The sequence below is a fragment of the Polypterus senegalus genome, chromosome 11 (assembly GCF_016835505.1).
Source record: "Polypterus senegalus isolate Bchr_013 chromosome 11, ASM1683550v1, whole genome shotgun sequence".
Classification (NCBI taxonomy): Eukaryota; Metazoa; Chordata; class Cladistia; order Polypteriformes; family Polypteridae; genus Polypterus; species Polypterus senegalus.
This window is the reverse complement of record NC_053164.1, coordinates 12,979,073-13,049,769: the sequence shown is the minus strand read 5'-3', so window position 1 is coordinate 13,049,769 and position 70,697 is coordinate 12,979,073. Positions and strand designations below refer to the sequence as shown.

The window sequence follows — 70,697 nt, the reverse complement described above, 5'->3', positions numbered from 1 at the left end:
ATTTCTTGTAGATCCACAAGATGGTGCTGTTTTCTAATGCCTCCTCACAGTGTTCCATTCCACCTGAACTAGATACAAGATACAAGAAGTTTATTGTCATATACACAGTTAAAACACATGTTAAAACCATGTAATGAAATTCTTACTTTGCTTGCTCACCTTCATATACAAAGACAGAAACAACAACAACAACAATTCTTTCTATAGCACATTTTCATACAAACAATGTAACTCAAAGTGCTTTACATGATGAAGAAAGAGAAAAAAGACAAAGTCAAATGTCAAAGCGAACTTTATTTTCATCTCAGCCATATACAAGCATACAGATAGATGAAATTGTGAAGCTCAGGATGCACAGTGTAAAAACATGAAGTGCAAATAATAAATTAAAAATAGAATGAAAATCCATCCATCCATTATCCAACCCACTATATCCTAACTACAGGGTCACGGGGGTCTGCTGGAGCCAATCCCAAAACAACACAGGGCGCAAGGCAGGAAACAAACCCTGGGCAGGGTGCCAGCCCACCACAGAGAATTAAAATGAAAATTTAAAATTAAAACACAAACAAGACAAGACATTATGCAAAGACAAGACAAAGAAGTAGCATTACCTGCCTTCTCAGACAGACTTTTGTCACTGTCCTGTTCCACTGACAGACTGAGGAGATCGTTCCTCCCCGACACTATGCGACTCTTCAATTCCACCCGGGGAAGTAAATGCGAACATTCATTTTATTTTAATTCTTTTCATTTTTATTACTATTTAATTTAATACTGTTTCTTTGTATCAGTATACTGCTGCTGGATTATGTGAATTTCCCCTTGGGATTAATAAAGTATCTATCTATCTATCTATCTATCTATCTATCTATCTATCTATCTATCTATCTATCTATCTATCTATCTATCTATCTATCTATCTATCTATCTATCTATCTATCTAATATTGACGTATAGTAAGCAATATGAACATTGATGCAATGTATGGTATTGTGCAATATAGATACATACATGTAGTCAATAGATATGAAATATAATAAATAAATAAATAAATAAATAATAGATATAGATAATACAGAAATGATCAGTGTATGATAATAGTTATTTAAGACATGTAAACAATGACAGGTCAGAATGTTAGTATGAGATTTTCAGTTCTTTACAGGACAGTGACTTGATGTATAAAAGTTCTGTTTGTAGAGGTGGTTGAGGCCGTGTGGAAGATCCCAGGGGGCAGCATGATGTTAAATCTGACAGTTTGGGGGTAAAAACTATCCTGCAGCCTGGCAGATCTAGCTCTGATGCTGCAGTATCTTCTCTTGGATGGCAGAAGTGTGAAAAGTCCATGTGAGGGGTGTGAGGGTTCCTGCTCAATGCTGCTCAAGTCAATTCCAGCAACCCTCGACCCCCCTACAGTAGTGGTGGCGAACCTATGGTACACGTGCCAGAGGGGGCACTCAGAGCCCTCTCTATGGGCACATGCACCATCGCCCCAGCACAGAGTTCATTACTAGAAAGCCAGAGGGACGCGGTGCCGGACTGCTCCCCTCTCCACACGCGCCTGAGGACATTTCTCACATCACTTGCCCCTCTGCCCAGCAGCCCAATGGGAACGCCCCCTCCCTCCCCTGTATGGTGTAAGGTGGGTGGCTCACATGTGGCGTGAGGGTACGGCGCGTACAGCAGCCTGTCGAGTCTGTGGCAAATGTGATTTCCATGGTGGGGTTGGAGGGATGCATAGCTCACAACCTGGCATTGCAGAGGGGAGCAGTTTGTTGATTCAGGGAATATCCATTAGTGTTAGATATTTTTGGTATAGGGATGATTTGTATTGGGTGCTTCATTTTCACAGTTAGTTCTGAAAATGAAATCCTTAAAGTGTGGAATTCTCTGCCAAATAATTTTAAGTCAACGAAAGCACTTGGGATTGCTTTCCTTACTTTGTTTGAATCATCTTATGCTGGTGAGCAGCTGTTTTCAGCTTTGAATTATATGAACTCTGACACCAGAAACAGACTAACAGATGACCTGAGTGCTGCATGTGTTGCTCTCAGACTTACAAAGTATGAGCCAAGGTTAAACAAATTATCCGCGTGCATACAACAGCAAAAATCACAAGAATTATTCAAAAGCATGCCAAATGCAAAATTGAACCTTTCAATCAATCAATCAGTCAACATTTATTTATATAGCACATATTCATACAAAAAAATGTAGCTCAAAGTGCTTTACAAAATGAATAGAAAAATAGAAGACACAATAAAAAATAAACATAAGTCAACATTAATTAACATAGAACAAGTAAGGTCCGATGGCCAGGGTGGACAGAAAAAACAAAAAAACTCCAAAAGCTGGAGAAAAAAAATAAAATCTGTAGGGGTTCCAGACCACGAGACCGCCCAGTGCCCTCTGGGCAATCTACCTAACATAAATGAAACAGTCCTCTTTGTATTTAGGGTTTTCATGGAAGGACCTGATGATGATGGTCACGTAGACTTCTGGCTTTCAGTCCATCAATGTTGGTGCATCATGATGCTTTGAGTAGGTGGTGGTGGCGCAGGCCACAACTTTTTTCAATAAAAAGTTGTTTGTATCATTGAGACAAAAGATGTTAATGATGTTCTAAACTAAAACCTCAGTATTCAGGTTAAATTGCCGTGTTAGCACTTTGCGATAAATAAGTGGGTTATGCAGTATGCTTACGGCCGAAATCGGTCCACTGATGATGCAGTCAATGCTGCCATCCACATAATCCTCACAACTCCTGGAGAAAAGGGACGCATATGTAAGAATGCTATTTATTGACTATAGTTCAACGTTCAATACAGTTGTCCCATGGAAACTGTGCAATAAACTTGTCTCCCTTGGACTGACATCATCCCTCTGCAGCTGGGTGCTGAATTTCCTTATAAACAGACCCCAGTCAGTCAGAGTGGGAAACCAAACATCAGGCACAAGAACAATCAGCACTGGCTGCCCCCAAGTCTAAAAAGTCAAAGCGAACTTTATTGTCACCTCAACCATATACAAGTGTAGAGACAGACAGAATTGTGAAGCTCAGGGTCCACAGTGTAACAACATGGAAGTGCAAATAATAAATTAAAAATAAATTAACAATAGAATTAAAATCTACAGTGGGTTGGCACCCTGCCCAGGGTTGGTTCCTGCCTTGTGCCCTGTGTTGGCTGGGATTGGCTCCAGCAGACCCCCGTGACCCTGTGTTCGGATTCAGCGGGTTGGAAAATAAAGCAGGAACCAATCCTGGGCACGGTGCCAACCTACCCCAGGACACACACAAATACACCAAGCACACAATAGGGCCAATTTAGAATCGCCAATCCACCTAACCGGCATGTCTTTGGACTGTGGGAGGAAACGGGAGTGCCCGGATGAAACCCATGCAGACAAGGGGAGAACATGCAAACTCCACGCAGGGAGGACCCGGGAAGCGAACCCAGGTCTCCTAACTGCGAGGCATGATAAAATTTTACATGTCACAATTGTTCGTCCAATTTTGAATACAACTAATCTTATCCTATTGCATAGCTCATCACTCAGACATAAATTATGCAATAATATTACTATACATCCTTCTTTCAACAGTAATTCGGCCAATGGAAGACCGGTGGGTGTTAACACTTGTAAATTATACATTGTAAGTTGATGTTTTCATCTTCCACACCATCACCACCAGCTGTTTCAGCATAGTCTATTGATATGCATTTAACCAATTTGTCGTGTAACCAATCGACAATTTTTGTGTTAATTCGTTTGACTCGTTTGGAGAAAAAACAGGCTACTAATTAAGAAAAGGGTTAGAATGAAAACCTGTAGCCACTGGGGCCCTCTAAGACCAGAGTTGGGGACCCCTGCTCTGGTACCCATCACTGCTCACTCATGGTCTTCTATTCTTCTGATCTGATTCTGATCTCCTCTGTCTTTAATTTCCTCCTTCAACTGTGCGGGCTTTTCTTATAATGCCTGATTGGGAGCAGGTTTTGTCCTCCACCTACTCCAAGCACCACCAATCAACCCAGATGCAGCATGTGAATGTGCCCACTCACACACCTTTGGTACCTCGATGCTCCAAGACCCACTTATTTATTTACAAATCACACTTTGGTATGGACCTCTTATCTCATACCAGATTTCACCTCTTTCAGACTTAGAAAGGAAGCGTTACTGTAATCATGTGTTGTTTAATGCAAATGACTTAAGACAGTCTCTACTCTATGTGAAGAGTGGTCCGTGGCGCTTAAATATGTACAGGTTCTATTCGGGCTCCGGTGGGTTTGTAAACACACTTTGCTCCAAGGATGGCCATGGCGCCTAGCTGATTGTGAAGGCGAGTGTGTGTGTCAGTCGGGTGCCTCACTGATTCCTTGGAGGGCACTGAGTGTTCACACCTGTGCCTGATTTGAAGCAGTCGTATATGAGGAGCCTGCATGGGGCAGGAAGGAAAAAGAAAAGATGGAAAGAAGAACGAAGGTTAAAGAGGTAAGGGAAGAAAAATAAAGATGGGCAGAGAGGGAGATAGGCAGCCCAGGGGAGTGAAGAAGGTAGACGAGTTTGAAGATGGGTTGTCTTGTTGAGTGACCAGCTAGCAGGAGTGGCCATAGCACTCAGGAATTGCTCTCACCAGGAGGAGCCAGGGATTAGGAGCAATGGGAGGACTGCGGGTGTGGCTGAGTTAGTTTATTATGTTTTATATTTTTCTCAAAACTATTTTTTTTTATACTGAAATTCCTCTGTTTTATATATTGTTTATATTATATATTATTATATTGTGAATTTTGTTTAATGTGAATGCAATCATTGTATCTTTTGTATATAGTTCCTGTTTGCCTGTTGTAGCAGGGTACAGGGTTGCAGGTAAGGCACTTCTCAATACTCTCCGTCTCTCGTGTAAGCTGACAAGTTTTGAATTAGTGTTTTCTGTCTGAATCCGCATGGAAACATCACGTCATGTAGTTATTGATGTGTCTTAAGGTTTTGTCATCACTTTTGGTCGGCAGAAATGGATTTTAAAAGTGTTTGGTTTAACGGAAAGCCAGCCTCATTAGCATATTGTTTGGCTTGCTACAGGAGACTGAGAGAGCGCCTGTCACTGCGTGTGCTGGCTCTGCCCCTTACTGCTTATCTTGTAGCTGCATGACGCTTTTGCAGTTGGATGACGCTGTTGCAGAATAAAACGGCAGAATCCGGATATTGGTGTGTCTGTCTTCCTTTAAAGCATCAGCAACCGTTTTAAAGCTGCTACACGGGCTCTCGCTGGGTGGAACCATTGGGCAGCAATGAGAGTGGAGGAAGGCTCAGAGTGGGCGCCTCATGGCTGCAGTGAGGACCCAGGTCTGAATGGGCTCAATGGGAGCCTCCGTCTAGGGAAGTAAGGGAGGAGGCTAGAACAAGACTCGGACAGGTACAGATGAGGACCCGAGCCACATAAAAGTAGTCTGTACCTATTGGTGGGTAGCAAGACCTCATTTTGGTAAGCCAAGGAGATGTTTGATTGACAGGGACACTGCAGGTAAAAAGTTTTAAAAAAGAGGAATGCCCACTGGAGTTTTTTTTACCTAATTTTTACTGGATTATTTCTTCGATGGATTTTAACCTCTACGTGGACACTGTTAATTTTTTCTGGATTATTTATTTATGGGGGGTTGCCATGCACTTTAATTTGGACATTGCTTTGTACCTTGTTTTAATAAAAGCACTTTTCACCTTGGCACCTGCCCCCTTGCAATGCGTTGTGTGTTTGTCCTCATCTGCCTGGCTCATCCAGTTACTTTATTGACAGAATTGGGTTCAAGAGGCTTCCAAAACAAAAGTGGGAGGGTGGAGCTAATCCACATGTTACTTTTACTCTCCTGACTGATGCCTCTGAAACTGGCCTTGGCACTGCATTGATGGCGGGGAGGATCTTGTGTTCTATCTGAGTTGCTGAACAGGGAGACGATAGACCCTTGCGATCAGCTGAGTTGTATCCAAGCTGAGGTTCTACCTTCTGGGATCCAAGATCATGTTGGTCACAGACCAGGCACCCCCTTCAATAGATGGCTGCAGTACAAGTACTCAGCTTTGCATGTCATGCCTTCACCTCTGGGGGTATTGCTTTGATGTCACATTTATAGTAGCTTTTTTACTATCTGGTCACTTTAGCCATATGATATGTGCCATTATGGTTTATTTCTGGGTGCATTAAATTAGTCTTTGGCAGTGGGTTTCTGCTTTAACTGTCCACCAATATGAAATAAACACGAGTCACAACCCCCTTGATCATGGAAGTGACCATCTTCTAGTATCCACCCAGTCCAGGAACATGTTGGGGACGTGATCTGTGTTTGAACATTTGCAATGGTAGCTCTGAGTCACTGTCAGCCTTCCACAGGTTCCACAGCACTGGATGATAAGCTAAGTAGGAATAAGAAATGCAAATGATGCGAGGCAAACTATAAAGGAAAAGTAAAAATAGGACTCTCTTAGTGACCTTCATGAATTGGAAATGTTGATTATTGCAGTTGGATCGTGATTGCATATTAAAAAAAATGGATGCTAGCCGCCAGGGGAGAAATGAGAGCATCTTGTGCCTAAATACGCTGATGCAAATGGGCACTCAGCGACACATGAGATGTACAATAATTGCATGGCTATGAATTATATACTTCACTGCTATTAAGCCATTATAATGGCATTAAATCCACACTGTCACTGTTAAGAAAAGAGAAACTGAGACTGAGAGAGAAAGAGGCAGAAAGGGAGGGAGATGGCATACTGAGGTTCATTGCCAAAAGCTCTTAATGGCTTCTTGATGTCCGTGGGTATGAAGGTGCCATGATCCTGGGGAAAAAGACCATGAAAATGGAAAAAAACAGGAAAAAAAATGATATGTAAGTAAGTATTTTGATGTACTCGGTACAGAAAACAATAAAATAAAGCGTAAACTTAAACATACATTACGTTATCGCAGCCGTACTCCATGACACTGTCCAGTATCTGGAACAGGTTTTGCATTTGATGCTCTCCTCCATCCTTTTCACAAAATGTAAGGAGACATTCAGGTTATCAGGTCTGCAATAACCTGTCTATATTAATATATGCATTATGGACTATGGGACATTCATCCCAGCCAATACCCCCAGGCTGCCAGGTGGAGCCCTCCCTGCAGTATGGAGGTGCCCCGAATGCCAGCAGGGAATTATGGACAATGGAGTTTTCATCGACAGCCCTGCTGGATACCACAGGGGCCGGTAGAAAGCACTGCAGGGAGGATCAATGAAGGTTTTGCCTACAACCCGGAAGTTCGTTGTAGTCACAGAGGACGGAGGAAATGAAGTGCTTCCGGTTTGAAGAAGAGGAGTTTTTTTCTGACCGGGAAGTGTTACCCGTCACATGGACAGAGAGAGAAAACACTTCCGGGTCATGGACTATAAAGGACTGGGAGAGATACCAGACAGGGAAGCTGATCTTGGAAGAAGGGTGGCAATGCATCTGGGAGAGTGGAGGATTGTTTATTGATTAGTGAATTATGATTTAGTATTTAGTATTGTGCACTGTATTGTCCAAATGAATATTATTTTTGGACTTTTATCTGGTGTCTGGTGTCTGGTCTGAGGGTTCAAGGGGACGACAGCGCCCCTTATCTGTCACAACATACAGACCCCCCACTATAATTTGGCTTCACCACACTCTGCATCACAGGTGTTGAACCCCTGGAGGGTCGCAGTGGCTGCAGGTTTTCATTCTAACCATTTTCTTAATTTGTGACCAGGTTTGGCTGCTAATTAACTACTTTTGTCTTAGTTTTAATTAACTTGGATCAGGCCCTTTATGTGTCACTTTTTGCTTAAATAGCAGCCAAACAATAATGAGACACAAAACGAGCCGCTGCATGAGCAGCTCACCCGTGCCCATTACACAACATCTGAAAATAAAGAAAGGTGATGGTCTCAGTAAGGTTGATTTCTCAGGTCACCAAAACATTTTGATGGCTTTCTTAGAAAAAAACAATACAATCAACAGTTTTGGAAATGGCTGCTGTGGCAGAATGAGATCAGCAACAAGCCATGGAATTGAAAAACGGGTTTAATTAACAGCAATAATCAGCTTCTCATTAAGAGATTGGTTGGAGTGAAATTGGTTGGAGTTTGAAATCCCAGTTTAGTGGGTCATCTATCGACTTGTTTCACATCTTATTTCTGTTTGGCTGTCATTTAATGAGGAAACAAATCAATTCAGAGGACTGAATCCTTAAAAACAGGGCTATTAAAATGAAGGGAAAAGAGGTTAATTAGCAATGAAAACTGTTCAATGATTAAGAAAAGGGTTAAAATGAAATCCTACAGCCACTGTGCCCCTTCAGGCCTAGAGTTCAACACCCCTGCTCTATATCATGTGTCTTTGCACTTTGAATATGTGATTCCCCAGATCAAAGCTGGCTTATGAAGACCCTGAAGAGAGACGTGTTTGGGTGGTTGGGGTCACTTATTGTTACGACCGACTCTAGATCTTTTTGTTAAACTTGGCTTGTTTTCTTTAATTTGGTGCAGATGACTTAATTGAGCCCTGCCCTAATTACCCACCTATTGAGTTGCCCACTTTTATTAAATCACCTGGGAAGTGGGTGGGGTGTAGATTATCAAAAGAAGCTTGTTTGGGTTTTAGGAAGTGATGGGAAAATGAAGCCTCATGAAGCTTTCTTTCTATTTGTGACAAAGAAAAGCCAAGCAAAATGATACATTTTATTGGCTAACTAAAAAGATTACAGTATGCAAGCTTTCGAGGCAACTCAGGCCCCTTCTTCAGGCAAGATGTAATCAATTTTGCTTGGCTTTTCTCTACATTCATTATGGCTAACACGGTACAACAACCTAGTACTATTTGTGACAAAAAAAGCTTTGAAGCCTCAGTCCCAGTATGAACTGCGACATCTGGTCGTTAGCTGAGGTCAAGGCAATATCTCAAGAGTGCAAACGAAGAAGCACTCACTGTTTCAGTCTCATGTCACCAGTTAAAGGCCAAAAAAGTCTGCATTCCTTTTATTCTGCTAAGGTCCTTGTCCATTTATACTATTTAATGAATACACAACCATTAGACATTAAATAATAAATATATATTTCTTAGAAGAGACTTTGGCACTGTACCAGAAGTAAGTGTTCTGTGTCATCACTAAATAAGTAGGATAATAGTATAATGGCAGACTTAATGTGCAAACACAAGGTACATTCCAGATTCAATTTAAGAACAAATATAACTTGGTTTGAGTATTATGGCTAACATGCCTGAAGGTTCATTTCAAGCAGATTAGGATCTAGAGAGCATTTTTTTTTTTTTTTAAAGTTTGAATGCAAAACATACCAGAGATATTTCCTGCCATAGCTTTACAAGTGGTGGCGCAGGTATCACAACATGAATGATGTGTTGTTGTCAGACAATTCTTGCGTGCGCAGCAAACATCACACCTACACAGTATTGCATTATTGTGAACACAATTTTATTATTTCATTTAACAGTGTAAGAATAAGATCCTAATCAGAACATAAAATGTAGACCATAAGGAGGCAACATATTTTACGTTATTCGGTGGTATGAGTGCTCAAAAATACTTGAACGCCATTTTTCGTTGTTAGTCGCTATTTGTCCCCTGAACTCTCCAAATCTCTCTCTCCTCACAGCCCAACGTTGTTGAACGAGAATGATGCGTTAACGCTGTCAAACCAACGAATCGGCGTCAAACCAATGAAGCGTGCTGTGAAGCACTGATGACATTTGAAGCTTCAAACATCTTGGGTCACGTGACAGTGGTGTTTTGATACAAGCTCCAACAAAGTGATCGACGCTTTGGTATCATTTTCCCATCTCTAGTTTTAGGACAGAGAGAGAGTGTGAGAGGAGAAGGATGTGGGATTCACAGAGCAAGGTATGGAGAGTTAGGCTGGGTTTATACTTCACATGGCGCGACGCAACACGTGCTCCAACGGACAATACTGCTGCGCAAGCATTGTACTGTTCACACTTGCGCGCATACTTTAAGTAAATCTGGAAGATTCCACCAGGTGGCAGTGCGAGATATCATCACGGTGAGCACAGGTTCATCTTTGCTGTGTTGTGAATGGCCTGAAACATCTATTAAATTATGAGGACACCTTGCCGCAATATCTCTAAAAAGGATGTTTCTTGCAAGCATTGGGCGCGAAGCAGAAATAATTCCTGGACGGGGCATCACCTCATTGCAAGGTGAACACAAGCACACACATACACTAGCATCATTTTAGCATCACCAAATCCCCAAATCTGCATATCTTTGAAATGAAACTGGAGCACATGGTGGAAACGCAGCAGAAAAACATGACAACTCCAGGCAGGGAACACAAGGGATTTGACTCCCTGCAAGGCAGACTGTGTCGCTCCTTAATCTGTAATTATTAATAGTATTTATTATTTAAATAAAGTTAACAACTTTTCTGTAAAATGTAACATACATACTTTAAAGCATGTCATCATGAAAGTGATATCAAGTATAAATCTAAGGATTCTAAATGTGCAGAGAGCTGGAATATCATAAATGTAATGTGTTCTGTGTGGCGATCACTGCCTGCCGCTGCTGTCAGGTCAGGAGTGAGTCCCAGAAGCAGGTAGCCATTAACAACTGGGTTGGTTTTAAGATGATATTTACGATTGTCTACTTTAATGACAAATTAAACTACGAGATTAAAGTCGACATTTCGGGATTAAAGCCGAAATGTCCACTTTAATCACAAAATACACCTTTTCACTATGCCCTTAATTTTTTTCTCTGTGGCTCAGATATGCTGCCATACATTCTGATGACAAAAAAAAATAGATGGCACAGAGGATAGCATGTGAGATTTTTAAAATGTATCGTGTCATTACGATGGGGAATACAGTGGTGTGAAAAACTTTTTGCCCCCTTCCTGATTTCTTATTCTTTTGCATATTTGTCACACAAAATGTTTCTGATCATCAAACACATTTAACCATTAGTCAAATATAACACAAGTAAACACAAAATGCAGTTTTTAAATGATGGTTTTTATTATTTAGGGTGGAAAAAAAATCCAAACCTACGTGGCCCTGTGTGAAAAAGTAATTGCCCCCTGAACCTAATAACTGGTTGGGCCACCCTTAACAGCAATAACTGCAATCAAGCGTTTGCGATAACTTGCAATGAGTCTTTTACAGCGCTCTGGAGGAATTCTGGTCCACTCATCTTTGCAGAATTGTTGTAATTCAGCTTTATTTGAGGGTTTTCTAGCATGAACCGCCTTTTTAAGGTCATGCCATAGCATCTCAATTGGATTCAGGTCAGGACTTTGACTAGGCCACTCCAAAGTCTTCATTTTGTTTTTCTTCAGCCATTCAGAGGTAGATTTGCTGGTGTGTTTTGGGTCATTGTCCTGTTGCAGCACCCAAGATCGCTTCAGCTTGAGTTGACGAACAGATGCCCGGACATTCTCCTTCAGGATTTTTTGGTAGACAGTAGAATTCATGGTTCCATCTATCACAGCAAGCCTTCCAGGTCCTGAAGCAGCAAAACAACCCCAGACCATCACACTACCACCACCATATTTTACTGTTGGTATGATGTTCTTTTTCTGAAATGCTGTGTTCCTTTTACGCCAGATGTAACGGGACATTTGCCTTCCAAAAGTTCAACTTTTGTCTCATCAGTCCACAAGGTATTTTCCCAAAAGTCTTGGCAATCATTGAGATGTTTCTTAGCAAAATTGAGACGAGCCCTAATGTTCTTTTTGCTTAACAGTGGTTTGCGTCTTGGAAATCTGCCATGCAGGCCGTTTTGCCCAGTCTCTTTCTTATGGTGGAGTCGTGAACACTGACCTTAATTGAGGCAAGTGAGGCCTGCAGTTCTTTAAACGTTGTCCTGGGGTCTTTTGTGACCTCTCGGATGAGTCGTCTCTGCGCTCTTGGGGTAATTTTGGTCGGTCGGCCACTCCTGGGAAGGTTCACCACTGTTCCATTTTTTTGCCATTTGTGGATAATGGCTCTCACTGTGGTTCGCTGGAGTCCCAAAGCTTTAGAAATGGCTTTATAACCTTTACCAGACTGATAGATCTCAATTACTTCTGTTCTCATTTGTTCCTGAATTTCTTTGGATCTTGGCATGATGTCTAGCTTTTGAGGTGCTTTTGGTCTACTTCTCTGTGTCAGGCAGCTCCTATTGAAGTGATTTCTTGATTGAAACAGGTGTGGCAGTAATCAGGCCTGGGGGTGGCTACGGAAATTGAACTCAGGTGTGATACACCACAGGTAGGTTATTTTTTAACAAGGGGGCAATTACTTTTTCACACAGGGCCATGTAGGTTTGGATTTTTTTCTCCCTAAATAATAAAAACCATCATTTAAAAACTGCATTTTGTGTTTACTTGTGTTATATTTGACTAATGGTTAAATGTGTTTGATGATCAGAAACATTTTGTGTGACAAACATGCAAAAGAATAAGAAATCAGGAAGGGGGCAAATAGTTTTTCAAACCACTGTATGTAATACTTGAATATAAAAGCACCACAAATGCATTTGTATGTCTGCATTTTGCTTCACCACAATGAACCATTCATGACATATCAAAGGAGGCACATCGATACCGTAGGATCTGTCACATGTAGATAGTAAACAGTGACTCTGATGTCACATTCCGAGTTTTATCACACTGCGTCCCACGACTTTTAGCTGGTACTGCAACTCGTGCACACATCACACACATAATTTTTGAGGATGTGCTCAGAGGATTTGTCAAATGAACGCTGGGAACGAGTGGCAGCCATGATGTGAGTGCGTACATGTTCTGAGCATGACGTATAAATGAGCCCTTAGGGTTGGATGGCCTGACTTTGGGTTTTTGTTTCTCATTGCTTGTTAAAGAAATGTAATTGTAAGCTAGCCATCTATGTTATAAATGTGGATAGTGAATATCTAGCTGTGTAAATTTTGTTTAGCTAGATAATGAAGTTAGTGTTGTCCTCCTGCCTTGCTTCTGTTTTGTGTGTAACTTTCTCTGTATTTTGTAAGGTTTTTCTTTTTGACAATAAATTGAGTCTTTTTATTTAGCTGGTTTAGTTATCTTCTTTTGTGTTTTCTTACTCTCTCTCTCACTCACTTGTGTGTGGCCTATTTATATACCCATAGGCCTTTTATAAGGTCATAACATATTGGGGGCTTTTCTGGGATTCTTTTGAATATTTTTGGGCACTTTTTGAGGTGAAATTGTTTTGGTAATAATGTTTTTAGTGGTCTTGTGTTGACTTGATAATTTTAGAAAAAGCAGATCTTTCTGATAGTAAGAGTGAAATTAAGTCTGAGCTGAAGTGTAATTTAATAACTTTGGGGGTATTGCTAGACAGGGAGGTTTCAGCAAGTAGTATAGAAGGTAATGTTGCATTGCCTATTACTTGTGCTTCAGTGTTTCAGAAGCTGCTGTTGTAACTCCTGTTGATGAAGGAAGTACACAGCCAGGGGAGGCAGCAGAGAATTGTTTAAATGTTTCTGTAGAAAATACAGCAGCTGTAGTTCTTTTTGAGTGAATGTGATCATGAGTTAAAACGTCAGGAATTTAAATTACAGGAGCTTAGATTAGCAGAACTGAAAATCAGAGAATGTGAAAGAAAAGTGGCTATGGAAATGGAGTTGAGAAGGATGGAATTTGAAACTAGACAAACCACTCGACTTCGTGAACTTGAAGTTGAGGCCTTGAATACTGGCCCTTCTTTGTCCTAATCCTTCTAAGCCCAAGCCCAAATAATATCTAAAAATGCAAATTTATGGAACTTTCTTTTAATTAATCTTCAGCAGTGCCTGAAGTAGAAAAATATATTGTTTTGCAAATTTGATATGATTTCTTAATCAAACCCATAGGACTGTCTTAACGTATGAACACAATGGGCACTGCCCAGTGGCCTCTGGACCATGAGGGCCCACGATGTTTCTGTTGCCTATGTATGTTTCTGTTTTGCTATCAAAACAAGGACCTCAGCACGCAACTTTACCTGGGGTCCCATGATGCTGTTAAGATGGCTCTGAACGCGATTTCTAATAGATGTTTGTGTGAGAAGACATTTTCAGCCCTATCGCTGGTAAAAACCAAACAGAGAAACCGAATGGTTGTCCGTGCAGTGCTTCGTTTTGCGGAGACAACACTGCTGCCACAGTCAACAAATATTTTTGCTAAGAAGAAACAGGAGATTTCACACTAACTTCATCTGAATTAAATAGCACTCTCTAAAAGTTTCAGTTATATTCTGTTGTCTTCAATTTCAATTGTAAATTCTTTTATTAGTATTTTTTACTGCTTGGTTTCTGGTTATTTTAGAGAATTTTCATTTTAAAGTCAGTCAGTCAGTATCCAACCCGCTATATCCTAACTACAGGAGTCTGCTGGAGCCAATCCCAGCCAGCATAGGGTGCAAGGCAGGCAACAAACCCTGGGCAGAGCGCTTGCCCACCGCAGGGCACACACACACTAGGAACAATTTAGAATCACCAATCCACCTAACCTGCATGTCTTTGGACTGTAGGTGGAAACCGGAGCACCCGGAGGAAACCCATGCAGACACGGGGAGAACATGCAAACTCCACGCAGGGAGGACCCGGGAAGCGAACCCGGGTCTCTCCTACCACTGCGCCACCATGTCATCCGCATTTTAAAGTAATAAATTTAAAAACTAATACACAAAATACTATTTAAATAATGTTTTTTTTTTTTTTTATTTCAGCCTTAGTGCTCCAAGAAATAATTCTCCTATTTTTACTGGTCCCCCAGTGTATAAAGGTCATAAACCATTGGTCTAAACAGCACCTCTATGAACAGAGATGCAGTGATGAACAGACAGACGAGGTGGGCTAAAAAGAAGGTCTGTCTTTGTCAAATTGAGCTGGAGATGACGTTCCTTAATCGAGGTAACAATATCAGTGAGACATGCAGAGATTATAGCTGATACCGTGTGGTCATCTGGAGGGAACAACACATAGAGCTGTGGATCATCAGCATAGCACTGATCAGAGAAACCATTGGACTGGATGACAGTGGAATGAACAGCAATAATTAACATTCCTTTTTTTAATATGGGGCAGTAAATAATAGCCTACCTATGGCAAACATGGATTAGATTAGATTAGATTAGAGATGTTTATTGTCACATACACTGCAAGGGAAAATTAAAATTGTTGATCCACAGTTGTGGCGCATGGGAGGAGGAAGGGGTGCAGGAAAGTATGTAACAGACAATAACATGAATGAATAAATAAATAAATAAATAAATAAATAAATAGTAATAGAAGAATGGTCCAAGCAATGAAGCGAGAAGAAGCAACACGTTAGCACCACTAACAACATTACCATTTATTTATATAGCATATATTCATACAAATGATGTAGCTCAAAGTGCTTTACAAGTTGAAGAAAGAGAAAAAAGTCAATTATAAATAATAATTAAAATAAGGGAACACTAATTAACATATGTCACAGATGTACGGGGACACTGCCCATCCGGGATGCCTGGACAGTCCCCAACTAGGACAATACTTCTCCTCGGCCGCGAGAGGGCAGCCGCCGGGTCTATGGGGGCCACAAAGACGGAGCTGGGATGCCCGTGAGAGGACGTGGCCACCGCCAGGGGGAGCCTAGACAGTTGGAGAAACCTGGATGGCAGCACTTCCGCCACACCAGGAAGTGCTGCCGGAAATAATTCCAAGAAGGCCCGGAGTGCTTCCAGGTGCTTTCCTGACACTTACGCCACACCAGGAAGTGACGTCAAGGGGACCACCTGGGGCTCATCCGGGTCATGATAAAAGGGGCCGCCTCCTTCCAGACATTGAGCCAGAGTTGGGAGGAAGGAGACGAAGCTTGTGAGGAAGAGGAGGAAGGAGGTCAAGAGAGAGAGAGAGAGAAAGAAGAAGAAAAGAAAGAGAGTCGCTGAGAGAAGGCATTGTGGTTGCAGTGGGAAAATTAAATAAACAAGTGTGTTTTGGACATCCTGGTGTCGGTCTGTCTGTGTTTGGGGGTTCGGTTACCACACATAGAATAAAAGTAAGGTCTGATGGCCAGGGAGGACAGAAAAAAACAAAAACAAAAAAAAACAGCCAGAGAAAAAAATTAAATCTGCAATGGTTCCAAGGCCATGAGACCACCCAGCCCCTTCTAGGCATTCTACCTAACATAAATGACCTCAATCAGTCCTCATTATACTCAGGGTTCTCATGAAGAACTTGATAATGATAGTCATGTGGACTTCTGGCCTTTAATCCATCAATGTAGGGACATCACTGTGCTTTGATCAGGTGGTGGTGGTGGTGCAGATCAGCACCACAGAAAACCAGAAATAGAACAGAAGAGAAAGTAGGGGTTAGTACGGATTTTGGAGCCACCATGAATAATAATGATAATTAATTGAATATACAGAGCATCAGGATTAAACTAAAATGAAGCTATGAGAAAGCCATGTTACAATAATGTGTTTTCAGCAGTTTTTTAAAGTGCTCCACTGTATTAGCCTGGCGAATTTCTATCAGTCAGCTATTCCAGATTTTAGGTGTATAACAGCAGAAGGCCACCTCACCATTTCTGTTAAGTTTAGCCCTTAGAATTCTAAGCAGGCACTCATTTGAAGATCTAAGGTTACGATTAGGAGTGTAAGGTGTCAGACATTCCGAAATATAAGACTTAACAAAAATTATTTAAAGCTCTGTAAACCACAAGCAGGATTTTAAAGTCAATTCTAAATGACACAGGTAACCAGTTTAGTGACATCAGAACTGGAGAGATGTTTTCGGATTTTCTTTTCCTAGTTAGGATTCTAGCAGCTGCATTCTCTACGAGTTTCAATTGATTGATGTATTTTTTTTGGGTGGCCCTAAGAGGAGTGTGTTACAGTAATCTAGTTGACTGAAAACAAAAGTGTGAACTAATTTCTCAGCATCTTACAAAGTTATAATAAGTTATATTTGCTATATTTATTAAGTGAAAAAATGCTGTCCTAGTAATCTTATGTGATTTAAAATTCAGGTTAGAGTCAATACTTACCCCTAAATTCTTTACCTCCATCTTGACTTTTAATTCTAATGCATCACATTTATTTCTGATAACCTCATTATATCCATCATTGCCAATCATTAAAATGTCTGTTTTCTCTTTACTTAGTTTGAGAAATTTACTATTCATCCATTCAGAAACACAAGTGAGGCATTGTGATAAATGAATCAGCAAAGTCGGAGTCATCAGGTGCTATTGATACATACAGTTGTGTGCCGTCAGCATAGCTGTGGTAGCTCAAGTTATGCCTTGAGATAATCTGACATAAAAGAAGCATGTAAATCGAAAAGAGCTGCGGACCCAGGATAGAGTCTTGTGGAACACCATATAGAATATCATGTGTCTTTGAAGTTTAATTACCACAACAAACAAAGAATTTTCTATCTGCCAGGTAGGACTCAAACCAATTTAAGACACTGCCAGAGAGCCCCACCCATTGATTAAGGCGATTTCGAAGAATGTTGTGATCAAAGATATCAAATGCGGCACTCAGATCTAAGAGGATGAGAACAGATAAACGGCCTCTGTCTGCATTTACCTGCAAGTCATTGACTACTTTAACGAGTGCAGTTTCTGTGCTGTGATTTGTTCTGAAACCCGACTGAAACTTTTCACGAATTGCAGATTTATTGAGGTGGTCATTAAGCTGCATAATGACTGCATTCTCTAGAATTTTACTTACGAAAGGCAAGTTAGAAATGGGTCTAAAATTTTAAAATGCAGAGGAGTCGAGATTATTTTTCTTGAGTAGGGGTTTAACTACAGCAGTCTTAAGACAGTCTGGGAAGACCCCCGTATCTAATGACGAGTTTACTATGTCAAGAATACTATCATTTAGCAATGCCAGATACTCCTTTGAAAAAAACAGTCCACTATGGGTGCAACCTGCTAGAGGAAGGTTTCTTTTGCCCAATGTTACAACTGAGACGCGTCTCTGAAGACAGACTTTTTGTCATTGCCCTATAAAGCTGCTTGGGCACAACGTTTATACTATTGACATCGGCTGGCTCTTTACTCCATTGTGCTTCTGGTATTTCATTGTCCTCTTGAACTTTAAGGACAGTAAACCAAACATTAATATACAGTATTGGGGGAAATGGGTTATCTTTAGCAATAGCATCTTGCATCCTAATATGTGAATTTCTGGCTTTACTCGCATTATGTACTTATTTTTTGGGGAGTTATGTTTAAAATATTTGTCTTGACAGTTAATGTGTAAATATACTTTTTTTTTCCATTTCTTTAATACTTTCCATTGAATGTTGATCTGGTATGTGTGGTGAATGGGCTAAACAGGACAAGTGTTGGTCATGGAACACCAAAAAAATTCTATAAAGTAAATTAAGTACTACTGTTATTACTATAGTGGTGTTCTGATCGTGCAGCTGCTCTGGACTGGCTGTTCTCCAGGGGTACCAGTACATCCTGATTATGTGGCCATGTAAACCTTTAACTGGGTTACTGTTAATGATTTTGTAATCTGTGCATATCTGTTGTATTCTTTCAGCCTACACATGTGTTTGCTTCACACACATTTTCAGCAACCACGGCTAGAAATATCCATAAAATACATTTTCAGAAGCAAATGTTTAGGCAATCAAATTATTCCTTTTCCAGGCAGAAATAATCTGTCTCAATATTTCAGAAACAAATAAATATGTGTTGTGACAGATTAAGGGTATGCCCGCACCCTTGCACCCTCAGACCACACGTCAGACACCAGATAAAAGTCCAAATAGTTATTTATTATAATAATAAAGTGCACAAAGCACCCTCCACTCCCAAATACTCCAAAAACAATAAATAATACCAAATCCTCCAATCTCCCAGACGCTTAGCCACCCTGCCTCCCAACTCAGCTCGTCTGTCTGGGATCTCCAAGAGTCCTTTATACTCCTTGACCCGGAAGTGTTTGTCCCTCAATCCATGTGACTTTCTATCACTTCCGGGTCAGGTAAAGACTTCTCTTTTCTTCATCCCAGAAGCACGTCATTTCTTCTGTCCATGTGAGTGGGACGTACTTTCGGAGTGTAGGTAAAATAGTCCCTGGGCCTCCTTGCAGCGACTCCTGGCGGCCCCCATGGTATCCAGCAGGGCTGTGCATTTAAAGACCACTGTCCATAATTCCCTGCTGGCATTTGGGGCACCTCTACGCTGCAAGGAGGACTCCATCTGGCGGCCTGGAGGTATTGGCCGTTGTACATGGCCGGCCATATCTTACAGTGTTCATGAGCTGAATGTACCAAGCTAAGCTCAGCAACACAAACTCGAGAGCAGTGTGGTAACATGATAAAAGTAATTTGCATAAAGTACCGTATTTTGATTACTTGAGTAACCTAACGCAACCTAACCTGGCAAGAAGCACATTTATACTGGTACACCAGTCCTTTACATGGCTCAGTCACACAGCCATGCAAAAAATACTTTGCTATGTGCAACCAGGTGTGGACGCGGCCCGGACACAGACAGGCGGACATGTTGTTCATCAAACCACCACATGTTTATTTACAATATTTACAACAATTGTAATGGTCACACAGACCCAGTTCAGTCCAAATAGTGCACAAACCCCAAACACACACAGTCCTGGCCACACTATGCCTTCTCTTTGGGGTGCCTCCACACTCTCCTCGTGCCTTGTCCTCCTTCCACCCGACTCCAGCGCTGAATGAATGGAGACGGCCCCTTTTATGCAGTCCCCGGATGAGCCCCAGGTGTTCCCAGCATTCCTCCTTTGGCCACGCCCCAGCGTGGCGGAAGTGCTGGCTGTCCTAACGGCAGCTCTCCGGGTGCCGTCCTAAATCTTCCGCCCAGCACTTCCTGGTGTGGCGGAAGTGCTGGGGTAACAGGTCCCCAAGGCATTGGGGCGCCTCCTGGCGGTGACCACAGGCCCCTACAGGGTAGGGCTTCCATGCCCTCAACCCGTGGCCCCCAGAGCGACCAGGAAGGCGGCCCCCACGTGATCCAGGGTGGGCTTAGACCCACATCCTGTCCCTCACTGCGTCCCGGCCGGGTCGTTGCCCCTGGCATCCTTGACACAGGTAACAGAAACATATAAATAAAGCATCAATTTGACTAAATTAAAATACAAGAAGATTATCACAGGCATAATGCTTATTTTCGAATTCACGGTAGCCGGTGTAACCAGTAGGGGGCACCAGTAAGTTCCAAACCTTTTTTATTATCATTATTATTATTATTATTACCACACTTATTTTAACTTCACCTGTTTGTTGTCTGGTTCAAATCTTGTAATCGATATTGAACCCACTTCCGATTGTCCAAATGACTTGGAATTTGCACACTTACTCACTTCCGATGACAATACATGAATCAATAATCAGTTTCACTAATTAATTAATTCATCCATGTTAATTAAGAAATGATATTTTCAAATGAAGAATAGTGCAAGATTTCAGCAATAGATGGAGCTAGTAACGGATAGAAATATTAAAGGAAGTGTTAAAATATTGATTACAAAATTATACTAAACAAACCCAAGACTAAAAAGTTGAAAATAATATATATAAAGAAATACTTTTTACAAACCACACTTAGGTTAAGTTAAAAAGTGTACTAAAAGGTAAAAAACAAGTCTCTCATACATTACTAATAAAATAAAAGCGTGGGCGCTTTTCATCAATCAACATTCAAAAAACACTTCTTAAAATCTTAGCAAAAGCGGCCACCTTTTATTTTAAGAGTGATGTATGAGAGACTTTTTAGAACACTTTTTAACTTAATATAAGCGTGGTTTTTAAAAAGTATTTTTTAAAATATATATTATTGTTTATTACCACAGTACCTTTATGAATGGAGATGAGCTGCTTTTATAGCCATCAAATATATAATGTTCCTTCCCCTTCTTGCAGTCCCAGAGATCTGTGTCACCATCTACTTGCTGGCGGTGTCTGGACTGCTTCCTTTTATTTTTGACCTGGAGTCATAACACTGAATCAAAGAAGCACTTCCTGCTCCCACAAAAATAGGAAGTTCAACTCTCTGCACTTCCCTCTGGTGGCACCTAAGGATTCAGAGAGCATTGTCCCTCAGGACTACGAATCCAATGGATCCCTGTGGATGTCCATACTGGGTCTGCGATAGAAGAGCAATACCATCTATTGTATTGTTTTGGATAGATAATTTCCTCCTTGTCCATCCACTATAGTCTCCCAGCCAGGATAGGCACCCTCAGCCAACCTGGCCGAGATGCCCATGCACCCAACTTGGCACCTAAATATCTCCCACCTTAGTTGAGCCTTATTGAATGCAGCATCCAGCCCTGCAAGAGGGCAAGTCTGCTCCATAAAGCACTGTGAGTGTCAGTGTTTAATTCCCCTGTCAAGAAGAGAGAAAACACTATCAGCTGCCATTCCATAATTAATGCCTTTGGACCGTCCCAGTGTTTCTGTGGGTTCTTCTATAAAATTAGGGTTAGGGTTGAAATGTTTTGTTTTTTGTGCTTCCACACATGTCCTTCTCTTTGATATTCATAAGAATGCCATCCTGTATTCCTCTGTGCTTTCTAAAACCGGGGGGAAATTTTGACATTGCTTGGTGAGGCCCTTCTTGTAGCTTCTATTCTTTGGATTATCCTCCTCCTACTCGACTATGATTGCTTCTTATTGTAATGGAGGTTTGGACTACTGGGACATATGCCTCTTGAGATGTAGCAGTATGACTGTTGGGCATGCCTTACTTTTTAGCCTCGTTACCTGTTTTATTTAGTGGTATCTACACAACCCAAGATCTTCTAGGAGTGATAGAGGAGCTTCTCTCTGTCTATACCTTTTTATTCTCCTTCAGCGTGGAAATGTTAACAGTTACCGTAGGAGTCACAACAACTTGGACAGCTACATAAATAAAAATATCCTTTTTATTCTGTACTTTCTTTATCTGAGCAATGCATCTTTTTAAATACCATCTTTAGGATAGAAGTTTCAGACAGCGGACAAATAGACACAATACATGACACAGTTATAAGAACTGCGGTTACTTGGTTTCCTTCACAAACATCTGAAACCCCTTTACTCTGAGTTCCTTTATTTTTCACCCTTTCTGACCTCAGTATTCAGAGTAATGGCGTCCACAAGTCAAGTTTTAGGCAGAGATCTTCTTATTTTGGCTGCTCCTGTTAGGGGTCGCCACAGAGACCTTCTTCTTCTTCTTTCATATCTTCTTCCATATCTTCCTGTTCTCTGCATCTTCCTCTGTTACCCCATCACCTGCATGTTCTCTCTCACCACATCCAAAAACCTTCTCTTAGGCCTTCCTTTTTTCCAATTGCCTGGCAGCTCTATCTTTAACATACTTATCCCAATATACCCAGCATCTCTCCTCTGCACATGTCCAAACCAATGCAATCTCACCTCTCTGACTTTGTCTTCCAACCGTCCCACTTGAGCTGACCCACTAATGTCCTCATTTCTAATCCTATCCATCCTCCTTACACCCAATGCAAATCTTAGCAACTTTACCTCTGCTATCTCCAGCTCTGTCTCCTGTTTTCTGGTCAGCGCCACCGTCTCCAGCCCATATAACATAGCTAGTCTCACTACAGTCCCATAGATCTTCCCTTTTACTCTTGCTGATACCCGTCTGTCACAAATCACTCCTGACACTCTTCTCCACCCATTCCACCCTGCCTGCACTCTCTTTTTCACTTCTCTTTCAAAATCCCCATTACTTTGTACTGCAGGGCACACACACACCAAGCACACACTGGGGCAGCATTTCTCAAACCTTTAAATAAGTGTGCGGTGTGGGCTCTAACCTCTCTCTCTCTCTCTCATTTCTCCTAGGGCACGAAGCAGAAAATGGCCGACAGTGGGGTAACTCGCGTTGAAATCGTAGTTGAGGAACTCCAAGCACTTGATGAACAGATTCAGAAACTCCTGTCCCGACGGAAATACCTGAGAAATCTGAAGGCCCGGCTGTTGGATAAACCGTCCTTGCCATCTGGAACCGGCGAAACATCAACCCCACGTTGTGCCGACCTCACCCCCCGTCTCGTAGGAGCGATGCCGCTGCTGACCTCGGTGGATTTCAGCTATGCAGGCGGGGGTTCAAGGCCAGAGCACCTCCATCGGCACAGGCGAGCATTTTATCTCAGAACCGGTTTGACCCTCTCCGCGTCCCCATTTCGCCTTCAGCATCTGGTGATGTATTAGTGGTAGGTGATTCTATCGTTAGAAACCTTAATGTCGCATGCCCTAATGCAAAATCGTTTGTTTCTTGTTTTCCGGTGCTCGTGTCCGAGATGTAATGAAACGTGCGCCAGCAGTCTACGAAAACACAAGGAGAGGGCAGTTGGATCAATCGTCTTGCATGCCGGCGTAAACGATATAAGGCACCGACAATCAGAAATCCTGAAGGCTGACTTCGCAGCTCTGATTAGAGACACGAAGGAGAGGACCCCATCGGCAAAGATCTTCGTTTCGGTCCACTACCTCTCGTCAGACGATCCAACGAGTACTACAGTCGTCTGCTAGGGTTGAACAACTGGCTACAGGGTTTCTGCAAGAAGAAGGATGTCGGTTTCATCAACAATTGGAATCTCTTTTTGGAAAGGCGCGTCTCTTCAAGCGTGATGGCCTGCATCCGAACAGTTTCGCCGGGTCCTCTCCGAAAACATATCGAAGGTAATTCGTTTTTTGACTATCTATCTCTGCTCTTAACCCCTTCCGAAATAATACTGCTGTGCCAGGACATGATGAATGTTTAATAGAGTCTTCCGTTAAAGTGCACACCATTAATACTGTAATAAGCAATCTCAATGCACGTAGAAAACCTAGGAAATACGGCATAAACTCCAATAATCTAATTAAAATCACTATTTTAGAGGAACAATGTATTAAAACTATAAAACAGATCACAGATTAAACAAAAATACACACAGAGCGCTAATAATAATAATTTAGTTCCTATTCCAAATAACAATAACGCACATAGTACTCATCTCTGCACCTCCGAAACATTAAATATGGCACTATTAAATGTTAGAGCTTTAACTAACAAAACGTTTTTTATCAACGATCTTATTAGTGATAAAAATAGATCTTATTGCACTAAATGAAACATGGCTGAATTCAGATGCGCGCAGTTTTAATCGAATCTGCGCCCGGATTACAGTTTTACTCATGCAAACCGCCAGGGAAAAGGGGCGGATTGGCTAACATTTACTCGAGCGATTAAAATGTAAAGATGTCAGTTTTGGTAAGTTCAAGTCCTTTGAGTATCTCGCCGTTGTTATTCATGGAGATTCTCAAGTTCTAGTACTATCCGTGTATAGACCTCCTAAATATAACGCGTCGTTTTTTGAGGAATTCTCTGACTTAATGTCAATTTTAATTACTAACTATGACACACTCCTAATAGTTGGCGACTTTAATTTTCATATAGATAATCAGTGTGATCTAAAAGTAAAAGAATTTATGAACCTCCTGGATTCTTTTGATTTGAGACAACTCATAAATCAGCCTACACATAAAGCAGGTCATACATTAGACTTAGTGATTACTAAAGGACTGAAAGTTGATATAAAACAGATCATTGATATTGGTCTATCAGACCATTTTCTTCTACTTTTAATATAGAAATAATGATAAAAACACTCATGAGAAGCATATTGTTAAAAACGCTTCTTTGATTCGCAGCAGCTTTAAAACTTACAAACATTTTAAGCAATCAGTCCGTTTATAGTGCCAGCTATAATAGCGAGGACAATGTAAATAGTAAGGTGGAAAGATTTAATTCTAAAGTGAGAGCTGCTGTTGACATAGTTGCACCTGAAAAGACAGTGAAAAAATCTTCTAGCATTGTATACCATGGAAGACCCAAAGAGTGTCTGATTTAAAGAGAACATGCCGTAGAGCTGAGCGTCAATGGAGGAAGACTAAACTTACTATCCACCATGAAATATTAAAAGTCAAAATAACAGAATACAATAACACTGTCCGTCTTGAGAGACGCTGCTATTTCTCAAGATTATAAATAACAATGCTAGTAATCCCAGAGTCTTATTTTCAACAATTGATCGCCTACTAAACCCAGGTAGCTCAAAGGAATGCCTCCTAAGTGCTTCCAGTGAAACCTGTGAGGCTGTCGCTGTATTTTCAATCAAAAATTAATGATATTAGAAATAACATAGTATATCTCCCCAACACTAAGGATCCCCTAAACCCCACATCCTGTTATAAACAAATTAAACTCTTTCACTAGGATAGATTTACCTGATTTAAAGAAAATAATCTCTCAATTAAAACCCTCCACCTGCGTCCTTGACCCGATACCAACAAGGTTTTTCAAAGAAGTATCAGGCGTGCTAATTGATAATGTTCTTGACATAGTAAATTCGTCACTAGATACTGGGGTCTTCCCAGACTGTCTTAAGACTGCTGTAGTTAAACCCCTACTTAAGAAACATAATCTTGACCCTCAGCTCTTGAAAATTTTAGACCCATCTCTAACCTGCCTTCTTAAGTAAAGTTCTGAGAAGGCAGTCATTATGCAGTTAAATGACCACCTAAATAAACATGCTATTCTTGATAAATTTCAGTCAGGTTTTAGAACAAATCACAGCACAGAAACTGCACTCGTTAAAGTAGTAAATGACTTGCGGGTAAATGCAGACAGAGGCCATTTATCTGTTCTCATCCTCTTAGATCTGAGTGCTGCATTTGACACCATTGATCACAACATTCTTAGAAATCGCCTTAGTCAATGGGTGGGCCTCTCTGGCAGTGTCTTAAATTGGTTTGAATCCTACCTGACAGGGAGAAAATTTTTGTTAGTTGTGGGAATTACAACTCAAGACACATGATATCCAATATGGTGTTCCACAAGGCTCTATCCTGGGTCCGCTGTTATTCTCAATCTACATGCTTCCGTTAGGTCAGATTATCTCAGGGCACAACGTGAGCTACCACAGCTATGCTGATGACACACAGCTGTACTTATCAATAGCACCTGATGACCCGATTCTATTGATTCACTAACACAATGTCTGACTAGTATCTCAGAATGGATGAATAGTAATTTTCTCAAGTTAAATAAAGAGAAAACTGAAATTTTAGTGATCAGCAATAATGGATACAATGAGGCTATTAGAAATAAACTGGATACATTAGGATTAAAAGTCAAGACGGAGGTAAAAAGCTTAGGGGTGATTGTTGACTGTAATCTGAATTTTAAATCACATATTAATCAGATCATTAGGACAGCATTTTTCACTTAAGAAACATAAGTAAAGTTAGACCTCTTATATCACTGAAAGATGCTGAGAAATTAGTTCACGCGTTTGTTTTCAGTCGACTAGATTACTGTAACGCACTCCTCTCAGGACTACCCAAAAAGATATAAATCGTTTGCAACTAGTGCAGAATGCAGCTGCTAGAATCCTAACTAGGAAAAGAAAATCAGAACACATTTCTCCAGTTTTATGTCACTACACTGGTTACCTGTGTCATTCAGAATTGACTTTAAAATTCTGCTTATGGTTTATAAAGCCTTAAATAATCTCGCCCATCTTATATATCGGAATGTCTGACACCTTATATTCCAAATCGTAACCTCAGATCCTCAAATGAGTGTCTCCTTAGAATTCCAAGAACAAAACTTAAAAGAAGTGGTGAGGCTGCCTTCTGCTGTTATGCACCTAAAATCTGGAATAGCCTGCCAATAGGAATTCGCCAGGCTGATACAGTAGAGCACTTTAAAACACTGCTGAAAACACATTACTTTAACTTGGCCTTTTTATAACTTCATTTTAATCGTAATTTAACTTAATCCTGATACTCTGTATGTTCAATTCATCATAACAACTATTCATGGTGGCTCTAAAATCGTACTGACCCCTACTCTCTTTTCTGTTTCTTTTTCCGGTTTCTTTGTGGTGGTGGCCTGCGCCACCTCCACCTACTCAAAGCTTCATGATGCTCCAACAATGATGGACGGATTAAAAGGAAGAAGTCTACGTGACCATCATCATCATCAAGCCCTTCCGTGAGAACCCTAAATCCAAAGAGGACTGTTTCATTTATGTTAGGTAGAATGCCCAGAGGGGACTGGGTGGTCTCATGGTCTGGAATCCCTACAGATTTTATTTTTCTCCAGCCGTCTGGAGTTTTTGTTTTTCTGTCCCCCCTGGCCATTGAACCTTACTCTTATTCGATGTTAATGTTGATTTATTTTGTTTTATAATTGTGTCTTTCATTTTTCTATTCTTTAATATGTAAAGCACTTTGAGCTACTGTTTGTATGAAAATGTGCTATATAAATAAATGTTGTTGTTGTTGTTGTTGATCCCAAACATTTAACCTCTTCCACCTTCACCAACTCTACTCCTTGCATCCTCACCATTCAACTGACCTCCCTCTCATTCACACACATGTATTCTGTCTTGTTCCTACTGACCTTTATTCCTCTACTCTCTAGAACATATCTTCACCTCTCCAGGGTCTCCTCAACCTGCTCCCTACTCTCTATACAGATCACAATGTCATCAGCAAACATCATAGTCCACGGGGACTCCTGTCTAATCTCGTTGGTCAACCTGTCCATTGCAAATAAGAAAGGTCTCACAGCCGATCCCTGATGTAATTCCACCTCAAACTTGAATGCATCCGTCACTCCTACCACAGACCACTTCATGGTCACACTTTCCTTGTACATATCCTGTACAACTCTTACATACTTCTCTGCCACTCTCAACTATCTCATACAATACCACAACTCCTCTCGAGGCACCCTATCATATGCTTTCTCTAAAGCTCTAAAGATGCAATGCAACTTCTCTGGACTTCTCTATGCTTCTCCATCAACATCCTCAGAGAACACATTGCATCTGTGTAGCTCTTTCTTGGCATGAAACCATACTGCTGCTAATAAGTTTTAGGCTGGGATAATTTCTCTATATCTGTGGGAAGAAGTGCTACTCGGTTCCCTTCACCATCACCAAGGTCCACTTCACACTGTACTACCCTGAGATCACTCACCTTTATAGTCAGATCCATGATGGGCAGCAGTCCATTTCCCAGATGCCTTAAACATCTCTTGACAGCTTCAAGCGGGGCTTTTACAACATTTTTGTGTCCTTTAATAGTGGCCTCCAAGAAAGTAAGAGCTGAGCACTTGAACAAGGAGACTTGTCAGATCTGTGGGAAGAATGGATGCAACTAAATACAGAATAGTCATTAATGAAAACACGCTCCAGAGTGCATTCTGAATCAGACTGGGGTGACGGTTCACCTTTAAGCATGATAATCACCCGGATTACTAGGCTATCTTTAAGGGAACAAATGGTACAGAAGTTGTTGTCAGGTAACAACAGCTGGTTCTCATTTTAATACAAGCAAATGTTTGGGGTCAACGTGCCAGGAAATGACTGACACTCATGATGAAGGGTTGACCTTCTAGTAGTTAAAACCAAAGATTTTTAGTAAACCAAGATTGGGCACAATGGTGAGTGAGAGATAACAACCAAGTTCAAATTGCCAAAAAGGGCATAATCTCTGAGAGTGCTAAAGCTTCAATGGCCAGGCAGACTGCAGTTCATCTCCTGGAAACTTCTCCTGTGTCTGCTGCTCTGGCTCAGGAACCCTGATACCCATTGGCTGAAGTCAGTCGCGCCTCCAGCTCCTGCACTACATCCTCCAGATGGCTGCACAGACTCCATCTGCCATGTATAATCAGTATTTAGAGTTTCAAGTTATTTCACAGTGTCACAAGAACGACAAACAGTCATTGAAAAGGCTTGGGGCAGCCACCCATATGCAAAATTGATTAAATAGAACAGACATGTTCACACGACTGAGTCCAAAACAGAACTGACTTGCTGCCTTAAGATGGCGGCTTTTACATGCAAATAGAGAAAGTGATGTAATCAGAGCCGGAATCGGAAGTGACGTCATTTGTTGCCCCAGAACTGGGGTTGGATGCTGGGGTGGGGACTTTCCGAGAAGGGTCTGCAAGAAATTGAGAGTGAGAATCAGTGCACTTCGCCGCCCCCTGGTCAGGCGTAGAATTACATTTATTCAAGCTCTTTAGTTGTCCCCTAATCTCGCGTGTGTGACAACGGACAATTGTGAGTTCTTCTTTTTTCATGGAAGGGCATCAACGAAAATATGTCCACATCTGTAAATGTTGGGCACCTTATGGAATTATTACATTCATCCATGAATTTATTTTCCTAACATTTCAATCTGTAAGAACATAAAATGTCTGAGGGAACATTCAGTCCAGCTAGCTCATTTGATTTATAGGGTCATGAGTTCTGTAGCACATTTTATTTTTGCCTCTATTTACCTGACAACGTAAATACTGTACATTCCCAAAGGTTAAAGTCAATAAAACTTTAACTGACTACATACTTTTAGTGTTTTTGTTTTTATTTTAGGTTTACATAAAAAATTCCACTGTAATGAAAAGGAAATTTGGATCCAGTTCAACTTCCTGATTCCTTCTAACGTCTTCACGTTAAGTACTCTTCACACCCTTCACTCTTTACTGTTTCACTTTGGTTTCTCTCATTTTTAATATTATATTTTGCATTTTCCAAGATTCCATCTACTTGTCCTGATGTAACTTAATACATTCTTTCTTTTACAATCTTCTTTCCAATTTGTTGAATGCTTCCTCTGGAAAAAAAAAATCCATACATTTGTCCCTTTCTTCCACATTTTCAAACATCTTCCTCATTTGTTTAGCCTCTGGTTTTCAAATCTGTTCATATCCTACATTATATTCCCAGTTCTTCTAGTTAAGAATTTCAGTGAGCTGCAGCCTACCCTGGCACCACTTTACACAAAGCAGCATATGAGCAATGAGCATATGATGGAAAAACTGAAAAATAACATTGCTTAAGAAGACAAAGTTAAAGTTTTTTAAAAAACATTTTAAAAAATAGTTAAATTACTGAGGAAACTCTTTGATTTATTTTGCATAACATCTGGTGGGTTTATGCCCAAGTCTTTTAACTGCAGAAAGATATATCTTGCCAACACCGGGCCTTTACAATGGAGGAAATGAGACATAAGGTGCCACTGGAAAATAAAAACCTGAATCAAAACTTCTCAACTGTTTTGGACATCTCCTTCTTCTTTTAGCTGCTCCCGTTAGGGGTCACCACAGCAGATCATCTTCTTCCATATCTTTCTGTCCTCTGCATCTTGATCTGTTACACTCATCACCTGCATGTCCTCTCTCAACACATCTATAAACCTTCTCTTAGGTCTTCCTCTTTTTCTCTTGCCTGGCAGCTCTATTTTTAACATACTTTTCCCAATATACCCAGCATCTCTCCTCTGCTCATGTCCAAATGAGCGCAATCTCACCTCTCTGACTTTGTCTCCCAACCGTCTCACCTGAGCGGATCCTCGAATGTCTTTTCTAATTCTGTCCATCCTTGTCACATCCAGTGCATATCTTACCATCTTCAACTCCGCCACCTCCAGCTCTTTGTCCTGTTTTTTTTGTACAGGAGAAAATAGGGTGAAATGACACCTTTATTGGATAACTAAATAGATTAAATAGATCCTGTTTTTTTGGTCAGTGCCACCATATCCAGACCATATAACATAGCTGGTCTCACTACCGTCCTGTAGACCTTCCCTTTCACTCTTTCTGATACCTGTCTGTCACAAATTACTCCTGACACTCTTCTCCACCCATCCTATCCTGCCTAAACCTTCACCAACTCTTTGCATCCTCACCATTCCACTGACCTCCCTCTCATTCACACACTGTCTTGTATTCTGTCTTGGTGGTCCTACTGACCTTCATTCCTCCATTCTCCAGAGCATATCTCCACCTCTCCAGGGTCTGCTCAACCTGCCCCCTACTCTCGCTACAGATCACAATGTCATCAGCAAACATTATAGTCCACGGGGACTCCTGGTCTAATCTCGTCTGTCAACTTGTCCATCATCATTGCAAATAAGAAAGGGCTCAGAGCCGACCTCTGATGTAATCCCACCTCTACCTTGAATGCATCCATCACTCCTACCGCAGACCTCACCACTGTCACACTTCGTTCACATATATCCTGCACAACTCCAGAGATCTTATTATCTTTAGAAACAGAAAAATGGTTGAATGGGATTACCTGTTCACCACTTTGAATAAATTTGGGTTTGACCAGAACATATGTGCATGGATCAAACTGCTGTATGCCAGTCCAGAAGTTTCAGTGTGCATTAACAATATTATTTCAGACTACTTCAAACTGGAACGTGGTACTAGACAAGGATGCCCCTTGTCACCACTATTTGCATTCACCATTGAGCCATTAGCAGTTTACTTTTAAAATGTATTAGAGATAAAGGGGATTTTCAGAGAAGGACGTGAACAGAAATATCACTATATGCAGATAATATTGTACTGTATACAGTATGTCAGACCCGCAACAGTCTGGGCCTACAGCCCCAACAGCACTAGCAGAATTTCAAAAGATAGAGTATTTGGACTTAAAATTCATTTGAACAAAAGTGTGTTCTTTCTAGTAAATTCTCTAGCAAACAGCATTACATTCAACACCTTCCCTTTTATCATTGCAGATCAGTTTAAACACCTAGGGGTCAACATCACAAGTAAATATAAAGCTCTTTTTCTAGGAAATTTTGCTGATTGTGTGGATAAAATTAAACAAGATGTGCATAGATGGTCTACCCTCCATCTTACTTAACAATGTGAAGATGAATATCCTCCCCATATACATTAACAGATCTTTTTTTTAAAGAAATTAGATATAATAATAACCTTACTTATTTGGAATTCAAAAATCCACAACAATCTAAATCAGAAGGCAGCATGGGTCTACCTAATTTTCAATTTTATTAGTGGGTGGAAAACATACAAGAAATTTAAAAATTCGGACATTGGCAGAAATAGAAGAGCATGATCAAACCTCCTAACATTGCAATCGAGCCACATGTTTTGGGTATGTGCCAAATTAACATCATTCTGGCCGAAATTTTTAAATTCCTATCAGAGAGCTTTGGGGTCACAATCTCTCCTAACCCTTAACAGCTATGTTTGGTGGGCTTACAGAGGAGCTTAAAGTGGAGAAGGACAAAAAACCTATAATTGCCCTTACTTCACTATTAGCACGTAGACTTGTCTTGCTTAACTGGAAGAATCCTAACTGACCTCTTTAAGTCACTGGTGTGAGACATGCCTGAACACCATCTTTATAAAAGTCTTGTTTTATTTTCTCTCAACACAACACAACTCAGTCCCACACAACACACAGCGCTTCTTTCCCCAATCACTTTTTCCCTGGGCCTTTCTCTCACTGTCCCTGGACCGGCTTTCCTCTCTCCACGGGAGCCTCGTCCCGCTCTCACTCCCGACTCTAGCTCCCAGACTGTAGGAAGGCAGGCCCTTTTATTCTCACCCGGATGAGCTCTAGGTGCTCCCTCTGATGTTACTTCCTGGTGTGGCGGAAGAGCACTCGGAAGCACTCGGGGCGTCCATGGAGGGATCCTCCTCCATCTTCCCGGGTGTGGTGGAAGTACATCAGTCCCCGGCCCTCTGAGACTCAGGGCGCCCACTTGTTGGTGGACACGTGTCCCAATAGGCATATGCCTCGTTGTTCTTCTCCCATGGTCCTCCTCTGATCCAGGGCGTTTGCCCCTTCGTGGACCGGAGGACGTACATGCCAACTTCCGGTCCTTCCAGGCGTCCCAGCCGGGTTGCAGCCCCAGTGACTCACCACACTGGTTAACTGATGATTTATACCAGACAATACCATTTTCCCAACCTGCTGAATCCTAACACAGGCTAACGGGGGTCTGCTGGAGCCAATCCCAGCCAACACAGGGCGCAAGGCAGGAACAAATCCCATGCAGGGTGCCAGCCCACAACAGGACACACACACACCCACACACCAAGCACACACTAGGGACAATTTACAACTGCCAATACACCTAACCTGTATGTCTTTGGACCATGTGAGGAAACCCATGCAGGCACAGAAAGAACATGCAAACTCCACGCAGGGGGGACATGGGAAGCGAACCCAGGTCTCCTTACTGCAAAGCAGCAGCGCTACTAGTGTGGCACCATGCCACCCACTGATGTTATATACTATTTGAAATTGGAAAAAATCTAATTCTCACTTAGAGGATCTGTTCAGAACTTTTTAAAAAACTGGCAGGACCTAATCAATAACATTTTAGAATAAACATTTATATTGGGGGGAAAAGACTCCTTTCTCTCTTTACTACTCTTAACAGTTTTGCTTTTGCCGTTTACCTTCCTTTCTTTCTCATGAGTGGAGATTGATTTGATTTTAGTTGTATTAAGTTCGACTTGACTGTATTGAATGTTACAGTATATGCTTATAATAAATTCAATAAAAAACATATCCTGTACCACTCTTACATACTTCTCTGCCACTCCCGACTTCCTCATACAATACCACAACTCCTCTTGAGGAACCCTGTCATATGCTTTTTCCAGGTCCACAAAGATGCAATGCAACTCCTTCTGGCCTTCTCTATCAACACCCACAGATCAAACATCGCATCTGTGGTGCTCTTTCCTGACATGAAACTACACTGCTGCTCACTAATCGTCACCTCACTTCTTAACCTACCTTCCACGACTCTTTCCCATAACTTCATGCTGTGGCTCATTAATTTTATCCCCCTTTAGTAACTTCAGTCTTGCACATCCCCTTTATTCTTAAAAATCAGCACCACTACACTACTTCTCCACTCCTCAGGAATCCTCTCACTTTCCAAGATTGCATTAAATAATCTGGTTAAAAACTCCACTGCCATCTCTCCTAAACACCTCCATGCTTCCACTATCATCTGACCTTCTTCATTCCTCTCCTTGACACCATACCTACACATCACCACCTCATCTCCTCTGTTCTCTTCACCAACATGTCCATTGAAATCCACTTTAATCACCACTTTCTGTCCCTTGGGTACACTGGCCATCACTTCATCCAACTCACTCCAGAAATCCTCTTTCTCATCCATTGTATACCCAGCTTATGGGTCATGTGAAATAACAACATTCTATGGAGGAATATTTTGGACAAAATTAAATAAATAAATAAATAAATAGATGCGTAAATAAATAAAAATACTGTGAAATGTGAGCATAAATAAATAAATTTGTCATGAAATGAGAGTCTAAATAAATAGATTTGTCATGAAATGAGAGCATAAATAAATAAATGTGTCACAAAATATGCTTTTTGTCGCTTGTTTATTTAATTTTGTCCATAACATTCCTGCAAACCGTCATGAAATACGACTTGAAATAAAACTGTCACTTTCACTGGTCAAAGTTGAGAGGGTGGGCTCTAACACACCCTCTAGTTATTGATTGGTGAATCGATAGCACAAGAATTAATTAGAAAAATGCTTACTACTGCCGATGAAATGTATTCTGACGAAGATATTACGTATTTCAGAGAGAGAATTGAAGATTTATCGGAAGAAATTGCAATGTTGGCGGCCATTTTAGACTTCGACATACAGTGGTGTGAAAAACTATTTGCACCCTTCCTGATTTCTTATTCTTTTGCATGTTTGTCACACAAAATGTTTCTGATCATCAAACACATTCAACCATTAGTCAAATATAACACAAGTAAACACAAAATGCAGTTTTTAAATGATGGTTTTTATTATTTAGGGAGAAAAAAAATCCAAACCTACATGGCCCTGTGTGAAAAAGTAATTGCCCCTTGTTAAAAAATAACCTACCTGTGGTGTATCACACCTGAGTTCAATTTCCGTAGCCACCCCCAGGCCTGATTACTGCCACACCTGTTTCAATCAAGAAATCACTTCAATAGGAGCTGCCTGACACAGAGAAGTAGACCAAAAGCACCTCAAAAGCTAGACATCATGCCAAAATCCAAAGAAATTCAAGAACAAATGAGAACAGAAGTAATTGAGATCTATCAGTCTGGTAAAGGTTATAAAGCAATCTCTAAAGGTTTGGGACTCCAGCGAACCACAGTGAGAGCCATTATCCACAAATGGCAAAAACATGGAACAGTGGTGAACCTTCCCAGGAGTGGCTGGCTGACCAAAATTACCTTAAGAGTGCAGAGACGACTCATCCGAGAGCTCACAAAAGACCCCAGGGCAACATCTAAAGAACTGCAGGCCTCACTTGCCTCAATTAAGGTCAGTGTTCACGACTCCACCATAAGAAAGTGACTGGGCAAAAACGGCCTGCATGGCAGATTTCCAAGACGCAAACCACTGTTAAGCAAAAAGAACATTAGGGCTCGTCTCAATTTTGCTAAGAAACATCTCAATGAATGCCAAGACTTTTGGGAAAATACTTTGTGGACTGATGAGACAAAAGTTGAACTTTTTGGAAGGCAAATGTCCCGTTAAATCTGGCGTAAAAGGAACACAGCATTTCAGAAAAAACATCATACCAACAGTAAAATATGGTGGTGGTAGTGTGATGGTCTGGGGTTGTTTTGCTGCTTCAGGACATGGAAGGCTTGCTGTGATAGATGGAACCATGAATTCTACTGTCTACCAAAAAATCCTGAAGGAGAATGTCCGGCCATCTGTTCGTCAACTAAAGCTGAAGTGATCTTGGGTGCTGCAACAGGACAATGACCCAAAACACACCAGCAAATCCACCTCTGAATGGCTGAAGAAAAACAAAATGAAGACTTTGGAGTGGCCTAGTCAAAGTCCTGACCTGAATCCAATTGAGATGCTATGGCATGATCTTAAAAAGGCGGTTCATGCTAGAAAACCCTCAAATAAAGCTGAATTACAACAATTCTGCAAAGATGAGTGGGCCAAAATTCCTCCAGAGCGCTGTAAAAGACTCATTGCAAGTTATCACAAACGCTTGATTGCAGTTATTGCTGCTAAGGGTGGCCCAACCAGTTATTAGGTTCAGGGGGCAATTACTTTTTCACACAGGGCCATGTAGGTTTGGATTTTTTTTTCTCCCTAAATAATAAAAACCATCATTGAAAAACTGCATTTTGTGTTTACTTGTGTTATATTTGACTAATGGTTGAATGTGTTTGATGATCAGAAACATTTTGTGTGACAAACATGCAGAAGAATAAGAAATCACTGTAGATGAAACTATTTTTGAAATTATACTCAGTTCAAAATATTAGCTGGAGCTGCTTTGGGCATTCCATGTCAAAGTACTTAAACTAATACAGCCGTTGCAGCTTACCGTATATCAAACTGGCTAATTCACCTTGTGATCGTCTTCTCCGATACACCATATAGATCTGCAATCTGTCGTACTTTTAAACCAAATAACAGAAGGTGTTCTATTGACTCAGCTGGAATGTCAAAGGATGGACATCCAGAGCAGGGAACTGCATCACCTGAACTGGAGTGTAGTCGAGTCCGTTTCACCTGTTCTTCGATAATTTCAAAAATAGTTTAATCCAAATCAGAGTCTATAAGGGCCACCAGCATTGTAATTTCTTCCAATAAATCTTCAATTCTCTCTCTGAAATACGTAATATCTTTGGCAGAATCCATTTCATCGGCAGTAGTAAGCATTTTTCTAATTAATTCTTGTGCTATCGATTCACCAATCAGTAAGATGCTGCAGATGTTCTACCAGACGGTTGTGGCGAGTGCCCTCTTCTATGCGGTGGTGTGCTGGAGTGGCAGCATAAAGATGAAAGACACCTCACGCCTGGACAAACTTGTTAAGAAGGCAGGCTCTATTGTAGGAGTAAAGTTGGACAGTTTAACATCTGTGGCAGAGCGACGGGCACTAAACAAACTCCTGTCAATCATAAATAATCCACTGCATCCACTTAACAGTGTCATCTCCAGACAGAGGAGTAGCTTCAGTGACAGACTTTTGTCACTGTCCTGCTCCACTGACAGACTGAGGAGATCGTTCCTCCCCCACACTATGCGACTCTTCAATTCCACCCGGGGGAGTAAATGCTAACATTAATTTTATTTTAATTTTTTTTCATTTTTATTACTATTTAATTTAATATTGTTTCTTTGTATCAGTATACTGCTGCTGGATTATGTGAATTTCCCCTTGGGATTAATAAAGTATCTATCTATCTATCTATCTATCTATCTATCTATCTATCTATCTATCTATCTATCTAACTAGAGGGTGTGTTAGAGCCCACCCTCTCAACTTTGACAAGTGAAAGTGACAGTTTTATTTCAAGTCGTATTTCATGACAGTTTGTAGGAATGTTACGGACAAAATCAAATAAATAAATAAGCAACAAAAAGCATATTTCATGATACATTTATTTATTTATGCTGTTATTTCATGACATATTTATTTAGGCTCTCATTTCATGACACATTTATTTATTTTTGTTCACACTAGCAGAATACCCACGCTTGGCAGTGGAGAAGTAGTGTGTTAAAGAAGGAAAGAGAAACAAAAGGAAACATTTTGAAAATAACGTAACATGATTGTCAATGTAATTGTTTTGTCACTGTTATGAGTGTCGCTGTGATATATATATATATATATATATATATTGTGAACGCTGGCCCGGACACACGCAGACGGACAACATATTTTGCCCAACACACTTTTATTTACAGTATATACAACAATATAAACAGTCACGTGCACTCACAAAACCCCAGTGCCTTCTGCACTGATTCCCCCAAGTCCAGGGCCCACAGTTCTGTGCCTTGCTTCCTGGCCGCCTCCTGTCCTCGCTCTCCAGCTCAGTCCGCTTCCTCCCGACTTCCACCCATGACTGGAGGCGGCCTAAATAAGGCTCCCGGATGAGCCCCAGGTGTTCCGTCCTTAGCCACCCCCAAGCGTGGCGGAAGTGTCGGCTGTCTTCCTGGCAGCTCTCCGGGTGCCACACAAAGTCTTCCCCCCGGCACTTCCTGGTGTGGCGGAAGTGCGGACTCCGGGATAATTAGGCACGGGCGCCTGGCGGTGGCCACGGGTCCCCTGAGGCTGGGCTTCAAAGCCCTGTACCGAGGCCCCTGCCAAACCAGGACGGGCGCCCCACTCTGTCTGGAGGAGGGACTCACCCTCCTCCGGTCCTCAAGCGTACCGGCCGGGCTCCCGCCCGACCGGCAACCGCACGGGATAAACCGGCATCGGGGCGCCGCCTGGCGGTGACCACGGGCCCCTACAGGGAAGGGCTTCCATGACCTCAACCCGTGGCCCCAACAGAACCAGGACGGACGCCCCCTCGCGGTCTGGAGGAGGCACAAGCCCTCCTCACGTCCTCCTGGGCGTCCCGGCCGGGCTCCAGCCCCAGCCGGGGCCACAGTGCCCACCGCTAGCGAGGACACGGGTCCGAACGGCACAACCAGAAGGGCAGCACGTCCCCAGCGGGGGTCCTACTATGTCCCCAGGGTCCAACACGGCACCCTGGGACATCTGTCTTCGCACCCTCGCCCGGCGCAAGCGTCCCCTGTGGTCTGCGCCGCTCTCGCCCCCGCTGTTCCCCCCAGCGGGGTCACTGTAGTCCTCCCGGCGTGGAGCACTCCCGCGGAGCGGCCCGTTCCAGGAGGGCAGGTCCCTGTCGACGTCGGCCTCAGCGCTCGTCGGGGCTTGGGCCTGTAAAATAAAGGAACAGAGGGCCAGAAGCACAGCCAGGACACTCACCCGAGCGCCCCGTCGGTCTCCGTATCGACCGTGCTCCTGCCCCCTCCGACAGCCCCAACTTGCCTGCTGAAGTCCTCCGCCGCAGGTTCCATGCCCGTCCGCTCGTCGGCCTCGGCACCGCTCGCAGGCAGCTCGCCCAGCCGCCCAGGGGTTCTCCTCTGTCCATCCAGAGGGCGGCCCTTCTCGGACGCGCACCCAGCGCCAGCGTCCTCTCCTATCGGAGGAACCGGCATTCACCCGTCGGTTCCTCCTTCTTTTCTTGGACGCGCTGACGGTCTGGGTCTGAGCACAGCGAAAGCTCAAATCCAGCCCCGTCTGCGTCCAGGCAAGCGACAGGAGACAGCTGCAGGCTTGAAGCGCAGGGCGCTGGGACCCAGGGCACTCAGCAGCCCGATCCTACCAGCCCTTGCGTGTTCGAGCTCCTGCCTGCTAGCTGTCTGCACCGCCGCATCCGCTGTTGGGAGGTCGCCTACTGGGCGGTCGTCCCGTAATCGGTCACGGCCATGTTGGCGAACCCCCACTTGCTCTACGGGAGCGGCACCCCTCCCCCCTCCCGCCCGTGTTCTGCCTGCCTCCGGTTCCAGCGCCGCGCCGATCCTCCGTCTCACTCGGTGTCTCTCTCGGCGCGACCGCCATCTCCATCAGCTGCTCACACTGGCGGCGAGAACACAACAATTCCTCAAGCGTCGGCTCGGCGGGCGAAGGATTCCTCCGAGGCAGCGCCGAGCCGCTGGTGGAGAGAGAGAGACAGGCGTCGGTGAGCTTACCTGTCGATCGGCTCCACGCGACGCCTGCCTCCTCTGGGCCACTCCCTCTGGCCCAATCGGGTCCTTCTCCGACACGCGACTGGCATTCCTTGGGCCCGCCTCTATCCAATCATCGGCGGGCACGCAAGACACACCGGCCAATCCGTGCCTGTCAGCGGCGGGACCTCCGGCCCGCGCCATCTTGCCTCCCCTGCTCCGAGTGCGGAGGCGTGCCTCCTCGCCCGCGCTGTGGCTGCGGCGATTCCTTGAGCCGCAGCGGCTCCGTTTCCGCAGCCTTCTTTGCTGCCGCTGTCGCCATACGCTGCCGACAGCCCGTGGCCTTGGCGTGCTCCTGCCACGGGCGGATCGGTTCGTCCCTCCCTGTAGAAATGAAGGTAAGACCGACCCGAGGGCCGATGAATGCAGGGCAGGGCACTTACCTCCGGATCCCGTCATGCGAGGCCCCGCCTGGTGTGGCCTTCTGTGCTGCCACGCCGGCCTGGCTGTCTGTCTCGACAGCGCGACTGGAGCCCGCTGCGCTCCGGCGATGTCTGTTTCTCCTCCGCCCCGGGAAAAGCAATTCCGCTGTCCGTGGCGGTTTCTGAAGCAACGCTCCCGCGTTGTGCGGGCGCTCCGCTGCCAGTGTGTGGGTCGCTGCTGCGCCGGGCCGTTCACAGAAATTACTTGTTTGAACTCAGGTCCCCGCCTTGTCCCAGGCGGAGTATCCTGCCGGCTACGCCACTGTGAACGCTGGCCCGGACACACGCAGACGGACAACATATTTTGCCCAACACACTTTTATTTACAGTATATACAACAATATAAACAGTCACGTGCACTCACAAAACCCCAGTGCCTTCTGCACTGATTCCCCCAAGTCCAGGGCCCACAGTTCTGTGCCTTGCTTCCTGGCCGCCTCCTGTCCTCGCTCTCCAGCTCAGTCCGCTTCCTCCCGACTTCCACCCATGACTGGAGGGAGGCGGCCCCTTAAATAAGGCTCCCGGATGAGCCCCAGGTGTTCCGTCCTTAGCCACGCCCAAGCGTGGCGGAAGTGTCGGCTGTCTTCCTGGCAGCTCTCCGGGTGCCACACAAAGTCTTCCCCCCGGCACTTCCGCCACTCCCGGGATAATTAGGCACCGGGGCGCCGCCTGGCGGTGGCCACGGGTCCCTACAGGGCTGGGCTTCAAAGCCCTGTACCCGAGGCCCCCTGCCTAACCAGGACGGACGCCCCACTCTGTCTGGAGGAGGCACTCGCCCTCCTCCGGTCCTCAAGCGTCCGGCGGGCTCCCGCCCGACCGGCAACCGCGGGGATAAACCGGCATCGGCGCCGCCTGGCGGTGACCACGGGCCCCTACAGGAAGGGGCTTCCATGCCCTCAACCCGTGGCCCCCAACAGAACCAGGACGGACGCCCCCTCGCGGTCTGGAGGAGGCACAAGCCCTCCTCACGTCCTCCCAATATATATATATATATATAGCAAAATACCCGCGCTTTGCAGCGATGTCGTGTGTTAAAGAAGTTATGAAAAAGAAAAGGAAGCATTTGAAAAATAATGTAACATGATTGTGAAAGTAATTGTTTTGTGTATTTGGCGGCAGCGTCACGAAGTTGTTTTCGTCTAGCTGCATTAGAAAATGTACAATGACGTCTGACCGCCTCCTTTTTACTGTTTTCTCACAGCTTGGATTGCTGCTGTCATAATGGGTTTGAGTCCATATATATATGGGCGGCATGGTGGCGCAGTGGTAGCGCTGCTGCCTCGCAGTTAGGAGACCTGGGTTCGCTTCCCGGGTCCTCCTTGCGTGGAGTTTGCATGTTATCCCCGTGTCTGCGTGGGTTTCCTCCGGGTGCTCCGGTTTCCTCCCACAATCCAAAGACATGCAGGTTAGGTGGATTGGCGATTCTAAATTGGCCCTGGTGTGTTTGTGTGTGTCCTGTGGTGGGTTGGCACCCTGCCCAGGATTGGTTCCTGTGTTGGCTGGGATTGGCTCCAGTGGACCCCTGTATTCGGATTCAGCGGGTTAGAAAATGGATGGATAACAGAACCGGTAAGTAGTACTAACAGCAGCTAAAATGTATATGGATCATCTCTCAGTAGTAGATCCATTTTGAAAGGCGCTACACGACGGCTGTGGTATAGAAATTACATTTTCTATGTGAACGTTCAAATTTCTGCCTCTGGTAATGTGCCTTACCGGTATTACCAGAAATTAAAGAAAATTTGTTTTGTGTCCTCTGCAGTGTTAAGAGAGAAAGGCTTTGGTTTGGGATAAAAGGAAAAAAGGTGTAAAGAAAGTAAAGTTGCCTTTTTCTTTTATATAGTATAGAGACATGTGTTCAGTGACGTTATGATCGCCTTTTGGGGACAGTCGCGGTGGGTCTTGTGTAGACTGGTGAGACGTCCCAGCCATTAATCGGCTGTGATGGCACTGTCAGTCCTCCACTCCTGTGCGTGTCTTCATAATCCGAGCTGAGGACCTCCTAATCGTATACGTGCAAAAGAAAGTGTGAATCGCCTTAATATTATTTTGCCGTGGTGTAGAAAAGGGGTCCCGTGTTTGCACTTGTCTGGGCTATAACTCAGCGGGAGGATAAAAAAAATTAAAAGTGCTCACTTTGACTTAAGGCAGAAGCGCAGTCAGCGCCTCGAAGGCCGGCACAGCTATGCGCGCGGGCCAGCTGCTCTAATTTTGCTGGGTAGGAGACCCCAGTTTTTGTACACACGTTCCACAAATGAGACACACAGGTTTACCGGCAATGTCAGTAAACATATACTCAGCCTCCCATCGGTTTTTAAAGGCTCTATGTTCAGAATCACCTTTTCTCTTTGGCATCGTGTGGGCTAGCTTGGCAATAACTTGTAGCATCATAAGCTAGACTTGATTAACGTGGTAAGTGTTCGACAAGGCAGCTGAAGTGCTGCATTATGGAATCTGTAGTTTATTGTGTTACCAGCGCTTCATATCCTCGGCCCATTAATAACAATAATACAGTATATAAAATGATCTCACGGGCCGGATATAATTACACGCCGGGCCGGATGTGGCCCGTGGACCTTGAGTTTGACACATATGGACTAAATAGAACTTGAAAAGAAATATTTTTTGGAATGTGATCGCGCAAGTCAGATCGAGTTGAAACACACTACAGTACAGCCCGCGTGCTATTGTGGTTTTGCTTGTGTGCCTCAGTAAGTTACCGTCCCCTCGCTCTTACTTTTTTTACCGTTCATCTAATGAATACACTGAGTATAGCTTTACCAAAACAATCATTGATCGCGAATAAAGTATCCATTATTCATGAAGCTTCAATAGGTGATCTGTCTTTCTGCGTAAACCGCATGTGTTTTCATACGTCTCAAACTAAGGGGATGCAAGGTTAAAATGAATCGAGAAGCACGTGTACATACTTAGTGCACCCCCTCTCGGGAATCGAACTTTGGACGTCGGCGCTACAGGCGAAGGCTCTACTATTGCGCCACGGTGTGTGGTTTGTCTATTTGAGCGTAGCAGTGTAATTCGGTTTTTGTTCAGCACTCTTTGGAACTGTTGCTTTTTGTCTGTGCACTGCGTCAGTTCACGTGAGCCACTGAATATGGTTTTATATGTCACTCGCTTGCTTCTAATTGTTTCGCTGCCTTCTTAATTATATAATGTATGTTTTCTTCAGCGCGTTTTGTAGCTCTTCCTGGTTTTCTACGTAATGCGTGATTACGTGGGAGGCATGATGATGTCACACGAAACTCCGCCCCTCACGGCTTTCGAGCTGATCTCCATTACAGTAAATGGAGAAAAATAGCTTCTAGTTATGACCATTATGTGTAGAATTTCGAAATGAAACCTGCCCAACTTTTGTAAGTAAGCTGTAAGGAATGAGCCTGCCAAATTTCAGCGTTCTACCTACACGGGAAGTTGGAGAATTAGTGATGAGTCAGTGAGTGAGTCAGTGAGGGCTTTGCCTTTTATTAGTATAGATTTCACAGTACTTTTATTTATTTGCGGATTTATTTATTTATTTGTTTGTTTATTTAATCTTGTCCGTAATATTCATATATATATCCATAACATTCATCATCACACCTCCAATTTCCAGCTTTATAATCATTAATAATCATTCTGTCTGACACTCTTTTCACTTCCAAACTCTTGACATACTGTTCCTTCAGAATAACTACATCTTTTCTCCTCCCATCCACACCATGGTAGAACAATTTCCACTTCCAATACACCTGGACTCACTCAACTTCCATCTTTTCTTCTGTAGGCACGATATATTAGCCTTCCTTCTCTCCATCATATCTGCTAACTCTCTTCCATTACCAGTCCTACTGCCAACATTTAAAGTTCCTACCCTCAGTTCCACTCTCTTTGCCTTCCTCCTCTCCTCTTTCCTCCTGGCATGTCTCTCCTTCTTTAGCCAACAGTAGCCCAATTTCCACCAGCACCCTGTTGGCTAACAGTACTGGTGGCAGCCACTGTTAAACCAGGGCTCAACCAATCCGGTATGGAAATCTGTATAGTTGTGCACAAGTTGATCTGGCAAAATTTTACACCAGATGCCCTTTCTGACGTAACCCTCTCCAATTATCTGGGCTTGAGAACATCACGATGAAACACATTGGTTTGTGCATCCCTAGTGGCTGAGTTTATTCCTATCCAAATCATTTCATATATATTGTGAACGCAGCCCCTGGGGACACAGCTGCTCCTCTGAAACCCCTTCTTAAACCTTTTATACAGTAATTCAATGGAAAACAAACACAGTTTTTCATCTCCTCTTTGCGTGAACAGCTGCTAGTCTGTTGTTGTGCCATGTGATCTGCACCTTATGTGGGGTTTTGGACATTTAAAAGACAGTACTGTGGCTGTCCTTGTGTCTCACTGCCTTGTCTCTCTGCCTCCAGACTCCCTCTGCTCCGGTCGGAGCTCCAGTGCCGTGAAGAAGAAGAGTTTGCATTCTTTTGACCAGGAGCTGAAGCCGAAAGTAAAAATATCATAGCTGACATTCCATTAGCTTTAGCAAATGCTCCTTTTACTGGAAATTGTGAAAGGTGTTTACTTGAGTCCAAAGACGCCCCTTATTGTTTCCAAGACTTTGTGTGGCACGTACTGATTAGGCTGATATGATAGTAAAGGGCAGAGTTGTGTAACAGCGACATTCTGGACTTGTTATCTGTGAACAGCTTGCACGTTATGCTTGTGAGTGTGTGGTATTTCCACTGGTTATTCTGTTTTGCATCAACTTTCCCAAGATGAATGAGCTGAGGAGACTGGCAACTGTAATTTCACTGAACTGGATTAAGCCAGTCTAACAATGTTATGCTATTAATTGTTAGAATTATATTTAGTATTGAATTCAAAGCTGGCTAAACAAAAACGCTCAAACCTGCTAAGATATTCTTTGCCCCATAATGACAACACACACACACATCTCCACGATCCTAAACTAAATGAAGCAGATTTGACAATCTTTATAATTACACACTGTGATGGACTGACTCTTCCTGCAAGACTGTCTCCTGCCTCGTGTCCAGTGTCATGGGGATAGACAGAAGACTCCAACATTACCCTGGATTAAACATCAGAAACTTATGCAATGTTTTACTTTTACACTTCTTTTTGCATTGTAAAGAAAACCGTATACATCTTTTAACATTAAAGTGAGTAGAACAGTTGTAATTATTAAACTCTGAATGGGACAAATGTAAGATCTGACACAAAGAAAGAAACACAGAAAACATTATTTCAGGATTATTGTCCTATTCTGATCTTTTGTAGGAGCTCTAATGTTTGATATTTAGTAAAATGATCTAGATAAAACGTTAGCACAATATAGATGAGGGTGGCACAGTGGGTAACGCTGCTGCCTCGCAGTAAGGAGACTCGTCTGGGTTCGCTTCCCAGGTCCTCCCTGAGTTGAGTTTGAATGTTCTCCTCATGTCTGTGTGTGTTTCCTCCGGGTGCTCAGATTTCCTCCCACAGTCCAAAGACATGCAGGTTAGGTGCACTGGTGATCTTAAATTGTCCCTAGTGAGTGCATGGTGTGTAGGTGTGTGTGTGTGTGCCCTGCGGTGGGCTGGGGCCCTGCCCAGGGATTGTTTCTGCCTTGCATCCTGGGATTGGCTCCAGCAGACCCCTCTGACCCTGTGTTAGGATATAGCGGGTTGGAGAATGACTGACTGACTGACTGACTAACAATAAACAGTGTAAGGAGAAAATGGAAGAAATCTTGGGAAAGGTGAGACTGTCTTCCAGGTAAGTTGAAAATGGGGTAAATACAACACACAAAACCCTTTTCATAGCTAGATGGCCAATCTATCATGGCCTCCTCAGAAACACGATACAACAGTACAAACTCCTCACCATAGAGCACTGCAACAGTTCTCGACACAAAATGCATAAATAAATGATATCATTCACTAAATACAGAACTATTATATATGAGGATAGAGTGTTGTTTACTCTTTCAGGGCTGATGTCAACATTTGTCAAAATTCAGGGGTAGAGGACGGTAATCAGCTGTAAAGTTCAACAAAACTCACCCTTACGTTTTAGTTTGACTCTTTTTGCCAGAAGGAAAGTTACATAGCTTTGTTGGTTTAACCTCGATTCCCTACGCATGCACGAGTTGCAAAGAGCAACCTCTGAAATGGCACAAACATCTGGCGAGAGACCAAAGCGAATGTGCAAAGCAAAATACTCCATGGACGTATTACGTAGTTTTATTGAAGTAGGACTCATCAGAGTCCGACTTTGATGCAAGTGATCTGGAGATGGAGGTCGAAAACGAAAGTGAGGTACCAGCATCATCTGATCGGTCCCCAGGTGATCGTGGTGCTGAACACTTTCATGTAGCTGATGCACCTACAGCTGTGGTTTGCCTGTGAGGACCACCAATTATGTTGACAAGAGGTACAAACCAGATTGCATCAACACTGCGACTGCCACCACCATCCACCTGCAGTGCGAAGACAGCCAGGCAGCTGGCCCACCATGCATTCCTGCTGACCATTGAGGTGTCCCCAATGCAGCCACTGCTGCCAGAGATGACAAACATGCGCCAACAGCAGTCACAGCATGTAGCAACAAACGTTTTATGTTGATTTATATGTGAAACCATTGCTTTGTGTGCTTTTCAGAAAAAATATTTCGCCCTCAAAGAGTTAAAATACATCAAAAACAAAGTAGAAACTAAGCAATATAAATAATAAACAACAACATCTGTTAGACAAAACAACAACATCAGTTGGACATCCACACAGACAAACATCCAATTATTTTAGATGTCTTGCACTTGTCCTGTGTTTTTGTATTTGTTGTACCGCGGTATTCGGGACTGTATGCTGCACTAAGGTGTACAGATGGTATGACAGTATAGCCTCTTAACTTGACTTGACTTGACAAGTCAAGACCCCTAAGCTGGAAACAGACTTGATGCACCTGACACAAAGACAATTTCACTTACTACAAGACTCAAGACTTAATAGATAAGGAAATGCATTGAGCGTGTCCGAGAAAAATGGGAATAATGCTTAAGAAGACAACCCTGAGGTTTGCTATAAACATTTCAATAATGAGTTGCATTTCTGAAGGTAGCTTATAACTTATTTTGCACAAGACCTGCTAGGGCCAACCACAATGACTTTAATTCAGAAACACCACTAATCAGTAATTGTACGGTAACATGGGTGGGTTATTTTTTCCTGTTTGTTTAGACCAGGGGTGGGCAAAGTCAGTCCTGGAGGGCCGCAGTGGCTGCAGGTTTTTGCTCCTACCCAATTGCTTCATAAGAAGCCCTTATTGCTCAAGTAACACTTCTGCTTCACTCTATTTGTATCGCTCTTTTAGATTTTGAACCCTTATTGCTTATTTTAGTCTTAAACAGCTGTAGTCTTGATTTTTAATCACCCCTTATTAGCAATCAGATGCAAATGACAAAAGAAATTCAGAATTTCTCCATTAAACTTGTTCCCATTTACACCTGTGTGTGTTTATCGTGCACTGTTTGGTTTTAAATTAAATACTTGGAAAGAAAATGAAGAGAAAAAAAGTGAACGACTGAGAATTACTCATCTGTTTTAGACTTCAAATCATTTGGATGATATCCTTAGAAAGGAAAAAATATCTAGAATATGAGAATGACCTGACATGGCAGAGTTAAAGCACTAATGAGCCCTGAAATTAAATTATTGACAAGGATTTTTTTTTTTAATTAAGCAGCTGGGTTGGAACAAAAACCTGCAGCCACTGCGGCCCTCCAGGAATGACTTTGCCCACCCCTGGTTTAGACCTTACACAGTTTCAGACCATCCTAGTGGCATTGGCAGCAAGAGAGAGGTTGGGAGTTTGTGCTAATTGAAGCGCGTTGCCACATTCACTACACAGCAAACCCCTCAGATTGAGATTTGAGTGCAGCCCTGCAATGGGTGACGCCTCAGCACCACACTGAACAGTCTGAGGTATTTTTTACATTGGCTGGAGTGCCAGTCTTGCCACCAACCCCCAAGTTTTTCATTGCAGGTTGAAGGACCTGCTTGCAAGTCTGGATGCAGGTTAACGTCATACCCAGGATGGAGTGATTGCAGGGTAAGGGCTTTGCTCAGGAGTCACTTCTGGCATTTATGGGATTTGAACCAGCATCCTTCCAATTGCTGCCACAGATCCCTAGCCTAAGATTGGCAACAAGGGAAGAACAAATCACCACCCAAGCATACGTACAAGCTCTTTCACATAAGGCTTATTAATCTAACTTGAACATCCTTATAATTTGGTTGAAAAACTATAAATCTAGAAAGAAGGTCATGCAAACACTGCAAGAAATTGAAAACTCCTCACAGGTAGGACAGAATTTAACCGAGGACACTTATGTGTTTGCCACATGGCAAACACCACACCACTATGGTGCTGATCTTAGCAACATCCATTCATCCATTTTCTAACCCGCTGAATCCGAATAGGGTCACGGGGGTCTGCTGGAGTCAATCCCAGCCAACACAGGGCACAAGGCAGGAACCAATCCTGGGCAGGGTGCCAACCCACTGCAGGACACACACAAACACACCCACACACCAAGCACACACTAGGGTCAATGTAGAATCGCCAATCCACCTAACCTGCATGTCTTTGGACTGTGGGAGGAAACCGGAGTGCCCGGAGGAAACCCACGCAGACACGGGGAGAACATGCAAACTCCACGCAGGGAGGACCCGGGAAGCAAACCCAGGTCTCCTAACTGCGAGGCAGCAGCGCTACCACTGCGCCACCATGCCGCCCTCTTAGCAACATTTAAATGCTAATGCAGCTTTAATTTGGATATCTTTTTTTTGGACATTGTAGGTAGCGTTAATGTTGGCCTGAGTGGCCTTCTCATATTAAAGCTTTATTATTTCATTATGTAAGCTCTTTATTTTACCAAAGACAGTTAAAAGAAAAGAAGATTTGTATTTTTTGTGTCAGGTTTAAAGGCAATTATAAATTTTATGTCACGGGTGTTACTGTGAGTTAATATTAGACAGAACAAGTGTAAGAGCCAATCATAGAAAGTTAAAGCTTTCAGTTAAACTCATATTACTGTTTGCTTCATTTGAATAGAATATAAATTTCTTTCATAATCAAAGACGATGGTGTAGTCTTTTCCCATATTAATTATATTAAGTATAACTGAGATAAAGTGTGTTAATTGTGTCAGTTGTCATTTAGAACAGATGGTCCCAGTACACAGGGACTTAAAAGACCCATTTTCAACTTAGAAATGGGATAAGCGTACAGTTTTTGGACCGTTTTGAAATGGTTTTGTTTGAAGTGATTTGTAACAATTTGCAATTTAACAAGCAGAGTGGTGGCTCTGAGGCTTTTTTTTTGCTATTTTCAATTTTCTCTTTTTTATGTGAAATGTTTTACTTGAATTTTAAGAAAAACTTTTAAAAACGAAGATATTTTGTCTGTGGAATCATTTCAGGGTGTCAGGCTTTTGTTGAATCCCATTTTTTAAGTTAGAGCTGCTGAACTTGGGTAATTTTGGAAAAATATAGCTAAAACAAATCTGATCTGAATGACCTAATCATGAAAATATTTTATGTATTACACAAACATGAGTGGAACATGTAATTGTTAAGTGAAAGTGAAATCACGAAAAAGACGAAAACAAAGTATGGGAGGAGACATTACCATTGAAATGCCTTTTGTTCACTCAAAAACTCAGTGCCAGCCGGAGAGAAGAGCCTCAGAGTCTCATCTGTGAAGTTCAGTGATGGGAATGTGATTTGACGTCCATTTCGTAAGTTATTTGTTTTTGTGTGTTTTTATTTTTCTTCATTTATCTTATTTTCTCTGAGGGTAATAGGATTAAACTGTTTTCAGCATAACTAGTGCTAACTATAGATAGTATAAGAGCTTGAGAGCAACAATTAAGAAGGATATCAGGGAGGCAAAAAAAATATATATATATATATAAATATATAAAATACTTTTAAAAACCATGCTCATATTACAGTAAGTTAAAAAGTGTACTAAAAATAAAAAATTAATCTATCATACATCACTTGTAAAATAAAAAGTGGGCGCTTTAGCTAAGATTTTCAGAAGAGTTTTATGAATGTTGATTGAGGAAAAGCGCCCACACTTTTATTTTACAAGTGATGGATGAGAGACTTATTTTTTAGTACACTTTTTAACTTAATATGAGCATGGCTTTTAAAAAGTATTATATATAAATATATATATAAACAGCTGAAAAAAATTAAAGGAACACTTTGAAAACACATCAGATCTCAATGGGAAAAAGAAATCCTCCTGGATATCTATACTGATATAGACTGGGTAATGTGTTAGGAACCAAAGGATGCCACATCGTTTGATGGAAATGAAAATGATCAACCTACAGAGCCCTGAATTCAAAGACGCCACAAAAATCAGAGTGAAAACATTATGTGGCAGGCTAGTCCATTTTGCCAAAATTTCATTGCAGCAACTCAAAATTATGCAGCAGCACTTTGTATGGCCCCTGTGTTCTTGTATACATGCCTGACAACATCGGTGCATGCTTCTAATGAGATGACAGATGGTGTTGTGGGGGATCTCCTCTCAGATCTGGACCAGGGCATCACTGAGCTCCTGGACAGTCTGAGGTGCAACCTGGTGGCATTGGATGGACCAAAACATAATGTCCCAGAGGTGTTCTATTGGATTTAGGTCAGGAAAGTGTGGTGGCCAGTCAATGGTATCAATTCCTTCATCCTCCAGGAACTGCCTGCATATTCTAACCATATTAGGCCAGGAATTGTCGGGCACCAGGAGCCACTGTACCAGCATAGGGTCTGACAATGGGTCCAAGGATTTCATCCTGATACCTAATGGCAGCCAAGGTGCCTTTGTCAAGCCTGTAGCGGTCTGTGTGACCCTCCATGGATATGCCTCCCCAGACAATCATTAACCCACCACCAAACTGCTCATGCTGAATGATGTTACAGGCAGCATAATGTTCTCCATGGCTTCTCCAGACCCTTTCACTTCTGTCACGTGCTCAGGGTGAACCTGCTCTCATCTGTAAAAAGCACAGGGCACCAGTGGTGCATCTGCCAATTCTGGTATTCTATGGCGAATGCCAATCAAGCTGCATGCTGCTGGGCAGTGAGCTCAGGGCCCATTAGAGGACATGGGGCCCTTGGGTCACCCTCATGAAGTCTTTCTGGTTGTTTGGTCAGAGACATTCACACCAGTGGCCTGCTGGAGGTCATTTTGTAGGGCTCTGGCAGTGCTCATCCTGTTCCTCCTTGCCCAAAGGAGCAGATACTGGTCCTGCTGATGGGTTATGGACCTTCTATGGCCCTCTCCAGCTCTCCTAGAGTAACTGCTTGTCTCCTGGAATCTCCTCCATGCCCTTGAGACTGTGCAGGGAGACACAGCAAACCTTCTGGCAATGACACGTATTGATGTGCCATCCTGGAGAAGTTGGACAACCTGTGCAACCTCTGTAGGGTCCAGGTATCGCCTCATGCTACCAGTAGTGACACTGACTGTAGCCAAATGCAAAACTAGTGAAGAAACAGTCAGAAAAGATGAGGAGGGGAAAATGTCAGTGGCCTCCACCTGTTAAACCATTCCTGTTTTGGGGGTCATCTCATTGTTGCCCTCTAGTGCCCCTGTTTAATCTCATTAACACCACAGCAGCTGAAACTGATTAGCATTGACTTTATGCTATACTCTGATTAAAAAGTGTTCCTTTAATTCTTTTGAGCAGTATATATATATATATATATATATATATATATATATATATATATATATATATATATATATATATATATATATATATATATATATATATATATATAACTTTTAAGTATTGGGTTTGCTTTAGTATAATTTTGTAATAAATTAACACTTCCTTTAATATTTCTATCTGTTACTAGCACCATCCATTGGTGGAATATTTAACTATTCTTCATATGAAAAGTTGATTTCCTAACATTAATTAATTGATCAATTAGTTTAACTGATTATTATTTTGTGTATTGTCATCAGAAGCAAGTAAGTGTGCAAAATTTCAAGTCATCTGGACAATAGGAAGTTGGTTATATATCAATTACAAGATTTGTACCAGACAACAAACAAGTGAAGTTAATATAAATGTGGTAATGAAAAGGAAGTTAGAGAGGAATATAACAGATAAGGCGAAAGACGACCCAAAGAGATTCTTTCAATATTTTAGAAGTAAAAGAACAGTCAAGAAGGAGGTGAAGTGCATCTGAAATAGTCAAGGAGAGGGATGATATTCAGGAATGTGGACACTATAGAGGGATAAAGCTGATGTCACACACAATGAAAATTTGGTAAAGGCTTAGGGAAGAAGCCATCATAGCAGAAGGGCAACTGAGTTTTATGCCAGGGAGAGGAAAAACTAATGCAATCTTTGCTTTATTACAGCCAACAGAGAAACATTGAGAAAAATAGAAGGGTATGCATATAGTGTTTATTATAAATTTGGAGAAGGTTTATGATAGGGTGACTCATGAAGAGGTCTGGTAGTGCCTGACAGAGAGAAAGGAGGACCACAGGATTATGTGAGGACTCAGGTTATAGATTAGTAATGGTTGCAGGTTCATTGAAGAGTCTGCTAATTCTATGCATGTCCATTTCATTAAGTGCAGAAATAAAATATATCCATAAAAATTCATAGTGGTTCTGCTCAGGAAGCATATCACACATTTGAGGCCACATCCATAGCATGCTAACAACAATGCTAGAGAAATTGTAGAAAGGAGCAACTACTCTTATTATAGAATATTGGAGCTTCAGCTATTAGGAAAGACTAAAGAAGGTAAACCTTTAAAATGTAAAGAAATTGTGATAAAGAAGGGATAGCATAAACGTTTACAGTTATTAAGGCAATAATTAGGTTGATGTCCACTCTTCCTTGAGGGAAACTAATTAAGGATGAATTTCACAAAAATGCATCATATCCTTCATCATGTAAAAAATTATAGAAAGGTAGGTAGTTCTTGCTTAAGTAGCACCTCAAAGACCTTCAGATCTCACCTCAGAAGTATTTTGGACATGTTACTCTAAATAAATATGACGGTTTCTAGAAGACTGACGCTCAAGACAGATCATTTTTCTAAAGGAGCTGGTGTCTATATATAATGACACATTGTTTCTTGGTTTTTCTTTTCAGAACAACTAAAACAATGAAAGATGAAAATACACTTTTCTTACTGAGTATTTTAAAGACTCTTGTGTTTCGTATATTTGGGAACATTAATATTGAGATTTCTTTTGATTATTATGGTAAGTTTCAAATCGTATTTTTTATATATTTGTGAATTTGATTTTATAAAGTGAAAAAATATTGTTATTCAGGTAAGAAGCACCTATTTCATTACATTTTACTGCACTGTACATTATACACTCATTTATGATGCCGTCCATTTGTATTTAGCTATTTTATATTTCAGATTTTGTTTATATATTAATAGGTTTGGTTAGGTAACCCAGCCAAAAGGGATGCACAAATCAGTGTGTTTCTTTATGCTGTTCCCAAGCCCAGATAAATGGGGTGGGTTACGTCAGGAAGGGCATCCAGTGAAAAATTTTGCCAAATTAATATGCAGAAAACAATACAAAATTCTATACCAGATTGGTCGAGTTCTGGGTTAACAACGCGCACCACCAGTACTGTTAGCCAACTGGGTGCTGGCTGAAATTGGGCTACTCTTAGCCGAAGAAGAAGATGGAGAAGAAAAGGGATCAGGTGTGACTGGTGGCAGAATGAGAGGAGGAAGGTAAAGAGTAGGAGGACTGGTGAGGGGAGAGAGTTAGTAGATATGAAGGAGGGAAGGAAGGTTGATTTATTGTGCATGCAAGAGACTACATGGAAGATGAGTAAGACTAGGTGGATCAGAGGTAGATTCAAATTGTTCTACCATGATGTGGATGGGAAGAAAAATGGGGTAGTGGTTATTCTGAAGGAACAGTATCTCAAGAGTGTTTTGGAAGTGAAAAGAGTGTCAGACAGAGTGGTGATTATGAAGCTGGAAATTGGAGGTGTGATGATGAATGTTGTTAGTGCATATGCACCGCAAGTTGTGTGTGCAATGGATGAGAAAGAGGATTTGTTGCGTGAGTTGGATGAAGTGATGGACAGTGTACCCAAGAGACAGAAAGTGGTGATTGGAGTGGATTTTAATGGACATGTTGGTGAAGGGAACAAATGAGACGAGCAGGTGATGGGTACGCATGGTATCAAAGAGAGGAATGAAGAAGATCAGATGATAGTGGATTTTGCCAAAAGGATGGACATGGTTGTGGTGAATATGTATTGTAAGAAGAGGGAGGAACATAGGGTGATGTACAAGAGTGGAGGAAGATGCACACAGGTAGATTAGATCCTACGCAGAAGAGTCAATCTGAAGAAGACTGAAGACTGCAAAGTGGTGGCAGAGGAAAGTGTAGTTAGACATCTTAGGATGGTGGTCTGTATGATGACATTGGAGATCAAGAAGAGAAAGAGAGTGAGGGTAGAGCCAAGGTTGAAATTTTGGAAGTTGAAAAAGGAAGGCTGCAGAGTTGAGTTTAAGGAAGACGTGAAAATAGCACTGGGTGGTAGTGAAGAATTACCAGACATTTGGGAAACTACAGCAGATGTAGTAAGGGTGACAGCAAGAAGGGTGATTGGTGTGACATCTAGACAGAGGATGGAAAATGACACCTGGTGGTGGAATGGGGAAGTATAGGAGAGTATAAAGAGGAAGAGAATGGTGAAGAAAAACTGGGATAGTTAGAGAGATGCAGAAAGTAGACAAGAGTACAAGGAGATAAGGCGCAAGGTGAAGAGAGGGTTGGCGAAGGCCAAATAAAAGGCGTATGATGAGTAATATGAGAGGTTGGACACTAAGGAGGGAGAAAAGGACTGGTGGGATAGACAGAAGGACTGAGCTGGGAAAAATGTGCAGCAGGTTAGGGAAATTAAGGATAAAGATAGAAATGTACTAACAAGTGAGGAGAGAGAGTTGAGCAGATGCAACCAGTACTTTAAGAGGCTGATGAAGGAAGAGAACAAGAGAGAGAGAATGTTGGATGATGTAGAGATAGTGAATCAGGAAGTACAACAGATTTGAAAGGAGGAAGTAAGAACAGCTAAGAAGAGGATGAGAAATGGAAAGGCCGTTGGTTCAGATTATATACCTGTGGAAGCAGGGAGGTGTTTAGGAGAAATGGCGGTGGTGTTTTTAACCAGATTCTTTAATGCAATCTTGGAAAGTGAGAGGATGCCTGAGGACTGGAGAAGAAGTGTAATGGTGACGATATTTAAGAATAAGTGGGATGTGCAGGATTGTAGTAACTAATGATGGATAAAATTGATGAGCCGCAGCATGAAATTATGGGAAAGAGTAGTGAAAGCTAGGTTAAGAAATGAGTTGATGGTTAGTGAGCAGCAGTGTGATTTCCTGCCAAGAAAGAGCACCTCAAATGTGATGTTTGATCTTAAAATGTCGATGGAGAAGTTTAGAGACGGCCAGAAGGAGTTGCATTGCATCGTTGTGGACCTGGAAAAAGCAAATGACAAGGGGTCTCGAGAGGAGTTGTGGTATTGTATGACGAAGTCGGGAGTGGCAGAGAAGTACGTAAGAGTTGTACAGGATATGCACGAGGGAAGTGTGACCGTGGTGAGGTCTGCGGCAGGAGTGACGGAGGTGTGATTACATCAGGGATCGGCTCTGAGCCATTTCTTATTTGCAATGGTGATGGACAGGTTGACAGACGAGATTAGACAGGTGTCCCCGTGGACTATGGTGTTTGCTGATGACATTGTGATCTGTAGTGAGAGTAGTGAGCAGGTTTAGAAGACACTGGAGAGGTAGAGACATGCTCTAGAGAGGTGAGGAATGAAGGTCAGTAGAAACAAGACAGAATACATGAGTGTGAATGAGAAGGAGGTCAGAGGAATGGTGAGGATGCAGGGAGTAGAGTTGGCAAAGGTGGAGTAGTTTAAATACTGGGGATCAACAGTACAGAATAATGGGTATAGCCGCCGAAGTATAAGAAGAGTTCAAGCACGGGCAAAACGCGTGTTGAAAGTAATCTCTCAGTCCAAAAGTTTACTTTAAAAAATTTGGTGAAAAATTAAAAGCAAATAATCCACACAAGAATAAAGAAAAAAAGTGTTACACACTTAGAATAAACGGCAAAAAAAAAAGGAAAAATGTATCTTCTCAAGTTTTTCTTGAGAAACTTTAGTTATTTCTGTGCTTAAAAGTTCTTTACTTCTTCTATACTTAAAGATTCTTAGCTTCTTCTTCTGTACGCTTTAAATGTATTGCGCACCACTTAAATTAAGTGCTTTGTCTTACATGTTACTTAACCCACTCAAAAGGCACATAGACATGGTTTAAAACCATGTGCACTCTACACCTTATACATGGCAAAGCTGGTCACTAACTGAGAATAATGTTTAGTCATAGCAGTTAGAAATGGCTAGAAAATACCAATTTAATTCTACTTATGGGGGTTTTTAGGAACCTCCCTTAGATTATGCATTGTCATTTAGTAAAACATTTATTAATCCTATGTAATTAGGAAATACAATGGCGATTGTGGAGGAGAAGTGATGAAGAGAGTGCAGGCAGGGTAGAATGGGTGGAGAAGAGTGTCAGGAGTGATTTGTTACAGATGGGTATCAGCAAGAGTGAAAGGGAAGGTCTACAGGATGGTAATGATACCAACTATGTTATAAGGATTGGAGACAGTGGCACTGTCTCCAGCAGAAGACAGAGCTGGAGGTGGCAGAGTTAAAGATATTAAGATTTGCATTGGGTGTGACGAGGATGGACAGGATTAGAAATGAGGACATTAGAGGGTCAGCTCAAGTTGGGCAGTTTGGAGACAAAGTCAGAGAGGTGAGATTGCACTGGATTGGAGAGTGCAGAGGAGTGATGTTGAGTATTTTGGGAGAAGGATGCTAAGGATAGAGCTGCCGGATGAAGGCCTAAGAAAAGCTTTATGGATGTGGTGAGAGAGGACATGCAGGTGATGGGTGTAACAGAACGATAAAGAGGACAGAAAGATATGGAAGAAAATGATCCACAGTGGCAACCATAACGGGAGCAGCCAAAAGAAGAAGAATAAAGAAGACGATATTTAAAAGCTAATACACAAAATACTTTAAAAATAATGGATTATTTTATTTCAGCCTTAGTGGTCCCTGAAAAAAATTCTCATATTTTCAGTGGTCCCCAAGTATATAAAGGTTATAAACTATTTGTCTAAACAGCACCTCTGTGAATAGAGACGCAGTTATGAACAGACAGACGAGGTTGGTTAAAAAGAAAGTCTGTCTTTGCCAAATTGAGCTGGAGATGGCGTTCCTTAATCGAGGTAACAATATCAGTGAGACGTGCAGAGATTCTAGCTGATACTGTGTGGTCCAATTGAGGGAATGACACATAGTGCTGTGGATCATCAGCATAGCACTGATAAGAGAAACCATTGGACTGGTTGACAGTGGGATGAATAGCAACAATTAACATTCGTTTTTTTTAATATGGGACAGTAAATAATAGCCTACGTATGGCAAACAAGGATTAGATTAGATTAGAGATGTTCATTGTCAGGTGGCATGGTGGTGCAGTGGTAACACTGCTGCCTCACAGTTAGGAGACCTGGGTTCGCTTCCCGGGTCCTCCTTGCGTGGTTTGCATGTTCTTACCATGTCTACATGGGTTTCCTCCCAAAGACATGCAGGTTAGGTGCATTGGCGATCCTAAATTGTCCCTAGTGTGTATGTGTCCTGCAGTGGATTGGCTCTCTGCCCGGGATTGGTTCCTGCCTTGTGCCCTATGCTGGCTGGGATTGCATCCAGCAGACCCTAGTTACCCTGTGTTAGGATATAGAGAATTGGAGAATTACTGACTGTTTATTGTCACATACACTGCAAGGGCAAACAAAAATTTTTGATCTACAGCTGTGGGACGTGGGAGGGGTAAGGGGTGCAGGAAAGTATATAGCAGAAAATAAGATAAATAAATAAATAAATAAATAGGAATATGAGAAATACAGTAAATAAAGTGTAGCAGAAGAATGGTATTACATACCTAGAGCAAAACATTTGTATTAAACAGTCTGGAGAAAACATTAAAAAAGTAGATGGCAGCCCACTAGTAATGTACAGTACAATTATAAATAAACCAGCAGGTGGGTAAAGCACACAGTACAGCAAATGTAAGATTGGGATTCTGTGAGGACAGCGACGTTATGGCCTGGAGAAGAAGCTGTTCCTGAAACAAATGGAGTGAGTTGTGAGGCTCTGGTTGCATCTTCCAGAAGGCAGAAGTGAAAACAGGGTAGCTGGATGGCTTTCATCACATATGATGGATTCAGTTCTCCTTAGACATCCGGTGGAGTAGATAGTATAAAGCTGTTGAATCTCAATCATATTAGACTCTGTAAGGACATTCCTTTGTAGGAATTTGTGATCCTGGCAAGTCTGATTACTAAACCACACCGTGATGCATCAGGTCAGGATGCATTCAATAGTGAAACAGTACAGGTTCACTAGTGTTCTGCACCCATCCCAAAACTCTTTAGCCTCCTCAGAAAAAAGTGGCTATTATGAGCTTTTTTGATGATGCAGGTTGTGTTGACACACCACAAAAGGTGGCCGGTTATGTGAACATCCAGGAACCTGAAGCTGCTAACTGTATGGAGCACAGGGTGATTGCCTTTGTTCTTTCTGAAGTCAACACTGACTTTGCTTTGTTGATATGCAGGAAGAGATTGTTGTTATGGCACCTTACGTTCAGGTCTGTTACCTCTCTCCTGTATGCAGTCTCATCATTATCTCTGACAAGGCCAATCACAAAGGTGTCATTAGTGACCTTGATGACTCTGTTGCCTATTTCTACATACTGTAGTCATGTGAATCAACTTTATAGTCATCAAAGACAAAGCCACAGATGGATCTGCTCAGAGCACGGTCTCTGAACGTCATCTCCAGACTGGAGGGCAGAATGATATTAAAGGCAATGCTATAGATGATGAACAGCATCCTGACACACTGTAGGTGTTTTACCTTTCCAGATGGCCCATCATCCACAGATCTGTTATGCTGGTAGTAGATCCAGGGTAGCAGGGATCTTATGGTTAATATAAATTATGACCAGTTTCTCCACACTATTCATCATCACAAACATGAATGCATTGGATCAATAGTCATTCAGACAGGAAACATCCATTTTTTGGCACAGGTACGATTTTGATTTTCATGAAACACTGCAGCTCCACACATAAAGACAGGGACAAGTTGGAGGTGTCAGAGTACACCCATGTCAGCTGCCTTTCTCTGTCTCTTACGAAGAAAAGGTGGTGCACGCTTATGATCGGAAATGATCAGATGTTAACAGGAGAAAGCAGCAATTAGAGCAATGAGGAGAAAGGGGCAGGGGTCTTAAATCAATTAACGTATTTACATGTGCTTCAATAACCCAATTATTCACCAAAACCAGATTTCTAAAATGTCATGTAAACCTTTATTCTAATTAAAGAAATCTGGTTATTAGCCTCTCAGAAACCTGTTTAACAGAGAAGGATTTCTCCATGAATAACCCAGTAACAGGTGCTACATGTACCATTGGCTAATTGGTAGTTTTAATTTCTTTCATGTATTCCATAGGAAAGAGGTTGCTGTGGGTTCACCAGAAAATGGAGACTGCGCCTTTAAAGAGAAATCACAGCATGGAGACGACAACTAACCTAAAGTGGATTAAATCTGGAAAGGAAGAAAGAGAGAGAAGGACATCGAGCAGTGAAGTGAGGATCAACAGCATGTTAGCACCAAGAATCCACTACGGGTGCAATCTGCTATAGGAAGGTTTCTTGAGAGAAGTGTCTCTGAAGACAAACATTTTGTCATTAAAGTTAATATAAGCGTGGTAATAAAAAGGCAGTTAAAGAGGAATATAACAGATAAGGCAAAATACGACCCAAAGAAATTCTTTCAGAAGTAAAAGAACAGTCAGGAAGGAGGTAAAGTGCATCAGAAATAGCTAAAGGATAGGCTTGATAGGGATGATATTCAGGAATGTGGCCACTATAGAAGGATAAAGCAGATGTCACACACGATGAAAATTTGGTAAAGGCTTAGGGAAAAACTCACCATAGCAAAAGAGCAATTTGGTTTAATGCCAGGAAGGGAACGACTGATGCAATTTTTGTTTTATTAAAACTCACAGAGGCACATGGAGGAAAACAGAAGGGTTTGCATATGGTGTTTATTGATTTGGAGAAGGCTTATGATACGGTGCCACATAAAGAGGTCTGGTGGAGCCTGACAGAGAGAAAGGAGGACCACAGAAGTATGTGAGGACTCGGGTTAAAAGCAGTGCTGGGATAACAGACAAGATACCAGTTAGAGGAGGTATACACTAGGAATCTTCTTGAACTCCTTATCTCTTTGATCTGGTTATGGATATGATGAGTCATGAGAAGAAGACATTATGTTGTGTAAGAGTAGAAAAAATGGAAGTGGAGAGAAAGTTGGGAAAATGGAGAAGGGCTTTGGAAGATCGAGGACTGAAAATAAATAGTAAAAATAAAATAGGAACATATGAGGGTTAACAATCCATTTTCAGAAGTTAGCCTTCAGGGAGAGTTATTGGAAAGTGTGGATACATTTAAATATCTAGGATCAGTGATAGCTCAAGATGGACAATTAGATGCAGAGATAACCCACAGAGTGCAGTGTGGATGAAGGTATCAGGAGTGTTGTGTGATCTAAGAATTGTGGTGAAAGTTAAAGGTATGGTTTTGAAGACAGTGGTAGGACCAGCAATGATGTATGAAGCTAAGACATGGCAGTAAAAGGAGCAAAGCAGGAGAAGAATTTTGACATGGCCAAAATAAGAATGTTGAGATGGACATGTGAAGTTAAAAAATGGATAGAAAAAGAAATGAGACAATAAGAAATACAAGAAAGGGTTGAGAGAAATCTAAGAAAGTAAAGGAAATTAGATAGAAGTGGCATGGACATGAGATAAAGAGAGACAATGAATATGTGGGCAAAAGAGTGATGGGAATGGAAGTCTAGGGGAAGACAAAGCAAAGGAGGAGAAATCAGAGGTGGATGGATAAAATAAATGGATAACTGAAGGAAAAGGGATTGACTGGGGAGGAGGTGCAGGACCAAGCTGTTTGGAGAAGGTTGATTAAGCTCATCAAATCCACATAAAATTGGGAGAAGAAGAAGAAGAAGAAGAAGAAGAACTGAGAGAAAAAAAACCTAACTTTATAGGATTTCCAGGCTAAAAAACCTCCCTGCTCCCAGAAGAACAAGAAAAGGAAATAGATTAACAAGATTAGTAATGGTTGCAGGTTCATAGAAGAGTCTGCTAATTCTATGCATATCCATTTTATTAAGTGCAGAAATAAAATATATCCATAAAAATCCATAGTGGTTCTGCTCAGGAGGCATATCACACATTTGATGCCACAACCACAGCACGGTAACAACAATGCTAGAGAAATTATAGAGAGGAGCAACTACTCTTATTATAGAATATTGGAACTTCAGCTATTAGGAAAGACTAAAGAAAATGAACCTTAAATTTAAAGAAATTGTGATAAAGAAGGGACAGCATAAAATGTTATAGTTATTAAGGCAATTAGTAGGTTGATGTCCACTGTTCCTTGAGGGAAACTGATTAAGGATGAATTTCACAAAAATGTATCAAATCCTTCGTCATGTAAAAAAATATACAAACGTACAGTAGGTAGTTCTTGCTTAAGTAGCACCTCAGAGACCTTCAGATCTCACCTTAGAATTATTTTGGACATGTTACTCTAACTAAATATAATTTCTAGAAGACTGATGCTTAAGACAGCAACATTTTTCTAAAGCAGCTTGTGCCTATATATAATGACACATTTTTTCTTGGTTTTTCATTTCAGAACAACTAAAACAATGAAAGATAAAAATACGCTTTTCTTACTGATTATTTTAAAGACTCTTGTTTTTGGTATGTTTGGGAAAATTATTATTGAATTTTCAGCAGATGATTAAGGTAAGTTTCAAATCATACTTTTTTATATATATGTTCATTTGATGAATTCATTCATTTATATTTATCAATATTAAATTTCAGATTTTTTTTATATATTAATAGGTTAGGTTAGGTAACCCAGCCACAGGGAATGCACAGACCAGTGTGTTTCTTTGTGCCGGTCCCAAGCCCGGATAAATGGGGAGGGTAACATCAGGAAGGACATCCAGTGTAAAATTTTACCAAATAAATAAGCGGACAACAATAAAATATTCTATACCAGATTGGTTGAGTTTCGGGTTAACAACAACCACCACCAGTACTGTTAACCAACATGGTGCTGATGGAAGTTAGGCTACTGTTTGCCGAAGAAGGAGAAAAAGAGGGAGAAGACATGTCCCGAGGCAGAAGGAGAGGAGGAAGGTAAAGAGAGTGGAACTGAAGTTAGGAACTTTGAATGCTGGCAGTATGATTGGTAAGGGGAGAAAGTTAGCAAATATAATGGGGAGAAGGAAGGTTAATATATTGTGGGTGCCTAAGACTAAATGGAAGGGGAGTAAGACCAGGTGGATCGGAGGTGGATTCAAATTGTTCCACCATGGTGTGGATGGGAGGAGAAATGGTTTAGAGTTATTTTGAAAGACCAATATGTCAAAAGTGTTCTGGTAGTGTAAAGAGTGTCAGACAGAGTGAAGATTATGAAGCTGGAAATTGGAGTTGTGATGATGAATGTTGTTAGTGCATATGCCACACAAGGTGGATGTATTATGGATGAGAAAGAATATTTCTGGATTGAGTTGGATGAAATGATGGACAGTGTACCCCAGGGACAGAAAGTTGTGAATCGAGCGGATTTCAATGGACATGTTGGTGAAGGGAACAGAGGAGAAGAGGAGGTGATGGGTACATATGGTGTAGAGGAGAGGAATGATGAAGGTCAGATGATAGTGGATTTTGCCAAAAAGACGCACACGGCTGTGGTGAATACGTATTTTAAGAAGAGGTAGGAACATAGGATGACATACAACAGTGGAGGAAGATGCACGTAGGTAGATTACATCCTATGTAGAAGAGTTAATCTGTAGCAGATTGAAGACTGCAAAGTGGCAGCAGGGGAAAGTTTAGTTAAGCAGCATAGGATGGTGGTCTGTATGATGACGTTGGAGATTAAGAAGAGGAAGAGAGTGAGGGCAGAGCCAAGGAACAAATGGTGGAAGTTGAAAAACAAACACTGCAAGATTGAGTTTAGGGAGGAGGTGAGACAGCAAGTGGATGGCAGTGAAGAGTTACCAGACATTTGGGCAATCAAACTAGATGTAGTAAGGGTGAAAGCAAGAAGGGTTCTTGGCATGACATCTGGACAGAGGAAGGAGGAAAAGGAAACTTGGTGGTGGAATGGGAAGTACAGGAGAGTATAAAGAGGAGGAGGATGGTGAAGAAGAACTTGGAATACTCAGAGAGATGCAGAAAGTAGACAAGAGTACAAGGAAATAAGGCAAAAGGTGAAGAGAGAGGTGGCGAAGGCTAAAGAAAATGTGTATGATGAGTTGTATGAGAGGTTGGACACTAAGGAGGGAGAAAAGGACCGGTGGGATAAACAGAGGGACTAAGCTGCAAAAGATGTGCAGCAGGTTAGGGTGATAAAGGATAAAGATGGAAACATACAAATGAGGAGAGTGTGTTGAGCAGATCGAAACAGTAGTTTAAGTGGCTGATGAATGAAGAGAACGAGAGAGAGAGACAAGAGGTTGGATGATTTGGAGATAGTAAATCAGGAACAGCAGCATATTAGCAAATAGGAACTAAGCACAGCTATGAAGAGGATGAAAAATGTAAAGGCCATTGGTCCAGGTGATATACCTGTGGAAGCATGGAAATGTTTAGGAGAGATGGAAGTGGAGTTTTTAACTGGATTGTTTAATGGAATCTTGTAAAGTGAGAGGATGCCTGAGGAGTGGAGAAGAAGTATACTGGTGCCGATAGTTAAGAATAAGGGGGATGTGCAGAACTTTAGTAACTACAAGGGGATAAAATTGATGAGCCATAGCATGAAGTTATGGGAATGAGTAGTGGAAGCTTGGTTTTGAAGTGAAGTGACGATTAGTGAGCAGCAGTATGGTTTCATACCAAGAAAGACCACCACAGATGCGATGTTTCCGCTGAGGATGTTGATGGAGAAGTATAGAGAAGACCAAAAGGATTTGAATTGCATCTTTGTGGACCTGGAGAAAGCATATGACAGGGTTCCTCGAGAGGACTTGTGGTATTGTATGAGGAAGTCGGGAGTGGCATAGAAGTACATAAGAGTTGTACAGGATATATACGAGGGATGTGTGACAGTGGTGAGGTCTGCGGTAGGAGCGATGGATATATTCAAGGTGGAGGTGGGATTACATCAGGGATCTGCTCTGAGCCCTTTCTTATTTGCAATGGTGATGGACAGGCTGACATACGAGATTAGAGAGGAGTCCCTGTGGACTATGATATTTGCTGAAGACATTTTGATCTGTAGCATTAGTAGGGAGCAGGTTGAGGAGATCTTGGAGAGATGGAAATATGCTCTAGAGAGGAGAAGAATGAAGTTCATTAGGAACTAGACTGAATACATGTGTATAATTGAGAGGAAGGTCAGTGGAATGGTGAGGATGCAGGGTGTAGAGTTGGCGAAAGTGGATGAGTTTAAATACTTGGGATCAACAATACAGAGTAATAGGGATAGTGGAAGAGAGGTGAAAAAGAGAGTGAAGGCTGGGTGGAATGGGTGGAGAAGAATGTCAGGATTGATTTGTGACAGACGGGTTCCAGCAAGAGTGAAAGGGACGGTCACAGGATGGTAGTGACACCAGCTATGTTATATGGGTTAGAGACGGTGGTGCTGACCAGAAAGCAGGAGACAGAGATGGAGGTGACAGAGTTAAAAGATGTTAAGATTTGCATTGGGTGTGACGAGGATGGAAGGGATTAGAAATGAGGACATTAAAGGGTCAGATCAGGTTTGATAGTTGGGAGACAAAGTCAGAGAGGTGAGATTACACTGAATTGGACATGTGCACTGGAGTGTTCCTGGGTATATTGGGAGAAGGATGCTAAGGACAGAGCTGCCAGGTAACAGGAAAAGATGAAGGCCTAAGAGGGGGTTTATGGATGTGGTGAGAGAGGACCTGCAGGTGATCGGGGTGACAGAACAAGATGGAGAGGACAGAAAGATATGGAAGAAGATGTTCAGCTGTGGAAAACCCTAACGGGAGCAAACGAAAAAAGAAGAAGAACAAGAAAGATATTTAAAAACTAATACACAAAATGCTATATAAAGTTTATTTTTTTTATTTCAGCCTTAGTGGCACCTGAAATTATTCTCCTATTTTCACTGGTTCCCAAGTGTATAAAGGTCATAAACCATTGGTCTAAACAGCACCTCTATGAACAGAGATGCAGTGATGAACAGACAGACGAGGTGGGCTAAAAAGAAGGTCTGTCTTTGCCAAATTGAGCTGGAGATGGCATTCCTTAATCAAGGTAACAATATCAGTGAGACGTGCAGAAATTATAGCTGATACAGTGTGTTCCTCAAGACAGAATGACATGTAGAGCTGTGGATCATCAGCACAGCACTGATAAGAGAAACCATTGGACTGGATGACACTGGGATGAACAGCAATAATTAACATTCCTTTTTTTAATATGGGACAGTAAATAATAGCCTACGTATGGCAAACAAGAATTATATTGGATTAAATTAGATTAGAGATGTTTATTGTCACATACACTGCAAAGGCAAACTAAAATTGTTGATCCACAGTTGTGGCGCATGGGAGGGGGATGGGATGCAGAAAAGTATGTACAGACAATAAGATAAATAAATAAATAAGAATAGGAGAATTACAGTAAATAAAGAGTAGCAGAAGAATGGTGTTACATACCTAGAGGAAAAAATGTGTATTAAACAGTTTGGAGAAAAGAAAATATAAAGTAGATGGCAGCCCACTAGTAATGTACAGTACAATTATACATTGACATGTAAGATCAGGATTCTGTGAGGACAGCGACGTTATAGCCTGGAGAAGAAGCTGTCCCTGAAACAAATGGAGCGAGTTGTGAGGCTCTGGTTGCATTTACCAAAAGGCAGAAGTGAAAACAGGGTAGCTGGATGGCTTTCATCACATATGATGGATTCAGTTTTCCTCAAACATTCGGTGGAGTAGATTGTATGAAGCTGTGGAACCTCAATCATAATAAAATCTGCAAGTACAGTCCTTTGTAGGAATATCTGATGCTGGTAAGTCTGATTACTAAACCACACCGTAATGCATCCGGTCAGGATGCATTCAATAGTGAAACAGTACAGGTTCACTAGTATTGTGCATCCCACCCCAAAACTCCTTAGCCTCCCCAGGAAAAAGTGCCTATTTTGAGCCTTTTTGATGATGCAGGTGGTGTTGACACACAACAAGAGGCGGTCGGTTATGTGGACACCTAGGAACCATGAATCTGCTAACTGTACGGAGCTGAGTGTGATTGCCTTTGTTCTTTCTGAAGTCAACACTGACTTTGCTTTGTTGATATTCAGGAAGAGGTTGTTGTTTAGGCACCTTACATTCAGGTCTGTTACCTCTCTCGTGTATGTCGTCTCATCATTATCTCTAATAAGGCCAATCACAAAGGTGTCATTAGTGACCTTGATGACTGTGTTGCCTATTTCTACATTCTGTAGTGATGTGAATCAACTTCATAGTCATCAAAGACAAAGCCACAGATGGATCTGCTCAGACCACGGTCTCTGAACGTCATCTCCAGACTGGAGGGCAGAATGATATTAACGGCAATGCTATAGATGATGAACAGCATCCTGACACACTGTAGGTGTTTTCCCTTCCCAGATGGCCCATCATCCACAGATCTGTTATGCTGGTAGATAAACTGTAGTAGATCCAGGGTAGCAGGGATCTTATGGTTAATATAAATTATGACCAGTTTCTCCACACTATTCATCATCACAAACATGAATGCATTGGATCAATAGTCATTCAGACAGGAAACATCCATTTTTTGGCACAGGTACGATTTTGATTTTCATGAAACACTGCAGCTCCACACATAAAGACAGGGACAAGTTGGAGGTGTCAGAGTACACCCATGTCAGCTGCCTTTCTCTGTCTCTTACGAAGAAAAGGTGGTGCACACTTATGATCGGAAATGATCAGATGTTAACAGGAGAAAGCAGCAATTACAGCAATGAGGGGAAAGGGGCAGGGGTCTCAAATAAATTAACGTATTTAAATGAGCTTCAATAAGTCAATTATTCACCAAAACTAGATTTCTAAAATGTCATGTAAACCTTTATTCTAAATTAAAGAAATCCGGTTATTGGCCTCTCAGAAACCTAATTAACAGAGAAGGATTTCTCCATGAATAACCCAGTAACAGGTGCTACATGTACCATTGGCCCATTGCTAGTTTTACTTTCTTTCATGTATTCCATAGGAAAGAGGTTGCTGTGGGTTCACTGGAAAATGGAGACTGCGCCTTTAAAGAGAAGACACAGCATGGACAGGACAACTAACCTAAAGTGGATTAAATCTGGAAAGGAAGAAAGAGAGAGAAGGACATCGAGCAGTGAAGTGAGGATCAACAGCATGTTAGCACCAAGAATCCACTACGGGTGCAACCTGCTAGAGGAAGGTTTCTTTTTTTCCCAAGGTTACAACTGAGATGTGTCTCTGAAGACAAACGTTTTGTCATTGATCTTGAGCGATCAACCTATGAACTGATAGGGCAGAACGTTTATACTATTGGCATCAGGTGGCTCTTTACTCTGTTGTTCTTCTGGCATTTCATTGTCATCTTGAACTTTAAGGACAGTAAACCAAATTTTAATATATTGGGATAAACGGGTTATCTTTAGCAAAGGCATCTTTTTTGTTTTACTTGCATAATGTACTTGTTTTTTTGGAAGTTATGTTTAAAATATTCCTCTTGACTGGTAATGTGTAAATATATTTTTTTTTTCATTGCTTTAATACTTTCCATTGAATGCTGATCTGGTATGTGTGGTGAATAAGCTAAACAGAACATGTGTTGGTTATGGAACTATGGAAAAGATTTCCGTGAAGTAAATTAAGTACTATTGCTATTACTATAGCGGTGTTCTGATCGTGCAGCTGCTCTGGACTGGCTGTTCTCCATAATCAGAACATCCTGATTATGTGGCCATGTAAACCTTTAACTGGGTTACTGTTCATGATTTTGTAATCTGTGCATGTCCGTTGTATTCTTTCAGCCTACGCATGTATTTGCTTCACCCACATTTTCAGCAACCACAGTTAAAGTGTCCATAAAATAACTTTTCAGAGTCAAATGTTCTGGCAATCATATTATTCCTTTTTCTGGCTGAAATAATCTGTCTCAATATTTCAGAAATCAGTAAATTTGTGTTGATGAGCTGAACATACTGAGCTAAGCTGAACAACATAAACTCGAGAGCAGTGTGGTAACATGACAAAAGTAATGTGCATTAAGTACAGTATTTTGAATACTTTTTAAAGTAATGAGTAACCTAACGCAACCTAACCTGGAAAGAAGCACATGTATACTGGTACACCAGTCCTTTGCATGGCTCAGTCACACAGCCAAGAAGAAAAGACTTTGTTATGTGCAATCTGGTAACAGGAACCCATAAATAAACCATAAATTTGACAAAATTTAAGTATAAAATACAAGAAAATTATCATAGGTATAATGCTTATGTTCAAATTTTTGGTAGTCGGTGTAAACAGTAGGGGGCACAATCAACCTCCAAACCATTTTTGTTTATTAACACAGTACCTTTATGATTGGACAAGAACTGCTTTTATAGCCATCGTATATATAACGTTCCTTCCCCTCCTTGCAGTCCCCGAGGTGAGTGTCACCTTCTAAATTCTGGCGGAGTCTGAACAGCATCCTTTTATGTTGAACCTGGCGCCATAACACAGAATCACAGAAGCACTTCCTGGTCCCACAAAGATAAGAAGTTCTTCTCTCTGCAGTGCCCTCTGGTGGTACCCAAGAACTCAGAGGGTGTTATCCCTCAGGACTACGAATCCAATGGATCTCTGTGGATGTCCATACTGTGTCCGTGGTTAAAGAGCACTACCATCTATTGTATTGTTTGGATAGAAAATTTACCCTTTGTCCATCCACTATGACCTCCCAGCCAGGAAAGGCACCCTCAACCAACCTGGCCGAGATGCCTGTGCACCCAACTTGGCACCTAAATATCCCCCGCCTCAGTTGAGCCTTATTGGGCACAGCATCCAGTCCTGCATGGGGGTAAGTCTGCTCCATAAAGAACTGTGAGTTTCAGTGTTTACCTCCCCTGTCAAGAAGAGAGAAAACACTACCAGCTGCCATTGCATAATTAATGCCTTTGGACCAGCCCAGTGTCTCTCTCAGTTCTTGCATGAAAGTAGACTGTTGAAATGTTTTTATGTTTTTTTATAAGGGCAGTGCTTCCACACATGTCACTCCCTTTGACATTCATAACAATGCCGTCCTAAAAGTGAATGTATCCCTCTCTGCTTTCTAAAACGGGGGGAAATTTGACATTGCTTGGTGAGGCCCTTCTTGTAACTTCTATTCGTTGGGTTGTCCTCCTCCAACTTGACTATGATTGGTCCTTATGGTAATGGAGGGTGGGACTACTGGGTCATATGCCTCTTGAGATGTAGCAGTATGACTGTTGGGCATGCCTTACTTTTTAGCCTTGCTACCCGTTTTACTTTGTGGTATCTACACAGCCCAAGATCTTCTAGCAGTGATAGAGGGGCTTCTCTCTGTCTGTACTTTTTTATTCTCCTTCAGTGTGGAAATGTTACCAGTCACTGTTGGAGTCACAACAACTTGGACAGCTGCATCACTAAAATTTCTCCTTTTCATTCTGTACCTGAGCAATGCTTCTTTTTAAATATCATCTTTTGGATAGGACTTTCAGACAGCAAACAAATAGTCACAATATGCGACACAATTGTAAGAACTGCGGTTACTTGGTTTCCTTTACATTCGTCTGGAACTGTGATGATGCGGGTTTGCTCCATGCTCCCATCTGCTGTCTAGGAGCCCTTCAACCCGTCACCGTCGGTAATGTCACTGATGAGCTTAGCAGTGAGGTAACAACATAGCAAGGGGATGGTGCAAAAGTGTCAAGTGCTTTTATTTAAAAACAATCAACAAAACAAAGTGTTCAAATAAAGAGTGCAGTATTTCAAAAGTCAATAAATAAATAATCCAATAAAAGCAAGTGAAAATGTGGAGGTTAAAAGCAATAGAAAAAAGTCTTCTTAAAAACAACGAGGTTAAAATAGCACAGGAAGCAATCTTTTAAAACAACAAAGCCCGGTGTCTTCTTTCCTGTGGCAACTCCCCTACTCCTCCTATCTGGGCTCCTCAACAGGGGAGTCGCTCTACCTGCAGCTGGCCTTCTCTCTTCCCGCAAACTGGTCGGTCGCCTTACTGATCCCTGGCTCTGGTAGGCACCACTGAACAGTGACTTGGGATTCCGCAATGACCAAAGCTCTCATGCTGGGGACACCACGTCCCAAGTCGTGACTCCTGCTGCCTTCTGCGGCCTTACATGGAGAATCCTCCGCCTTCCGGTCACTCCTGCCCTTCAAAGTAAACTCTGCAGGAGCGACCACAACTACTACTCCCCTGGGTGTCGCCCAAACACCCAGGCTACCTAGTCAGCTGCTGCGAGCCTGCTCTCGCTCGCTTGTTCTCCCGCACCGACTTTCTCTCTTT

General features: G+C 42.1%; 2 long non-coding RNA genes across 2 annotated transcripts; both read left to right on the top strand.

Annotated features, from left to right (window-relative positions):
• Positions 1-49,570: 49,570 nt before the first annotated feature.
• LOC120538673 lies at positions 49,571-61,824 on the top strand. Its single transcript, XR_005635497.1, has 3 exons — positions 49,571-49,669; positions 53,066-53,178; positions 59,558-61,824. It is a non-coding gene; the product is annotated as an uncharacterized LOC120538673 (long non-coding RNA).
• Positions 61,825-62,095: 271 nt separating this feature from the next.
• On the top strand, positions 62,096-68,271 carry LOC120538674. The gene is made up of 2 exons (XR_005635498.1): positions 62,096-62,345; positions 65,255-68,271. It is a non-coding gene; the product is annotated as an uncharacterized LOC120538674 (long non-coding RNA).
• Positions 68,272-70,697: the final 2,426 nt, after the last annotated feature.